This window comes from Drosophila elegans, unplaced genomic scaffold (genome assembly GCF_018152505.1).
Source record: "Drosophila elegans isolate 14027-0461.03 unplaced genomic scaffold, ASM1815250v1 contig_149, whole genome shotgun sequence".
Classification (NCBI taxonomy): domain Eukaryota; kingdom Metazoa; phylum Arthropoda; class Insecta; order Diptera; family Drosophilidae; genus Drosophila; species Drosophila elegans.
In genome coordinates, this window is record NW_024545513.1 from 10,720,052 (window position 1) to 10,792,140 (window position 72,089).

General features: G+C 37.0%; 3 protein-coding genes across 12 annotated transcripts; 2 read left to right on the forward strand and 1 right to left on the reverse strand.

Moving 5' to 3' along the window:
• The first annotated feature begins 1,178 nt into the window (after positions 1-1,178).
• LOC108137130 (1-phosphatidylinositol 4,5-bisphosphate phosphodiesterase) lies at positions 1,179-53,172 on the forward strand. Of its 8 annotated transcripts, none has more exons than XR_001774021.2 (15): positions 1,179-1,676; positions 12,915-12,957; positions 33,645-34,210; positions 34,799-34,858; positions 39,391-39,537; positions 40,189-40,268; positions 43,636-43,872; positions 43,937-44,103; positions 44,595-44,899; positions 45,789-45,953; positions 46,022-46,388; positions 46,730-47,993; positions 48,101-48,257; positions 48,350-48,873; positions 50,189-50,223. XR_001774021.2 is itself a non-coding variant. In XM_017258671.2 (15 exons), the coding sequence occupies exons 3-15, from the start codon at positions 34,031-34,033 to the stop codon at positions 50,255-50,257; spliced, it is 3,288 nt and encodes a 1,095-aa protein (XP_017114160.1). In that variant the 5' UTR covers positions 1,179-1,676; positions 12,915-12,957; positions 33,645-34,030; the 3' UTR covers positions 50,258-53,172. The 8 variants fall into 8 exon arrangements, 7 of the variants coding, with proteins under 7 accessions (XP_017114160.1, XP_017114165.1, XP_041563865.1 ...); XM_017258671.2 differs by having other exon boundaries at positions 48,350-48,439; positions 50,189-53,172; XM_017258676.2 differs by lacking the exon at positions 40,189-40,268 and adding an exon at positions 40,607-40,686 and having other exon boundaries at positions 48,350-48,439; positions 50,189-53,172.
• LOC108137131 lies at positions 5,829-8,471 on the reverse strand. Of its 3 annotated transcripts, XR_001774022.2 has the most exons (5): positions 8,177-8,471; positions 7,556-7,947; positions 6,919-7,409; positions 6,184-6,637; positions 5,829-6,115 (listed from the first exon to the last, which is right to left on the reverse strand). XR_001774022.2 is itself a non-coding variant. In XM_017258678.2 (4 exons), exons 1-4 carry the CDS (start codon positions 8,292-8,294, stop codon positions 6,373-6,375), a joined length of 1,260 nt encoding a protein of 419 aa, XP_017114167.1. In that variant the 5' UTR covers positions 8,295-8,471; the 3' UTR covers positions 6,148-6,372. The 3 variants fall into 3 exon arrangements, 2 of the variants coding, with proteins under 2 accessions (XP_017114167.1, XP_017114166.1); XM_017258678.2 differs by lacking the exon at positions 5,829-6,115 and having other exon boundaries at positions 6,148-6,637; positions 8,183-8,471; XM_017258677.2 differs by lacking the exon at positions 5,829-6,115 and having other exon boundaries at positions 6,149-6,637.
• Positions 53,173-54,523: 1,351 nt separating the features above from the next.
• Positions 54,524-60,624, forward strand: LOC108137160 (pyruvate dehydrogenase phosphatase regulatory subunit, mitochondrial). The gene is made up of 6 exons (XM_017258729.2): positions 54,524-56,281; positions 57,462-57,759; positions 57,831-58,044; positions 58,647-58,800; positions 58,866-58,981; positions 59,048-60,624. Exons 1-6 carry the CDS (start codon positions 54,718-54,720, stop codon positions 59,525-59,527), a joined length of 2,826 nt encoding a protein of 941 aa, XP_017114218.1. The 5' UTR covers positions 54,524-54,717; the 3' UTR covers positions 59,528-60,624.
• Positions 60,625-72,089: the final 11,465 nt, after the last annotated feature.

Consider the following 72,089-nt stretch of genomic DNA (forward strand, 5'->3'; position numbering starts at 1 on the left):
ACCATCTTCCTCCCACACCCGCCGACTGTTACTGCCTTGGTGGAGCCGACCATTCCTTCGCTATGGCCCTCTCTCCACTCTAGGGGGGGAGGAGTTACCGCACACATTGTTGCGGACACATCGCCGCCCCCCAAACCTCAGCGACTCAACCAAATGGTCATTAACCCAAACACTGGATACAAACGCTGAGTTTGGGGAACCAACGGAAGTAAGCAGAACCAACACTTAACAGCTACGCGAAACCACAACCAAACAACACACCAGATATGTCAACTAGGCAGATTCTCACCCCACTCGAATCTGCTGGATATGCGAATTCCCGATCACACCATTCCATTCTCATATATTCCACTGTATCCCATAAGTTACTTCTGAGTTTGTAGAACAATAAAGAATCATTATAATTTTGACCGAAGACGAAGCAAGTCCTCTTTTCTTTTGGTATCAGAAGTGGGATATTCCCCCCCCAGTATCAGCAGATACTGTAATTCGCGCGCACTTTGAATCTCAAAAGCTCAAAAAGTGATTTAGTTTTCAGTGTAAATTAAAAATGTTAAAATATTTCAAATTGCAGTAACTGAAAGCTTGCAGAGCGTATTTTCATAAATAACAGTCACAGCAATTTCATATTATATTTCAATTATAATCTATAGTACGGTATCAAAAAAATTTAATTCACAAAATGGTAAAAGTTTCTTTAACTTCAAATGGTTTAAAATATGATTGCCTTTTAGACTTTTTTATCCTGGACAAACAAGATTAACTTATTAATAAACAATTGTCAATCTTAAAAAATTACAATATAAAAAATTCAAAAGTCATTATATATAAAATGGTTGCTATTTAATATAAAGATATTTGAGTGTGAAGGAATGCACGTTGGAATTATGAAGTAAATATGTGAAAACTAAAATATCTGAAAAACAAATAACCCTATAAGAATTTTATTGCGTATTAATCAAGATAAGATTATTATTTTATTTAAGTTCTTATGATTTAAATCAAATTAAAAATACAAATAAATTAAAAATACAAGCAAGAAATCAAGACATTGGTTTGAGTGCCTGCTATAATTTATTCTAGTTTCAAACAGTGGATTGCGCCCAAGCTTAATGGTCTCGTTTTTCAGATTCTGTTGGGTGCCTTGTGGTCACACTATTCCGCACTGGCCACACCAATCTTCATACTCGTGCGAAACGGACGCGAATTTTCATTTGTGCTGCAGAAACCAACAACAATAGACAAAATAAAAACAAATAAAAAAGCGTCGAAAATTCCGGGTAAAAAACAAAAAACGGTGTAAATCAAAAAAACTATCACAGGCAAAAATCAAAACAAATAGCGCAAAGTCAATCCTTCGTTTCAGAAACCAACAAAAAATTAGCGCAACGCGCTTTTTGTCACTCCTTTTTGCATTGCGCCCTTGTTTTTCTTATATTTTGGTTTCCCGAGAATTTAAGATGGTAAACAACTCTTTTTTTGCGGTGTAAGTTTTTTAAGTGCAAAAAAAAAACAAAACCAGTAGATAAAAAAACAGAAACCAAAAAAGCAGCAACAAAAAATCAACAAAACGGAATCAAAGTCAAACAAATTCACCGACAGACAGACGCGGAAGAAGCTCCAAAAAAGACAGGAATAAAGGAAGGAAAAAGGGGAAAAGGAGGAGAGAATCAAAGGTAAGCAAAGGACTGCGAAAAATGGGTTTTTTTTTTTTTTTTTTGGATTTGCATATTTTAAAAGTTTTGTGTTTAGGGGTTGCAAATGCGAAATTAGTTTTTAAAGCCCACTTTTAGGAGCCTCATTTAAGCTTACATCCTGCAAGGATGGCAAAATCATGCCAATAAACTACAGTGGGTAGTCAATATAGTGAACTTTAGTCTCACTCAAGGCAATTGTAAATAATATAAATATTGTGGAACATTAGGAGTAGAATCCATGTGAACGTATACAAAATATAAAGTAATGCAAAACTAATTGTTGAAGTGACCAAAAAGTCTTTGTTATGTGAGTCATACCAATAGCATAAGTAAACTCTTTAATTTTCATTGATTAGTCATTAAAATTTAAACCAACTCAAAAATACATCATATATGTATGTTAAGTTTTATTCGATTTTTATTTTATACCATATTGATTAAAAACTTGTTCGTACAATGATGATATCTAAAATTTTTAAACTTTTTCATAATTTTAGAGAAGTTTTCTTATATATTTTTTTATTTATTAGGGTTTATAAGACAATTATTTTTTTGTGGGCCCTAACTCTGCTGTTTTTAAATTTTTGCACGAGTATGTTTATTAATATTGTTTTCTGTGTTCCTATAAAAATTCATAATTATTGATATTTAGAAAAGGGGGTTTGGGAAAAGCGATCGTGGTCTAAATTGTAAATAATTAACCAAAACGTAAACTTGGCCATGAAGATGGGAGAGAAAAGCAAGTGAATAGGGGGAGCAAGCAGAGAAAGAGGAGAAGGGTAGCAGGAGGACCAGGTGAAATACATAAACAAACAAACGCGCGAAGAGGAAGCTACGCAAATACATAAGTAAATGAATAAATAATGTAAACAAAATATTAAATTAGAAGAAATTTACTTGCGCGCACGCCGACGCAAAAACACGAACACACCGGGGATGAGAAGCGGCTGATGATAATGGGGAGACGGAAAAGGAGAATGATGAGGGGAAGTAAGGAGAAACACACATAAAATTGAAGCACTGAAATTTACACACGCAAAAGCAAACAAAAATTCGCACGCCCTCTCGTTCCCACTTATTGCCACCTGGTCGACCCGTCTCGCTCGCACCCACAGCGGACACTTGTTTTAACCTCTGCCGACGTCGGCAATACTAAAGTGCACTGAAAAAATTGCGATTTCATGTGAACAATTTTTTTTTTTCAAATTTTTGGTTCTAAAAAGTTTTTATTATTAAAATTATGATTATACATAAATTGTTTCTTGTGTGTATCAAAATATGACTGTGCACATGGGCTGTGTTTCAGTAAAGTTCTTAAGTCCCCCTTGGTGAAACATGTTAAGTTGAATTTATTTGTTTTACAATTAAAGTATAAACTGGATAACAGTTTAATTGTAAAAAAAAAATTAAATTAGCTTTCATGTTTTCTGAATGTAAAGAAATGCATTTCATAGGTTTTTTTTTTAAATTTACGCATAACTTTCAGTTGTTTCGAGGTGTTTACGTAAAGCAGTTTCGTATTTTTGTTGCTGTGATAAATAAAAATTTATATTAAAATGAATCACATACTAACGAGGCTTCACTTTACTGCAGTGTCGTACTTTTAGTAGCGAGTGTGCCGATCAGAAGCATTTGTTGCTCTCACTTCCCTTTGTTTGTTTGCCCTGCAACCGACCGAAAGGTGGCGGGCCCGATGGGCGGTGGGTGGTATCGGATTGTGCAATAAAGCTATAATAACAAAAAAAATAAAAAACAAATCGTTACAACAACCGCCATAGCACACTCATCGCACCCACACAAACGCACATTCTGTGGGTTAGAGAGAGAAAACGGAAGGGTGAAAGAGGGGGGCGAAAAAACAATAATCATATTTGCACTCGCTCCCACGATCAGCACCCACGCAAAGAGAAAGAGCGAGAAGGAGATATGGGGAGCGCGAGAGAGGATATGCATCAGAGAGCGCCGATATAGTAGTTAATGGTCAAGAAGAAAAGGACTTGACCAAAAATAAATAATAATGTATGGCATAAATATAATTACAATATTTAATTGTATTTATGTAGTGATTCTTTGATTAGTAGAAGTTAAACAATAGTCTACCAGATCAACATTTTTCTTCAGTGCTTTGAGTGTCTTTTTTAAAAGGTTAAGAGTTAAAAGGTTATAACTGAAACTAATTTAAACCTTAACTTTTTAATTTCCTAATTTGTCCTTTTTTGTTTGGAGGGCCCACTGTACTTAAGATAAAGTCGCTCTCTTCGTATGTCAAGTACTTATTTCTCCGTCGTTTGGCTCTCTGTTCTCAGTTGGTCAGTGTCCGTCCGCCGGAGCTTTTCCCGTTAGTCCGCTCCCATAATAAAATCCGCGATAAACAGGAAAAAACAGAGAGTGAAATTAGAGAGTGAGAGAAGGCAACGTGTTTTTCGGTTTCGGTTTTGGTTTTAATTTCAGTTTCGTTTGCCGCACAGGTTGCAATATTCTTTTCTGTTTTCGTAATTTTTTTTATGTGCGAATATTCACTGTAACTTTTAGTAAAACAAAAAACATTCGGGTGTCACCTGTTGTGAGAAACAGCGGCTGAAAGAATCGGCGAAAGAGAGGGAGAAAGGTAAAAACGAAAAAGAGAAAACTGCTGATCAAACTGTAAATCGCGCAATGATCTTCACAGAATTTGCCAGGCGGGAAAAAACAAACAAATATAAATAAACAGAACTAATAAACAAAAATAGGTAACAAAAACAAAACGTTTGGTTTTGCCAATTAATTAAATACGTAAGTTAAACATTCAAACAAACACCAGTAACTGTGATCGGTAGACGGTAAAAATAATCCACTTAAAGATGTATGTATGTAAATAGGATCAAAAATAATTTTAAAAGGTGCTCTATTTATCAAAAAACATTCTTTAGATTTAAATTTTAAATTCTCCATTTTATCACTGACATAATCCGAGGTATTTTTAATTCATAAGGCCAGAGTCATATTATTCCACCATACTTTTTTTCGGCAACTCATACCCGAGTGGGTGAATTATTAAATTTTTTTTTTATTAAATATCCCATAACTCCAAATAGTATCCCAAGAATTACAAGGAATTTAAAGAGGCGACACAAACACATGCCACATTTAGTAATAGATAATAAATGTATGCCCAGTTCCGGAAATATTGTTATCTCTCATGTGGAAATTGCTTGGTAACAATTGATGGTGTTGTATGCAGTAAATAAACTTAAATTATCATAAATAATCAAAAATCGCTGAGGATTACCCGTTCGAAGATAAAACGTTGGAGGGTAAAACACGATTTTCGTGGATATACAACATCGCTTCGCTTGGATTTCTATATATAGAACTAAGAATAGAAGAGTACAGGTGTTTGTTTGATACTCGTAGTTTTATTCGCCCTACGAATTAAAAAAACGATCGAATAACATATCCAAAATACAGATTTTTTTGCTTAATCAAAGTGGTTTAACCTCGATGAACTGACTCGAAGCTCCATTTACCATATCCATTGGATAGATTTACAAAACCATTCCAATTCGCATTTTCACACCCATTACGACAATTATGGTTCACATTGTATTATGCATTTATCGAGTTAAGGCCTTTTGTGCTGCCGACTCAGTTCACCTCACTTGATTTGAATCAGCGATTCAGTAATTCGGATGACATTGGGCCATCCAATGAGTTTCAATCGTTGAACTGTACACGCGGCGTATGCGTAATTTGTTTAAGGCTCTTCCGGACTTTTTCTTGTTACAAGTAAAAACGAAGAAACTGTCCATAATAAAATCGTTTCATCGCTAACTTACCAATTTTAGAGTAGTTACTTTAAAATGTATTAATTTATTACCTATCATCAAAAACCGTTTGCCGACAAGCCCATCTTTTATGAATGAAATTATAAATATCTATATAAAAATTCTATAAATTATGCGTCACACACAAAATCCAAAATCATTAACCGACAATCAGAACTAAATCGTTGGTATAAGAATTGGTACATAGTAAAACATAATACATAAGCACGTTTGAATCTTTGGTTTCTTTACAATTTTGAATTTCTAATTATCTATTAACCTATTTTATACCCAAACATTTAATTGGTGAACTTAGAGTGTTGCATTTTGAATTTATAAATAAATAGCCCGTTTTTGACTTTACATAAAAATTCAACGCTACAGTCAGATATTTCTACCAAATAAATCACTACCGAACTGTCAATCGTGATTGAACACCATTTCAAAATTAGAATGAATTGTTTCGCGGTCGACCGCAAACCGACAATAATGGATTTGGACAGTCACATTCAGATATTGCAATCAAGTGGGGTGGAAAATACAAATGGGATATGCTCATGCACACATGCCTGGATCATCAAATAACAAATAAAAAACTGCTTAAGCTTTAGAGATCTGTAAACGAAAATTAAAAATTAAAAATGCATTTTGATTTATGAGATTTTCAAGACAAGATTTATTACCATTACGTAATGCCCGGACCCAAAAAATATTGTGACAAAAGGGAAAACAAGAATATTTCTAATATATACGTTGCAACAAATTGATGGTTGGGTGTCCTGAAATGTTCACAAGATCCCAGCTCATAAATGCTCGACCATCGAACTCTCTCCACTTTCCATTGACTGTGCTTATTGTATTCTCAAGATAAACTAATACATTGCGAATAGAAGAAAAATGGTGGAAATCGCTATTCGGAGCAAATTGTCTGCCATCGGCGGTGAGGAAAATGCAGGTGCCAAACAGTCTAGTGACCCGGCAACCATGTGGTACACGCATCCTTGGAAAGTTCCCCAACCGCAGGCTTTCAGGTAGAAAATAAGATATCGTGCCATGCCCAAATTCTTTTTCAGATCCAACAACTCGTTCTGCAGTGCCATATCGATCTGACTTTGGCGCACTTGCTCGTTGTATTTCCTAGATGAAAAAAGGGAGCATGTCAATAAGAACCAGGTACTAAATATAAATTTCTCACAAACAAATTAATAACACCAAAAAAACTCTTCTTTAAATTAACGCTACTTTTAACGTTATTTTACTTTTGTTTTTTTTTTTTAAACAACATACCCTATATTTATCTTAAACCCAAAATGTACTTCATATTAGAGATAAGCGGAAAATATTGAACCGGGGACCTCAAATTAGCAATTTAAATATAGTACCGCCCCCAACTTTAGTAAACTAATGGGCAAACTTACATTTCAAGTTTGGCCAGTTCCTCTTCGCAAAGTTTCAGGCTTTCGTAGGCGGTGTCCAGTTGCTCCTGTTTTTTGCCAAGCGCTACCGACATCTTGTCATTCTGCAGCATGAAATAATCCTTGATAGTTAGAAGCTCATCCTCCAATTGGGCATTCTTGCGCTCCAGTTCGAGTGATCGCCTCTGTTGATTGGCCAATTCTTTGGCTCCTTCGCGATAATTTGTCATTTCCCGGAACATTTCGGTTCGATAGGTGTCCAGCATTTCGGAAAAATATTCGCATTCCAGCGATTTGGATGCCAGGTCACTGTGCAAAGTCGTTTCCCGCTTCCTCAACTCTTTCAGTTCCTTCTCCAATTCGGCGCAATTTTCCATAGTTACGCGAACCCGATTGATAGCCCGCGCAAGTCGAGTGCTAAGCTGTTGACCACGACTCTGCTCGAAGCGAATCATCTGGTTCCGGGTGAACAGCTCGGCTTGGGTGCGAGCGGCCTACGGGGATAAATGGGTGTCAGAAAAATGAAATTACAAATTACGTAAAATAACAAAAAGGAAAACAAAGAACTTTGGCAATATTGTTAAAAACTTAAAAAGTCTTAACTTAAATTTAAATGGTTTAAGGACTCTGTTTAACTCACATCTTCCTGGTAAGTGCGAACTAGAGTGTTAAGGTCGCAAACCTCAGCCTTTCGTCGGCGCCATAGCCTCGCAAGCATTATATTGAAGAACCTAGTGGCTAGTAGGCGGGTTTCCGCATCCATTTGCTGTTCCAGAACGGCCAGATCTGCCAGTTTATTTGCCATTTGGGTGTTCTCCTGGGTTTCCGAATCACTATCACTATTGGGATTCAAGATGGGACTACGACTATGGTTACTATTTATACAGTCACTTGTTCCCCTAGCCACTGGAAGTGGTCTCTCATCCGAGCCGGAGGACATAGGATTGGATATGTTGCTGGGAGGGACCACCTCTGAATCTCTTTTGAGGTAAGGTGGCGCTCCCAATCGGTCCAAGATGCGATGCAGCTCACCTGTTGATTAGAAAAGTTTAACATGTATGTCATGTCGATCGAAACATCGTTTCGATAAAGTCATAAAAAATAGTTATTTTCAACAAAATATCTAAATAACCGATGTAGTATATATTGTATATTAGAAGTGAGTAATAAATATATACAAAATTAAATATCAATATTAATATTGAAGAAAGTTTGAAATATCGGTATGATATCGATGTTATGTTCATCCCCTAAGACTCACCAATACCATCTTGCAACTGACGCTCCACAATTCCCCACGAAGAATTCATCCCCTGATTGGGTATATCACGACAATCAAACGGCCCAACCTGCGGCTCTTGATCCTTAGGTATCGACATGGTGTCCTACTCTAAATCCAATTTTAACAATATGCTCCTTAGCAATAATGCAGTGTTTAATTGCCTTTTAAAGACTAAAAATGACCAAAATATGGTGTGTTGTGTGGAGAGCTGATCTGGAACTGATTTAGACTTTACTTTGATGTCTGTGTGTGCATGTTATTGGCACTGATTGACAGCCCCCTCACAGCAGTCTACTATGTATTGTTGAAAACTCATTTAAAAGGTACAATAAAAACAGTATTCTTCAAAGACTTGAAATATTTAATACACTTTCTAAATTACATGTTGCAAATCCATCCAGAAATTAACATTTCTGTTTAATTGAGTTTAAGGTTGCGTTTAAGGTTGATTAAAGCAAGATTAGATGGTTATTATACCAGAATTTCACCAAATTGAAGTTTGTACTGTAATCGGGGTGGGTAAATGCATCTGTATGGCGACCTTTAACCTCGTTTGGCTTCATTTAATGGCCCGCCTTCAACTCATTTCCTCATTTATTTCCCCACCACGTTGTGTCTATATAGTCGAAATATCAAACGAGAAAATTAAATTATTGACTCACTGACGACGTTGTCGTTCCTGGTTTTCTCCGCTCGTTCAGTTTCTGTTTCTGTTTCTGTTGCTGTTTTGGGGTTTTGGTTTAGGTTTTCCTTTCTTTTTTATTGCCTACGCGCACCGCACGCCATTTTGACAGTTTGGACGCTTTGCAAATAAACTGTAAGGAGGCATGGCGTTGACAGCAGTGACGTCGCGATGCCTGACGCTCCACTGCAATAAAATATTACCCATAAATTGGCTTGGTTTTCTGAGAACTTTTCTTTAAAACTGACATTTAAGAATCTTGTCCATGGAAGCAATCTTAAAACGCGAAATCTTAAGCTTGATTTCGGTTTTAAAAACAGTATTTAACAGTTTAAAAGGAGAATCAAACCTAAGTAAATACTTTTGAAGCGAACATTATTAATCTTCATTTTGTTTTAATCAAATTTTGGGGTTCCAAAATAGATGTTTTATGTTCTGTAAATAAACATATTAATTTTAATCAAATATTTAAAAATTGAAATCTTTCCCTTTTTGTGTGCCACGATAATTTTAATATTAATTAAAATATTATAATATGACAAATATTTTTCTGGGTGTGTTGATAAATGTGTGAGATCAGCGAAATGGGGGGGGGGCACAAAAAGTATGTACAGACTGCAAATGCTCAGGGAATGTACATAGTTACATGTAGTGGGTAACATGTTTTTTTTTTTTTGGACGGGCAATTACCTGGCATCCAAACGGCGGCGGATCCATGGCAGAGGAGATTAGATACGACCCAGGGACACTCGCCACCTCAGAGTCAGACCAAATGTTCTGCACTTAGCATTTGTTGGTTTTGCAAGGATGGCTGGGGAATATCACAAGTATTTGTGCATAAATTGATGAATTTTGTATCTGACATCTGCAAACTGTGAACCAAATTCACTTACTTTTGATCAATAAATTTGTAAAATTTGTTATAATGAATTCAAAGATAATTAAAAGGATTTAATTCAAGAGAATAAACTAAATGAAAATCAGGATTGCTTTAAAATATTTTGCGCTTATACTTACTTCCTGAAAAATCTGTTCGAGTCTTTTTGGTTGACCTATTTGCTTTATGTTGTTTAAAAATCCATGAAGCTAAATAAATTTCTAGTAGCTCTAAACCAATTCGCATATCTTTCCCTAATTAAGGCTTTTAGTTCATGTTAAGCTTGTTGATATATCCAGGCTTCGATACACACTCAAGTGCATATCGTAATTACTTCTCACCGTGTTTATCCGAGAGATACAAGTAGTACTTGAACCGAGAGTGTTTCTAGGTAGTCGAAAGCCAACCAGATGTATCTTTCGCTTTCGATTTGATCAAAGATTGCCGCCACAACAAGGAGGCTAGCACATAAATTCAACAAACCCAAGCCCCAAGGCACCAGCTCGGCAAATCGTGGATGGTGGGGAAATGTGGAATTTTCTGGGAAATCAACGAAAATCGAATCAGGCCCAAAACACACACACACACACACAGGCTGGGAAAACGTGAACAATTTTATTAAAGCAACCGTGTTGCGTAAAAGCCAAAAGGTTTTCCCCACTCCGCTGCTTTTACTCGATTGACCAACTGACGAAATGACAGGAAGTCTGAATGACCTACTGAGAAATGGCCAGCGAAGTACCTTAGATATTATTTAAAGGGCCACTTCATTTTAGTAACTATTAACTTGCCTACGCACCATATTATATATTTGAATTTAAGAAATAAATTTAAACAATATGTGGTTTAAATCCGTTAAATCTATGGAACTTATTTGATATAATTTTATTTTCACAAAAATAAATCGCAGTAATACAAAATTTTAAAGCGCGATAGCTAACGTTCACTTTTATTTTTTTTTATCTTAAAAACTAAGTAAGCTAATGGTGTGACTTTTAAATCATTTTATTTACAATATAAATAAAGTAAATCAAGAGGTATTTTGGTAAATGTATTTCTTCGCATGTCTGAAAAGTTTGCATAGTTTTAATTAAAATATCATTAGGCCAGCGGAATGAATGTTTTTTGAGCCTTGGCAACGCAGTAAGCATAAAACCAAGGGAGTGGATAAAAATGTGTGAGTAATAAAGAAGGTGGGCAAAGAAAAAGGGAGTGAAAGAGGAAGTAGGTTGACTGCAAACATCACCAAACTAATTATGAACAAGTCGAGCAGCAGCAGCAGCGGCAGCAGCATAAAGTCAAGTATCTTTTGCATATGAAAGCAGTTGGGAAATTGGAACGCCAGTGGAAAACCCCATTTTCCTCCAACTCACAGCCCTCTATTCACCATTGATTAAAAGTTTTCATAAAAGTCAACACAGGAGCTCTGGTTTTTGACCAGACCAAAATGCAATTTGCAGTGAAAAGAGTCACAAAAGTTTCCCTGAATTATTCAGCGATTCAAGATGAATTTTTCAACTGTGGAAACATTTTTTGAATGTCCAGATAAACCGGCAATATGTACACACAACAAAACCTTATAAATTCATATTTTTACTAATTTTCAAATGTTTAAAATATTAAAAACATTCAAATTAATGTGAAACAAACTGAGACATTTTTAGTTTTTAATTTAATTAAGTTTAACTCTTGTGATAAATCTAGAATTAAGATAAAGTATCCTAATGTCTACAGAAATCTGTACAAATTAAATTCAAAGGTGCAAAGATTTTAAAGATTATAAGAAGTATTATTATTATTTTTAAAGTATTTGACAATTAAACATGTTAGAAATATTTTGTTTTTTACGAACATTGTTTGTAATTAATGTTAGTTTTAAATTTTCTTTGTGTATTTAACCAAAAATCCTGTGTGGGCGTGGCCCTCACCCTGTCCTGCCGTCCCCGTTTTTTTGTGTATGCCGTAAAGCTGGAGAGCTTATCCCAGGCCGTAGCCCCCCCGGAATTTGCCTCTATATAACGGCCTCCTGCCCTTTTTGCAATTTCGCTGCTCATTTGCCAGCTTTTTTATTTGCATAGCCGTCGTCGTCATCGGTGTTTGTTGCTACTGCTTTTTCGTTACCTTTACCTTCGCCTCACCTGGGCTGCTGTATTTTATTTTATTTGCATTTGTTTGTAAATGATTAACAAAGAGGTTAATGTGCACAGCGAGCGAGATAAACAGCGAACAGGGAATGCCAGCTGAGTTTCAGCCGCTTCTTTTTTTCGTCTTCTTTATTTCTTGTTTGGATTTGCCACGGCAAGGGCAAGGCAATGGGTGGTTTTTAGGGGGTGGCAAAGGGGGTGGTTGGTTCAGCCAGCTGGAGCAGAAAACATACAGCGTACACCAATAGCAAAAACATGGCCTCAAGATTAATACATTGCAATTGGCAACCGAAAAGGAAACAAATTTATAAACTTATATTTTTTTTATAAAATTGAAAATATTTAAAATTTAAAAACTATGTTTAATGCTAAATAAATAAATAAAATAAATTATATTATTATTATTTCACAAAGCTAAAGTTATTTTATTTTAATATATAAAAAAAAACGTTTTAGACTAAATACAGTAAAATAATATTATTAAAACTTATCATCTTTATGCAGTGTGAAGTTATCAAATTATACATTTTGTCAGGTTTATTTGTTTGCCTTAGAAGTGCATGATCTTAGGATTAATTTTTAATATATTAGATAAATTTTTAATATATTTTAATATTTAAATGAAAAGAGTATGCAACTGACAGAATATTATTTCAAACTTGTGCCGAGAAATGGAAATTTAGTTCATTAGGCACCGGCGCTGCATGTCTATGTGAGTGTACCTTTTTTTTCTAGGATCTTAGTGGGAAGTGGGTGGCAACATTTAGAGATGCAACATGGATGACCTTCAGTTACACACACAAATACCATTTCACTGGCGCTCGTGTGGGTGCTCTGGTCGCTCGTCTTTTCTTTTCTTTTATTTTATTTTGTTTGATTTGGAAAATTAAGGCCAAAGCTGCAGCAGCTGAGGGACTTGAAACACATGGTTAGTTTGTATTCGAATGTGTACACAAGCATCCTGTCAACTATTCACATTTTAATATATGTATTTTCTTTATTTTCTCTTTGCAGTTCTCGCATAAATTTCGACCTTAACTTTAAACTCAATGTAGCGGTAAGTTTTTTACTTTTATTATAATTAAAGTAAATTTTAAGTAGAGTAAACTATTATAAACACTTTTAACTTTAAAAAACCCATTCGGATATATAAAGATTGAGTTAAGTAGCAAGTTAGTAAATATAAAAATAATTAAAAGTAAAAAAAAAAATTATTTAAGGTAAAAAACTCAAAGAAGGCAATCAATCAAAGATAAAAAGGTGTTAAATCTTATATTTGCTGCATGTTCTTACAAACTTTTTTCCCCATAGTTTTCCTGCAGCCAAAAATTCTAAATGTTTTTCAAGAATTGATTATGGCGGGCAATCGGAATCGTACTTTTAAAGTGTTAGGTTATTCTTACTACTCTTTTAGTTTCTTGGTCGCTGCTTTTCTTTCGCAAAAAACCCGCCACAACTTTTGAGCTTGGTGAAAAGTTTGTTTTGGTTTTTATTATTTTATTATTATTTGAGTTGGTTCGTTGGCTCCGTTGGTTTATGTATATTTCATATGCCATGAATGGCACACACGCACATTGGCACACACAAAGATACACAAAAACACAGGAACACACACGCACACAAATATGGATACGGATACACACGAATACAATGGGGCAAAAGTTTTGTCATGGATTCAAGTCGGCACGCCTCAATGTATGCAACACACTTGTGGCTCATGTTGTATTAATATAATCACTTTGGGAATTTCCCCCGACTTACAGAGAACACGGTGCAAAATTCACAGTTTGTTAAATAGAAAAATATAAAAGGTAGTTTGTGCATTTTTTATTTGGGTTTTGAATATTATCAACTGTTTAACAAAGCAAATATATAAAAAAAATGTTTCCATTTCATTTTTTTCGTCAATCTATATTTTTAAATATATTTTAATTTATATATACAAATTTTTCAAAATTTGTTATGCATTTAATAATATCAAAGTTACATTTCAAGTATTGTTGTTAAATGACACTATTTTTTTTATATATAATTTTGTATATAGCATAATGTTTGATTGCTTACCTTTTTGGCAGTATAAAAAACCCAAATTTAGAAAATAACCAAAGCTAAACCGCAGGGATTTGAAAACTGGGGTATTTGTGAATATTTATGTTGCATTTAACAAACAAACGTGGTCCAATGCTTGTTGAAATAAACATAAACAAATATAAATATTTACCTATTGCAAAAGCATGATGTTAAACACTTTATTGACGGATTGATTTCCGGTTCAAAATAAATTCCTCTCAGTGAAAAGCAGAAGCAACAACACGAGCATGTTAAATGGATATTAAACTATGAACTACGTCGACTGCGGTGCCCCTGTACCTTTTTTTTTATTTTTATTTTTTGGGGTTCTGGATCTGTACAATTTATCCCCTTGGTTCTACCAAAACTTACCCATTATGTTTCAGTTGATGTTGGCTACCGAGTCCGCATCCCTGATTATGACAGTTATATGTCGTGCGACTGGTTTGGTGAGTCAGTTTCAGCTTCGGTTTACGGGGCGAATGAGTAATCTGCAGTTGAAGCTCCCTCAACCTCAGGAAAACCAGCAAAAACAGGTTAAACCAAATTAAATGACCCGCCAAAATGCAAATGGCGTAAATGATTCGGTTGCGGTTGTTAGTTCATTGGGTTGGTCTATGATTTTTGGTGATTTCTCGAAGTTTCTGGGCATAAGTACAATATTAGTTGTGGATTTCTCTAAAAGAGGGTTTAATCATTCAAAATTTTAAAAATGTAAAAAATATATATAATCAGTTAATTTTTTCTGTCAGTTGATTTTGTTATGAGTGCAGTATTAATGATTGAGGTTTAAATAACATATAGTTACTCAAATTGTTTGTATAATTTATCTAACATTTTCAATCGATGATTTGCCATCTCAATTAATAGAGAATGACTTGTGCAGAGTATTTCGAAAATGATATTAGCGCACAAGTTTTCTAATCTTACTTTGGCCTTTTTCGGTCTATGGCAAAAGTGCCCCCTCTTCCCCCACTTTTCCCATCACTTTTGCGGCCTTAGTTTTTGGGCCTTTGTTTTAGCCTCGTTTTCCTTTTGTCATAATTTGGGCATGTTAATTTGCCGGGCTTATGGCTTTTGAGTGGCGTGCCGTGCGTATCCTTGTCGACCCTCAACCGCTGTCCTTTCCCCTCCTCCGACCATATTCCTTTCCACCCCACCCATTTTTCTCAGTGTTTTCCATGGCCAGAAATAACACACTCACACACAAACACACACACACAGACAGATGGATGGGTGGCCATCAAAAAGTGTAGCATACAGTTTTGCGTCGCTTATGTAATGCAATGCTCGAGCATCTGACGTTGTCTGCCTTGACTTTCATGCGTGCGTAAGTGTGTGCGTAGTGAAAGAGATTGAGGGAAAGCAGGAGAAAGTGAAGGAAATACAGACTAAGAGAAAGAGAGACAGGGACAGAACGAGATAGTGTTTGGAATGGACCTGGCTACGTACGTGCACATACATAAAAACGTCCGCCTAATGTTGGCGTCATTAGCCGCGCCACCAACAAAAACGCCCCCTTTCCCTTGACCTACCCCTCTCTCACACTTTCACCTCCATCCCATTCCTTTTCACCATTATTATGCCTTGAGCATGACTTTCCTTGTGACTGAATTCTCGCCAGTCTATATTTTGCACTGAGCAATAGGTTTTACTTTGAAATATAAAATAAAAATTAGATGATATAGTTTTAACTTTTGATTATTATACACTAAACAATTTAAGGTATATCTTAACATTTAAAGATTTGTCGATAATAATTTTAAGGAATACTCTTAAATAGCTTCGTGTTCGAAATCAACAAAGTAATAATGATGGTGTACTTTTAGCCTTGTTTTAATTTTAATCTTACTAAGATAAAAACAGCTAAATAAAAACTATGTGTATAAACTATTCAAAATGTATTTCAAATTATTTGAAAATAATAATGTATTTCAAATTATTATTTTAAAATAATTTGAAATTTTAGAAACAACAATTTGTTATGTATGATGTGGATTTTGATGACGAACCGATTTACTTAAAGGTTCCAAGAAGTTTATTTTGCTTTGATTGCGGATGGATGGTTGTTAGCCAAATGGTTAGTTGGCTGGACCTGTGTGGCTTTCGGCACCTCCAGCACCGTCCAGAAATCACCCAAAAACCACCCACTCGTAATGCTGATGACATTGGTGGCAGACTGCACTCAAAATAGCGAAACTTAGGGCAATCTTGCGCAGGCGGCGCATCTCATCAGACCAGGAATGTGGAATATAAAACCCATGAGATCGGGCCTTTTTGGGAGGAGGTGAAATGAGGACAAGAAGAGAATAATGGCGTCACTTCCACAGACACACTAACACACACATACACCCTGGCCAGGAAAGTCACACACACACACACCCAAACACCACCATTTTGTTGACTAATGATTTACAAAATATCCTGCTGAGCTGCCGTCACATGCATGGCGCACAAGTCAGGAGGACACTTCTCCTTTTACACTTGAAAAAAACCCCTCAATATTAATAATAATAAAATTAATTAAACCTTACAAAATCCCATGATTTTCAATTAATCAAGATTAATCAAATGGATATATAATTATAATTCTCATTTTTATCTTAAAAAATTTTTTTATTTCTCTTTGAAAATGTAACAACCTATGTTTTTTTTTTTTTTTGTTTTGTAAGAACAATATTTTACTTCCATACAAAATGTGTAAAAAAATGTTTAAGAAATTTGTTTTTATTTATAATAATGAAAATTATTTCTAAAAAGGGCTATAATTTATATGTTAAAAGATTTACGTTTACGGGATTATAGTGTTTTTAGTGCAATTTCTTAATTTCAGCTTAATTTGAGTTTTTTCGAGAATGTCGTTTAATGGAATACTTTTTCGCAGTGTTTGAGCATTTGTAGCCTTTCACTTTTTCCTTTTTTTATCCCTCGATTGGATGACAATTACGAACAAGGCATTAGAATTCAACGTCTAATCGGAATGGATCAATGTCAACAGCCCCATCTCGTGGCTTCTTTACTCTTTTGCCTTGGTCTTCAATTAGAGAATCAAGAAGCAAGTGCAATCGAAAATCATATCGCTGGGCGGGGTTTTCTGCGGATTCGAGGGACCTAGCGGGGTGGTGAGTCTTTAAGATCCGGAGATGAGGATGAGGATGACGATGACGATGCCAACGATGTGTCTATGGCCGACACATGAATGTGTAACCATGTCTAGCACATTATTTACACAATACGCCCAAGTTAATTGGTGCCGGGGCCATCACCATCTCCACTAAGCCTCTCGCACATCAGACATATTTGTGTGCTGTTTATAAATGGATACAGGATTCCACGAGGACCCTGACAGACAGGCATACAGACAAACAGACAGACAGACAGACAGACGGACGGACAAACAGACAGACAGACAGACAGAGGGATATAGACTGGGCTTTCGAGGACCTCCCGTCCCGTCCCGTCCCGTCCCGTCCCGTCAAAGTGTGCGCAATTAATTATTTGTCATTGGTTTTGCCCACCAGTTTGTTTCGTTGTCTCTTCATATCCCCAACTGAATGTCGTTTCGAGGAGCAAATTATCGTATCGGTTAAGAGCTTTGCGCTATTTGGATTGGGTTTTAGCAGGTGGACTCCGATTTTTAACATATAATTTATAATTCTATTGGATTTATTTAAATCTTTTAATCGAATCTATCGATTCCGGCTGCTATTTCATCCACATATATATATATATATATATTGAGCAAAGGGTCATTGAACTGAGAATGTCGATGTATTAATTTGGCAGAAGTAAGTTCTTCGTCATTTGAGCATTTCAAATTGATGATTGCTTTGTTGTACGCTTTGTGCTAACTTTGTTGTTCCCCTCAGTGTTTTGTGTTTTTTGTATATACCTATATTTTTGTTTTGTTTTGCCAATGAACAAAGCTAACACCATTGTGCTAGCTATTAAGGGGGAGGCAGAGAGGCTTGGCATTCATTTTCAACTCAATATTGACCAAGCCAAAATATTTGGATGCTTTTTCAGCTTTTTTTTTATTGTTTGCCGTTGGTCTCCCCTTTCAATTTTCCCCACTCTTTGCGGATTTTCCGACTATTCCCACTGAAAGTTCGTTGTCCTGCTGAAAGGAAAAATCAGATGACGGAAAAAAAAGTCGTCTGGAAATCCCTTCCAATTTTCCCCTGAATTTATGTTACAGTTATGGTTTTGTTTTGGTTTTCAGTGTTGATGGAGCTGAAAATGGTTTCCGGGTCGCTCATTAACTCCGAAATTCATCATATTTATCTATTTTCTGGCGTCGCGCTTTTATTTTTCCTTCACCAGATTTTTCAGCTAGGAAAACTATGCAGCAAAGTAGAGAACATTTTTAAAGTCGGTTTGTTTACTCAAATATCTGAGTTGTTGTATGATATAAACTACATTCGACATCTGTCAAATTTAGTTAGCATCTTTAAAATGTATCTATATACACATAAAAGGCGGAGTAATAATAAGTTTTTATTTATATTATTTCTTTAAGTCTTAAACATAATTTTTCCTCCTGTAAATTTTTCAACTTTTTGTATATGCTATGACTTGCAATTAAATTCACGCAATTTGATCATCAATATTTTCACCCATGCGAGTGTAATTCGATGCGTTTAACCTTTTGGACAGTCGCCTTGGCAATCGTTTCATTGGCCACCCAATAAGCTGGCGAATAGGTAAAAATAAATTAACAATAACAGACTGCGAAACAATAGCACCACCATCACTTCATCAAATCAATAAACAAAATGAACAAATGAACTCAAACGCGATTTGTATGTACCATCGAACCATGTGCGTCTATCTCTATTTCGATTTATATACACCACATCGGCTATAAACGGGCGAATTAAATTAAAATTTTTATTAGCTCAATTGGCTTCTATTCGATGGCAGTGATTTTGGTTTTCAGTATTTGGCTTTAGCCTTTTGATTACATTATAGCAAATAATCTTTCAGCCAAATTTGATTGATATTCCCATCTGAAATTTTGGATTTCTGACCTTCCGTAGTTGTGTATTCTCATAAAAGAAAATCAAATGAATTTACGACCTTGAGAAGTGGATTTCAAAAGTATTAACTGACAAATGAATGACTGGGAGAACACAAAATATTTATAGAAATACAAAGTTGTACTCACATGTCACAAATCCCGCACTCAAATAGTTAAAACTTTACCCTACAGTTAAAGTTCAATCGTAAAAAACCAATGCCAATCCATAAGTTTTCCCACCAGATGTCTGGTATCCCATATACTACTGTCCATAGCATTCCGACAATATTGTTAAGTATTGATCGGTTTTCACCGTTTAATGTCATTGGTAAATGACAACCTTGAACTTGAACTATTGAAATTTAGGAAATACTAATCCTTTGATGCTATAAATGTCTTTGACTACTCAAATATGCAAGATTTTATTATACCCTTGCAGAGGGTATTATAATTTCAGTCAGAAGTTTGCAACGCAGTGAAGGAGACGTTTCCGACCCTATAAAGTATATATATTCTTGATCAGCATCACTAGTAGAGTCGATCTAGCCATGTCCGTCTGTCCGTCCGTCTGTCCGTCTGTCCGTCCGTCTGTCCGTCTGTCCGTCCGTTTATATGCAAACTAGTCTCTCAGTTTTAAAGCTATCTGCATGAAACTTTCCCAAAAGTTGTCTTTCTATTGCAGGTAGTATATAAGTCGGAACGAGCCGGATCGGACGACTATAGCATATAGCTCCCATAGGAACAATCGGAAAAATAATTGAAAAAAATTATAACTTTGCTGTTTTTTAATTTTTTGTTTAGTTCTTCGACATATAGCAATGGTTAAATATTTCAGAATTATGGTTTAAATTTCATCAAAATCGGACGACTATAGCATATAGCTCCCATAGGAACAATCGGAAAAATAATTGAAAAAAATTATAACTTTGCTGTTTTTTAATTTTTTGTTTAGTTCTTTGACATATAGCAATGGTTAAATATTTCAGAATTATGGTTAAAATTTCATCAAAATCGGACGACTATAGCATATAGCTCCCATACAAATAATAAAAATATATAAAAGAACAATCAAAAAATTAAGCTGCAAATCGTCATAGCTTCAATGTTTTTAAACATATACGCAAGTAAATCATAATTTTAATGTTTTCAAAAATATTTAATTCTTGCGATAGCTGCAAGGGTATATGAACTTCGGCTTGCCGAAGTTTGCTTTCTTTCTTGTTTTTTTGATAAGCTTGACATTTTTAATTTAAATGGCATTCCAATAACTGGGACTATCTTTAAATAATTATGGGATATTTATTCCTTGAAGGAATGGATAATTTTGTCCAAAGCCTTCAATGGAATTAAAAAATTTAATATTTCAATATGCTTTCAATACATAAAACAGAACCTTTAAGGATTTTAATCGTGCTAATACTTTAAATACACAAAATAAGCAACAGGGAAGGGGTGGATGAAATCATAAGAGCAAATGCAGATGCCCTCTGACCCCCCAAAACAAAACTTTTCCACCCACCCCCGCCCATTTTTTGCCGTCTGCGGGTAATTAACGCACATTAATATTTCAGCATTAACAACCTTCGATGCTTTTGTTTGCCTTTGACAGCCCCAACGAAAAACCAAAAAACCACCCATCGCCCCCAAAATGCTGTTAGATAAATATTTGCCATAAAAATAATTGTTGTTATTATTGCTTTTTGCGTTCGCTTGGCTTTGGGCGCTCCGAAAATGTTCATAAACCTCAAATGCGCATTCTTTTGGCTTTTATTGTTTATAAACAAATAACAGACAGCCAATAAATAAATCAAATTAATTTCGATTCCACTAAAACGTGCAAATACTGTGCAAATACTGGAGTGAAGATGGATCGAGAGGGCATCGATTTCCAGATGCGATTTTGCAGAATGCGGATGTTGGTGGAAAAAGTTATACGAAGATAAATAAAGTGTTTCAATACTAAATCAAAAATGAAGTTATTAACGTCAAAGTAGCCAAATAAATCGATATAATATTGTACAGATTTGGATATTTTGGATTTCCTATATTTCGAAATCAAAACTATCGATACGACATTGAAATATCGATAAATCCAATTTAAATCTCTGATCATTTAAGATCTGTTTTTTCCTGAATGCAGTGATGATGCTGTGATGCCTCGCAACCAATGTAAATAAATCCAGACACACACACACCATACCACAACCAGTCAGGAAAAAAACAAAATCAAGCGAATTGTAAGCGAAAATAAATTATTATGTAATTACGATGCGCACATATACATACACGCATCTAGAAATTGACTAACTAAACAAAATGACCGCACGTGTAACTGGAAATGTGTTTACGATACCAATATACATATAGAGTGTACCCCATCCCATTTTCCCCCCCATATCTTTTAAATGATGCGTGGGCCACCGCCCGCCTGGAATGTCATTCAAATGACAGACTATAAATAGGCATTCAAACAAACAAGTGACTGCAATCGAATTCCCAGAACAATATTTCTGGGGGAGAAGACCAGCAGCAAAAATCTCTAAAAGGGGAGAGAAAAGAAGAGTCAGAAGCTGAAATTTGACGCAAATGTCAAAGTTGCATTGTCCAAAGCACGGCATTCATTAAAAACAAGCTTACGCTCATGTTTGAACCATCAAATTAAAAATTAAAAGTGGCATAGCATTTTAAAATTGGTATTTAATTTATTTAAATCCCAACCTTATAAATCAGAATGTCAATGACGCCATCAATATCCACTTGCAAGTTGCATACAAAGTTATTTTATGTTTGTGTATTTATGTTTGTTTATATCTATAGGGCAATGTTTTTGTTTGATCTATGTATATATACATACATGTCATGACAACAAATTACATAAAAAGGACTACTAAATTTAAATCGTAAACTTAATTAATTTCCGGTTTTGTCAAAACACAAATATTAATTTATTTAATTTGAAGATTTGGTGCGTTTTCTTTTTGGGCTTGTAAATTGTCTATCCATTTGTGAGCCTCATTGGTCATGGACTTGATAAATGTTAAGTTATCCCTGATCTTTTCGGTCCGTTCCTTAAAGGCGTTCAATTGTTTCCGACACTCTTGGACTTCATCTTCCATCGCAGAATACTTTTGCTTCTCTGCCAAGATCGTTTCTTGCACCTTTTGAACAAGATGTTTGTGAAATTTCGGATCCATTTGGGCCTCTGCGGTATTTTCGTTATTTTCTTTATCAACATTGGCTTTACTGTCTTTTCTGAATCCCATTTTCTTAAGGAACTGCTTCACCAATCTTCCAACTCTAGTTGTAATAACGAACCAATCGTTTTCAAAAATCCTGTCTTCGTTGCTCATTTTGAAAGAAGTTTAAATATTATATATGCAATTGATGTAGAAATTTTGAATTTTTGTGAAAACTATTTGATCTCTGAGATTGAATTTTGTGAAACATTGATTATATTAGAAAAGCACTCTTGCTTTTTAAAAACTACCTCGAAAAATAAGAAGGCTATTAGGAGAAATCGTACTTTGAAACCAACAAAATGGAAAATTTCAAGGTAGTGTGCTTTGCAATTGAAACCAAATGACATTGCCACTAATATTAAATGACTTAATCCAATCCGAACAGTAACTGTACGTATTTAGCACACCTGCCTAATTGGTTCTAATTTCCCAGTTTTCCAGTTATCCAAGTATCCAGGTATCCAGCACACACTCCCACTAATCGCTCAATTGTCACCGGACTGCCGAGTGATCGATCCCTCGACTGTTTGTAATTACCGGGAAATGGAAAGTTTCATTTTGTTTCGTTGTGACTCGATTCGATTCGATTCGATTCGATTTCACTCGGTTCGGTTTCCCCTGGTCGATGGTCGAACTTGGGAGCAGGGAGCTACTCTGGCAATGATTATTTGATTATGCGACAGCAACTAAGCTGATTACGTATACGTAATGCAATACAACCACCTCTTACCAACGTGGATGCACTCAACAACACACGGCTAATCAAAGAGGGTGTGCTTAGGGAGTGCTTTGGTCGAAACACTAGAAGAAAAATCACTGTAAGTGGAAAACAATTTCAAAGTTTTTTTTTTTTTTTTTTTAATAAAAAATTCACCAAAATGTTAAGTTTTGAATGACAATCGATTTGGAATTTTATAACAAGTTCAACGTGGTATGGCATACCATTATTTGAATTGTTGTCAATTGAAAATCGGAATCGACCTTATTAATCGATTTTGAAAAGTTTAGTTTTTGGCCAGTTTTCACATTTTTCACAAAGGTATTTTTAGCGAAAATTAACTAGAGAATGCCAATCGACTGCAAATGTTATAACAAATTCAACAATGGAGGACATTTCAACTGTTGTCCATTATTTTCAGGTTTTTAATCAAATTGAAACTATGGCTTATTTTTTTTGAGCTCGGATAATTTGTTTATTTAATTACATGCAAACTAAAGTAAACTATTTTTTAGATGGTATAAATATAAAAATCTCTTAATGCCTTAGGGCAAACGATATAGTAGTGCATTTTTCTCTCAGTGCAGGGTACGTAGCAGACTCTCGATTGCAAAATGGTTCTGGTGTCGGATGTCGCAATGGCGTCACTGTTTGTCCATTCAGGTGAAGGTTGTCTGCCCGTCGCCTGCAAGGGATGCACCACCCACCGCCCACACAACGCCCATCCCACACACGCCCCACCCCGCCTCTGCCCCACTTTTGCACTCAGTTAATTAGTGCAATTGGAGTAGCTGGTCGTAAATACGCTGCACTTCATGGATTGGCCCAAATTTATGGCATTGACACGTTTCGATTTAGCCAACAACAGCTGCATTTTTTTCCAGGGATTTCCAACCCATTTTGATAACGTTAGTGTTAAAAGCGAATTAATTGGTTGGTGGTTGGATTAAAAGAAAATGTCATTGGTTTCTTGTTGTACCTAGAGAGTTGGACATTCGAAAATTGGTTACAATGTCACGCTAGCAAAAAAGTAATTTAAGCAGTGCACTTAAGACCGTGTAATAAAAAAGTAGAATGCAATAAAAGACAACTTAAAAGTGTTTGGTTTTATTAAAATAAATGCCTTAGTTTACTAAATGGAATTAGATATATTTCATTAAAAATTTTAAGCGCTCGATTAATTTTAAGCTTCGACTATTTTTAAGCCCCAAAGAAAAATGTATTTAAAACAATGGTTTTTGTTCCCTACCCAGTGTTTAGAAAATAGCCTTCTCATCACAAATTTCCACTAACGCAATGAGCTAGTTATATATGGGGCGAATACGTAATGTGCAGTAAAAGTAGTAAATAAAAGTCCCTTTTGCCTGGGCTTCGGAGGATGAATGAGCAACGAATACTAACGACGTTGACAATGAAGCTTACAAATTGAATAAACAGAAGTATATGCATAAATATTATTTGCATTCTCACAGAAAAGAGGAAAGCGTGATGGGTGGGAGAAAAAAAAGGGCAAATTCCCGAGAGCGTTCTCACAATTCATTTGATGTTATTACCGCGCATATTATCCACTTAAATTGAGAGACAGGGACGCAAGGGTTACGAGGGTTGTGCAATGTCAATGCAACTGTCTGTCTCTCTGTCTGTCTCTTTCTCCTTCACTCATCCCTTTACTCTCCCCCATACAATTTTTTTGTATATGTGTAATTAATGCGCTTAAAAAGAATTAAAATGAAATTATGCTCGCAGCTTACAACTAAAGCTTGCAGCCAGGACAAAGGGTGAAAAACTGAAGCGTGGGTGGGATAAATACAAAAGTATATATGACAGGAAATGGAACAATATGACGATGGGCAAAAGAGATAGACAAGAGGGGCTTCGAAAAGAGACGGAAGCACAAGCCAAAGGCCATCAAACATGAAGAACAAAACTGTAACGAAAACAAGAAGGGAAAAATGCGAAACGGGAAAAATGAAAACAAACTTGTTTTTCCAATGCAGTCATCAACGCAGGCAGCTAGAGAAAAGTTTTTTTTTTTTTTTTTTTTTTTTTTTTGGAGAAACCAAAGGCGGCGTGCACAGAATTACAACTTTTCGATGGAAACTTTTCTGATGGAAAACTTCTCGGCTGCTGTTGGCATTTTCCATCAGCCGTGAGTTTTTCGGTGGATGGAAAATTCATCCAGGAGTCGCCAGCCGGGAGCCCAAAATCAGATGAACTCTTCCTGCTAAAAACAGAGATACACGAAAACGACGAGTTTAGTATATGATAAGGCATCGCAAAAGTTTTAGTCTCTGTCGCTGACAATTGCCCTACCACTTGGCTGCTCCAAAAATTTGAAACTTGATATCACTTTTGTTCTATCCCGATACCGCCATATAAGTTTAACTCTCATTTTCCATTATTTTTGCTAAAACTAATAAAAATAAAATTATACAATTAAGTCATAAGCATAGAAATACATTTTTTTTAAAACAAACTTTTTGCAAAGTTGATAGCCAAAATCGAACTATAAAAATACGCTTGAATTAGAAAATGCAGGCCTCTGACCCATTTAAAATTTAAATGTTTCTTCGTGATTAACTGAGAGTGTAATTCACTTTTTAATGACAGCTCTTTTGTAGCCTTGGCTCCATTATTCCTGTCCCTCAAAAATTAGCCCGACTTTCGCTATCGAGGGCTTATCTATCCGGCTATCTAGGCCATACCGCATGTCCTGCGGTTCCTTTGACATCGCTGCCTGCCTATGTATGATGCGACTAAGTGAAAGTAAATCAATTCAATTAAAAGCTCATCAAATATAATTGTGCATGGCAATCGATAAAATGTCTATTAGACCTGCTCACTTAGTCACAGGCAGCTCAATTCCCATGTCCAATTGGCATTGCCATTCCTTCTTCTGGCCACTTTGTGTGTGTCTCCATAAACATAAGCGAACATTTTACGAGCTCAACGAAATTATCGGTGAAATTAGTATAAATGCTTTACGCCCCATTCCCCCATGAACCCATCCATCTAAACGAAGGAGTTTTTCTGCATCGAAGGGGACCTGAAAGAATCTTGGTTTGGGTCGGTTTTTCCAGTTTTTTGGGTCTACGATTCGGATTCGGGGAGGATTTTCCCATCCTGCAATCTTACGAAGGGGCCGAAGGATCCCGCAAACCTTTGTCAAATCAAAACACCCAAATTGTGTCCTCCTCTTTGCATATTTGCATACACTTTCAGAAGGTTAAAACGACTGAAAATACTTTTTATTAATTTGATTATAAAAACCAACACATACGTATATATCATATGTATTCATTTGTAATATTTTTTTATTGCTAATTTTTTTCATTCGAAGTTTAATTCTGTAACATTTTATTGGGAATTTAAAACAGATAGTAGAAAGTTTATAATTATATAGAGTAAGCGCCAAAAATGGTTTTAAAAATAGTATAATAATGTGTGGCAAGAACCCTTTCAAAGAGCATTCATGATTTTGCCTTATTGGTGCAAGGAAATAGTTTATTTTTCACCCGGCTGCCCTGTTTTGTTTTCCTTGTCACATATTTAATATGCACAATTTTGCCAAAGGGTCAGGGAAAGGGCATTTGGTTTATCGAGTTGCGTCCGCCCCATGATGATGTATTGTTTTGATTCCGGCGAATTCGAAGTTTTTCACGGCCTGTGGGGCTAAAAATAAAACCACCGCCAGAAGAGAGAGCTACGTGCCGCAAAAGTCCGCCAACAGCTGTAAGCCATATGACAAAGCCTACTTTTCCCTTGATTTTCTTTTTTCTTTTTTTTCCTCTTGGTTTTGGACCCGATCTGCTGTCAATGTTGTTGTCTTTCCCTTTTTTCTCTCTCTCTCTCTCTCTTTTGCTGGTGAACCACCCACTTTCCTTTGTTTTATTTCTTATTTTTTTGCGTTGGTTTCATTTAACTTCTTCTGACAGTTGCTGACAGTTTTGTTTGAAGGATGCCCGTGCTGTCGTTCCGCCCATCATTCGGTTTTGATTTGCCAGTGCCACGCCCATTGCCCTTTGAACCAACCTCCCTCGCACTGCCACGCCTCCTTTGACGCCTTCCACCTTTGGGTCTTTCATGGGTCTTCTTCGCTGTTTTTTTTTTTTGACGGATGGTGCGTGCCTAAGCGAGTTTCTTGTCCCAGGACTTTGCATATTCCCACACATCACGTATACGCCAGGGTCACCTGGGTGAATATATACATACATGTATGTGGGTATGTGTGTATTTTGGGAGTGTGCGTAAGCCATTGGGAGGTAAATAATATTTGATGCAGACAAGTGGCTTAGTGTCAATGGTGACTTTTATTTGTCTATAATCAATTAAAACTATTTTTCTTAAGGTGTAAAAGATTTATGTATCCACGGTTTATTTTCAATACTAGGAAACAATTATTTAATATATATTTAGAGTTAAATACTACATTTTTAAGATGGTTTGAAATATGAAAAATCTGCCACAAAAATCTTTAAAGATTCTTATTCAATCAAAATCATTTGCACTAAGTGCTTAAGTCGTAAAAAGTTTTGTATATATAAACATGAACAAACTGTGCAACCTAATAAAACGTCTAAAAGAATATAAAGGAAGTTGAAAACAAGTGCATTTAAGTGTGTGCACTTTCTCACAACCTACATTCCACCTACTAAATTCTAAAATGAATACAAAAAGGATGCTGCGTAGTTCAGCGTATATAAGAAGCTTTGCTTCAGAAAATATATTTCAGCTCCTGCCAAAAACAAAGCAAATTATTTCCACATATCCGGTAGCCAGAAAGCACACTTAATCCTGACTATTATTTTGTAAGTATTTTATAACGCAGGACATCGTAAAGCTTTCCTATCTAAATGATTTTCTTGCTTTAATTAAATGAAATATGTTCATGTGGGCATCAGGAAAATATGCATAAGTTTGAAATATTCCCAAAGAGAGAGAGACGGATCAAAAAAGGGGGCGAAAGGGATGGAAATTAAAACTCATATTTGTATACAGAGCTCTTATTTTGACAAATTTCCTGTCATATTATTGGCTCTATTTGGAAAATGCGTTTTAAGTAAATCTTTTTCCTTCTCACTCTCCGACGGTCTACCCCTCTCTTTCTCGTGCACTCTTGCCATCCCTTTCGCTTGACAAACATGCCATTTCAATTTGTGCATACAATAATAGAGGACTTGTTGTTTATCAGACGTAATTACTTTTGGCCCTCAAAGTCAAGCTGAGAAAAAACCCATTTGGTTTTCGGTTTTGGATTACCTTTCCCGCTTGATTGATGTAATTGAGCGGGGCGGCGCTTGATTGATTGACCAACTGACTGCATGAGAGGCGAGAGCGTGTGCATTGCCATCAATTTTGATGGATGCCCGGCGCCAGCAAGGTCAAATTGTGTGACCCTTGAACCCCTCACACCCCTTCGCACAGCACAACATTCCCCTCAATATTTCATTTGTGCAATCAGTGTTCACTGTTCGAATCGGTTGCCTTAGTTCTCCCTTTTGACTTGGCTCTCTGGCTGGTTGGCTAGCACCCAAAAAAGGCAGACACTCAAATATTTTACTACCTGCGATTCGCTGCGGATTTCCCTTTTGCTTGTCTCATCAAATATTTAAATGCCAATTTCACAAATATTGTATGGCCAGCAAATTCAATTTCGTAAGTGTAATGGCCACCAACATTGGTTGAAAAAATCAGCAGCCACAAGATCTTTCTTACATTAAAAAAAAAATGAAAATGAAACAAAACAAAAACTAAATAAGAAGTACATTATTTATGAAAATAGCCTATTGTGTCGCACACCCTAACTTAAATAAAAAAAAAAAAACAAGTTTAGACCTACACAACAAATAAAGAAGAAAACTGCATTCAAACAAGTAACAATAGGAAATACAGACTTTTAAGTGAAAAGCTTGCATTATTTACTGCTCAAATCAAAACTGCAGTCGCAACATGAAAAGTCTTTCAATAAAGTGCCGTAAAAGGCTCACTAAAAATTGCATCGAGCAACCTTGCCGTCGACAAAGCAAATTTAATAACTGCAGTTTCTACATTGTTTACAGATACCCAGATATTGCAATGAAAAAAACAGTAAGAATAAAATGCCACACAGCAATAAAAGCTGTATCAACATTTGTTTTTACATCCATAACAATAAGAGCAATAACAATGACCATGACAACGTTTAGTAAACTTCAATTAAAAAAAAAAAAAACAAGCCATAGCAATATATCTACAACTTTGTAAGGCATTAAAACGAGCAACATAATAATAATAATAAAATAGAGCAACAGACGAAATATTTAAATCATTGCAGATATGACAAACAGATAAGGAAAACAAACAACAAAATAAAACTTTGAGAACAACAAAAAGGCCATATGTTTATTTAATGTTTTAATTTTAACCATCAATAAGCTGAATAGCGAAATGCATAAATTAAATTGATACGCCAATCGCTAAATTAATTTATGTAGTACATTTTTTGTTTTATTGTCATCCAACAGTTATATAACTAGATTTTAATCTATTATTATTTGAAGCACAATAAGTAAATTAATTGGCAAATAATATTTAGTGCTTGATATCCTACAGAAATCTGCGAATAAGCCTTTTAGCGGTCTATATCAAATAGTCTGTGTAATTTCTGAAATTCATTTCATACAAATATTTCCAAAGTTCATGAAAGAAATAATTTTACCACTACTTTTCGAGAACATAGTTTATAAATTTCTAGTTTAAACACTTGACATTTTGCGTCCCAGAGAGCTATCAAATGCAGAAAAGCCCCTAAATTGAAGATATATGTATAGTACCTGTAACCCTGCATTGCATACACACATGTACACAATATATATATCTTTATATACGTATATTCCCCATAGATAGCCATAAGTACATGCAACAGAAGCCGCGAAAGGATGGCAAGGATGCCAGCCAAGTTTTATGGCCGCAAAGTATGCAATAATAAATTGAGCAATTGTCGCTGAAAAGGACGAGGGGGCGGAAAAATGGGGCGTTGGACGGTGGGCGGGATCGTCTGTCCTTTGGGGCTGAGGCTGCCACTTGGCGCGCACGTAATGAGCATATTTGTAGCACACTTCTCGCCGTACGTGTGTGTCCTTTGAGGGAAAGTTTATGCAAGTTATTTTTACTCTGTAACCCGGAAAAGTCGGCAACCTGTATTCACCCCGGGAACCTTTGAACTGCTAGCCGAATTTCCGCTCGATTCGGGGCGCAGGTGTTGAGGCGTGGCACTTGGAGCCACACAAAAAAAAGCATAAGGACCGTTGTCATACACTCCTTCACAACGTTCGATGGGAAACTACACTGGCAGAAAAAATTTTGCGAATACAAGTAGTCCAATGCACTCGCATTTAGCTATTTTATTTATTAAAATATTCCCTTTTTTTTAATTATATAATTTAACTATTTTCGGAATAGATTTTATTATCAGAAAATTTAATTTTAAGTAAAACCATTATTATTAAATATTAAATTATGCAATTAAGAATGCATTGTGTTCAATATTGTGTTTTTATATTCAACTTAAATATGAAAAATATAAATTTTGTTTTCAATAGTCCATTTTTATTAGTGTAGGCGGGGGTTTCCATATTGAAGGACGATTTGATTTCCCTTCGTGTTGTTCTTTCGATCCCCCAACGTGTTTTCCTTTCCTTTTTCCACTTTCCGTGCTCAAGTTTTTCCTTTGGTATATCTGCATTTAATGGTCGCCAGTGAAAGATGAATTCAAGTGCTTCGATTTCGCGAAAAGTGTTGTGTTCAAGTGGTTTGAGGAAGTGAAGTGAAGCTGCTGTTGTAGTATAGCACTTTAAAGGGCATGATTTAATTTGCGATTTATTGAAGCCATTTTATTAAAAACCAAATAACGAGATCAAATAGATTTTTTATATTAAAGTAACTTACTTGAAATTGACCTTTATTCAAGAGTGAAATGAAAAATTGCAATTCTATAAAGTCTATAATAAATCTATAAATAATTCAAGTCTTAAATATATAAATAAATCATTTATTATTTATGCTATGTAAGAAAGAGAATAAAATAAAAGAAAATTTAAATAAAGATTATATAAGCATAAGCATAAATGAAATGAAATTTAGTATGTGACATTCATTTTCGGGGATACAAGTCATATGCAGTCTCTGAAAGTAATATCTATGAATGTTTATGGATAAAAGTTTTTAAATTGTGAATCGATAAAAGTTTTTTTTTATTTTTTTCCTACTTTTCTTTTTTTCAGTTCTTTCTGGCCAAAATAAATATCTTCCCGAGTTGCCCTATATCCTGGCGCCCATTAGACGAATTATATTTTAACTGGAGTGCATTGAATGTCGCATCCTTGTTTGTCCTCGAGGATCTTCCCTTTCGTCCTTGGCACTTCCTTTGTTCGCTGATTCGCCAGCCCGAAAGTTCAAAAGCGCAAAGAGCGTAAATTCATTAAACATTCGTGGAGCGGGCGTGAAAGTATTTCTTTTTTTTCACGCTTTTTAAGAGTCCTGACTGTTTGGTTGTTTGTATTTGTGTTTGTGTTTGAGTGTGTGTGTCTGGCTAACGAGCTCTCCAAGTTTAACAATGAGCGAAATTTCGCAGCTCATTGAATTTGAAGTCATGTGTAACACGACAGCGCCATCAATAAAATGGAAAGCGGAAGAAATCACGGGACCCCAGTAATCAGTCAGCTAAATATATAAAAATAGTTATACATAGCAGAATCGCTTTAAAATACTTTTTTTTTTTCTAAGTTCAACAGATTGGTTTGAATTTCCTTTTTTCCTTTGATTTTATCATCATCACCTCGGTTAATGCGATTCCACTTTAAAGTCTTCTGTGTCTTGTGCTTCTTTTCTGCATTAATATTTGTAGATTTTGGAGGAATGGCAACCCTGGTTGTCATCAGTATGCTTATATTTTACAATATTTTCCTCTTACATTTTAAAGGCATTTTTTTAAATTATTATTAATTATTTATTTATTCACACTTATATTTATTTACTATGTGTTCCAGGTATACAGGTATGAGGTATACACATTTTGCTTTAAATGTATCTTAAACAAACAGACTGATAGCTAACAATAGTTACTAATTATCATAGTTAAGCACTAAAACGTGCTGTTGGTGAATTTAAAACTTAATTTGTAGTTATTCCGTGTAGCCAACAAAAAAAAACAAAATGTAGAGAATACTAGACACTTGAGTTTTGTCCCCGAATCGGAACAAAGTCAGGTGCACGAGGCCATGGCCATGGTGGTTGGGTGGTTTTCATAAGGTTCATGAGGTTTGGTGTGCTCTTTGGTGGGTGGTGGCTGGCCGAGAAGTCCCCAAAGTGCGCCCAAATCGAATCGCAGTGAAAAGAACCTGTGGCCATGGCCCTGGCAATGTCGTCACTCGCTAATTCCATTAGTCTTAGTTGTCAGATGTTTCTTGGCTTCCGGCTGCGTCGATTCGGTGTTAGTTCAGTTGTCTGTCAGCTATCAGCCGGACCCGTGACTGTGACTGTTCCCTGAGAAAAAAATCACAAGTGAGCACTGTGAAAGCTCCTGCGAGGAGTCCCGTTTCAATAATTTGCATAAATCTCCATCTGGGGTAATGTTTTGTCATGTCAGAGGCTCAACTTTAAAGTGGATTTTTGTTTTGCATTTTTTGTTTTTGTTTCTTTAAATTGTGTCAAGTTCATAAAGTGCGCTGAGCTTGCAAATTGGCAAGCGGATTCGGTTCTGTGCGAAATTATTTCAATTCGAATGCTAATTCAATCGGGAAGAGAAAAACTCGTTAAACTTTATGCCAAAATTGTTCGCAATTGGCAGGCGATATACAATAGATTCGTGTGTTGATTATGCACATGCTATTTGCATTTTAAATTATTTAAATAACGCCTTTAAGATAATTTATGTGTTTATTCTAAAACCATGTCAAAATTCAAACTACTTCCGTAGTTTTAGAAAATCATTTCATTTTCAAGGGCTACTTAATTGCTGTCTTTTGTTACGGATGTCCAAAAAAGCACTTCTTGTTTAATTGATGAAAGAACACATACTCTTGAAGACACTTTGACCACAAATCGAAATTGTAAATTACAGGATGCACACTCGAATACTAGAAACTAAGCCTTGATGGACATTGGGGAACAAAATAAATGCATTTTGTTGAATTTCTTATTGTAACTTGACTAATCGAGCCACACTCCGAACTCGCTTTTCAAGTACTTTGGGAAAAATCGTACTTAATTTGAGAAATTTCGACAAGAAAGCGTTTGAACAGGGCGTATAAAGAGAATATTTACAGTTTTCAATAACTTAAATTATAAAAATTTGTTTATTGGTTTGTAAACTTTATAACGAAGGTTATATTTTCAACAAGTTTGCTAATTGAGTATTTTTATAGACCATGCAAAATTGAATGTACAATTCTTCATACAGTTACTTAAAAATTTGTTTAAGATTTAAACAGTATATTAAAAACCCATGTGCTTTCTGTAGCATTTCCATTTTTTTTTTCTCTTCCGATTTCAATCGACTGATTTTCGCTCAGTACATCATGCCCATGTCTTCATTTTCTTTGTGGCAAGCCGCACAATTATTATTGCAGGAGTACCCGAACCCGAACCCCAACTCAAACCCAAACACAAGCCCAATCCAGTCATGTCTAATGGTTGTATCTTTTTTTTCCGTTTTGCAGCTGAGTTGTCGAATCGTTGCGAGTCGAGGTTTTTTGGATAAAAGGGAACCTACGGCCTGGAATTTGTGGCAGAAGTGCAGCAAGTGCAGCCGAGCCAAGTTCAATAAGCCGGAAACGGAAACGTAAACGGACCATGTGATCTACAATAAATGCAATTGTATATATCCGTTTGGAACGAGTGGTTACTATGTCTGGAAATTAACGAAAGAAAGTGCGAGAGAGTCGTGTGGGACAGATCTAGATCTGGATCAAGATATACTAACTATATATCGCATGTGCAAGCCAACGGAAACGGAAGCGTTAGCGGCAACGGAAACGGCAACGGAAACGGAAACAGCAACGGAAGCGGAAACGGAAGTGGCTAAGGTAGCGTCACCAGAGCAATAATGACTAAGAAGTACGAGTTCGATTGGATCATCCCGGTTCCGCCGGAATTAACCACGGGCTGTGTGTTCGATCGCTGGTTCGAGAACGAGAAGGAAACTAAGGAGAACGACTTTGAGCGCGATGCCCTCTTCAAGGTCGACGAGTACGGCTTCTTTTTGTACTGGAAGAGCGAGGGCCGGGTAAGCTACTATATATATATATATATATATATATATATATATATATATATATATATATATATATATATATATATATAAATATATAAATATATATATATATATATATATATATATATAAATATATATAAATATAGTATTTTATACATTCCAAACGTAGAGATTCGTTTAAACATTTTAGGAACAATTTCCTTTGCAAATTATTGTTCAACTTAACTTAACTTAACTTTGGAGAAGTACAAAACATTTAAATAAATACACAATTTTAATAAAATAAACTAATTGTAGTTTACGTTAGACGTTTTGACATTGCTAAATATAAAAAAATGCGTATTTATAAATTAACATATAAAAGATTAATTTTAAATAATACATGGAATTAAATTTATTAAAAATTATATACTGAAGATAATTAAATGAGCATTGACAATAAAGATAATAAATTACAGAAAATAGAAGAATAATAATAAGAATAATATAAAGGAAAAATTATGGTTTTGTTTCCTTAAAATCTAGAGCATAAAAAAGATGCAAAAATATAGAATTTACTGTGAGTGTTCCGAACTGATTGAATATGTATTTCCTCCACAGGATGGCGATGTCATTGAGCTGTGTCAAGTGAGCGACATCCGTGCGGGGGGAACGCCAAAGGTAAGCATTTAATACCAATTTAATATATTTTCGGTTTTTTTTTAACCCACTTTCTTTATTATCAGAAAATCGAATTTTTCTTTACACTAAGTTTTTTGTTACCAAATGCATTACAATTCAAAAAAAATCAATTCATTGTTACAGTGTAGATATATTTAAAAAGCTTTGTAGAAGCCAAATAAAGGATTTAACTAAAGGATGTAAAAAAGCTCGTCCAAAAACCAATTAGTTGCAAATATTTGCGTAATTTTTTGTTGAGATTGATTTAATTTTAAATAACTATAAATCGCTATTTTTTTGCGAACTGTTGGCGCTGATTAATTTTTCGATTTATTGTAAATAATAAGTGAGGGAGTTAAGTTATTGAATTGAATTATTAAAAATTACTTGATTATTGTAATGAAAACTAAATAGCTCAAGCATCGATAAAAAGGAACCTTTTCCTAACCAACATAAACAGACAAAAAAAGTCTAGCTTGTAATATATACAATTTAAGAATTTTATAGTTATATTGAGCATTGAGCAATTTGTCTTAGGGAAAATAATGTAGTTCCTTGCATTTTTTTTTTGTTGTGTGCTTTCTTCTGTGACACCTGTCTAGCACTTTTCATTGCCTACTTTTCCGCATTTTCCCCTCGCCACGTATTTTCCCGGCTTTTCATGCCGAGTTTTGACTGAGTGCAGTTGCTCTTTCCTTTCCTTTATTTTATTATTTTTTTTTTCTGCTGGCAGGATGAACTATCACAAAGCCATAAAACTGTCGCCTGTGGCTGCATGTGTGTGTGTGTGGTTATGGGTGTGTGGGTGTACGTCTGTGTGCGTCGGTTAATGTGTCAATATGTCACTTTTGCTCTCAATTGTTTTTAGCCAGCGCCATTTGTGGATCAAAGTCGCCGTCTTCGACTCGAAACGCATTTGTTCCATGTGCTAGATTTATTGTCACCGACCGGCCACGCCCCCTTTATTTACTCCAGTCCGACATATGGCACACACACATATATATAGAAACATATATGTATAGATATATATATATGTGTTTGTCTGTCGACGTCTCCTAAATGAAATTTATGACCTAACAGCAACAGCCCGAAATGAACCTCCATTTGGGCCAATCCGTTCTATATGTTGTCGCAGTCCTATATATATATATATATATATATATATATGTGTATATATACATATATGTTTATGGCAGATGCAGGTGCTGCCCAGAGAGTCGAACTAATTTAAATTTGCTGTCCAGTTTTCCCCTTGTCCTCCATTGACACACTTTGCCGAAGGGACGGATACTGAAAGTGAAACTTAAACTGAAACGGAGCGGAGGCTCGGATGAGTGCATCCAACTGGCAAGCTCATTGCCTATGTGCCCATGCCAATATATCCAAACCCATTCCTTCATCCATACTGCATTGGCAAAGGACTCGAACAGTGATGTTCACTAATCCTCATTTTTTTTTGGGGCCTTTCAGCCTATTTTCAGCTCTATAGCTCCCTTTATATATATCATTTAAATTTTGACAGTTTAAGTTGTTAATTTTGTCATACCATTTAAAATAGTTACTTGGTTGTTTTTGGTGAAATATAATTTGATTTGAGAGCCACTGGAAAAACAATCTATAGTTTAATTATATCATATTTGTATACCAAATTTAATAGCTCATTTTATAAAATGCTATTTTTGATAGTACTTAGCATTTAAAAAAAAAAAAAAGTTTGATGAAATTATTTACTTTAAGACTATTTGAACAATATATTATATATATAAATTATATACCCTAAAACTATTTAAAATTTTAATCATCAAAATAAAAAGGGAAATAGAATACACAATTTTTATTTTAAATCATAGATTTTTTTAAAAGCTTGAGCTAGCTACTATTGACGACAGCACAGGAAATACCCCACTTAAATCCGCCCCATTTTCATTTGCTTTTTAGCCCCGGGCAAACCCTTTGACTATGCTACATGTGGCTTACAGGTGCATCTAAGGGAAAATGTGAAAGAAAAAGGGAAAATGGGAAAAGGGAATTGGACATTGGGGAAGGGGAAGGGGAAAGGGAAAGCGGAAAGGTACCAGCCCAGAAATACTCCATTCAATTGTGAACATGTTGCCCTGGAAGCGGCCTAAGCTTAAAAAAGAATGCAGCTGAGAAATATTTGTACAAATTGGAAAAGAAATTGACCCAAAGGGGAAAAAAAAGAAATAAGTCCGTAAGTGGCAGGATATTATGAAAAGCAGAAACCGTAAAAATGCCATAACAAATGGATTCAAATGATGCCCTTAAAATTATATAAATGTAGTGAATATATATTTTTAAAATGGTTTTATATAACATTTACCTTTAAACTTTGCACTACTGTTTCTCTATGCTAAATTTATTTGCTTAGAACTTGAGCTGAGAACCTCTTGGCCAGTTTTGCGTCAGTTGAAGCCATCATCTCTGGCTCTCAACCCATCCTAACATGTTTTGTGTTTCTTTTATTCTTCACTACATTTGCCCTCGGGGAAATTCAATTAAAATGCAAAATAAACACCAGAAAGCAGAAGTTGCAAGAAATTCGCATATTGTGTGTGCCAAAATAGTTGACCATAAATGAGATGGCCGAAAAAAAAGCGCCAGCTGAAAGCAAGCAACAGACACAAAATGCAAAAAGTTTTTAGAAGGACACAAATTTTCGAACACTGAGAAAACTGTTCAACAAGTTTAGAACAAAAAAATACATATTTTTTTATCTCCGATCACGTAAACATTAAAAACTTTATTTCGATTTCGATATTTATTTATACAAGTTTACTTAAAGTGTGACCAGCCTAATAAAAAGTAATTCATAATCATACTGACATATGGTTTATTTAAATCAAGAATATTAAATGTTATATTATTATTTTATTAAAGGAAAAATATTTGATTACCGTGAATTGAAAAATTGTTTTTTATAATATTTTATTCTGCGTGTAAAGTTCATTTGTATGCGTGTGTTCGTGTGCGTTTAGTGCTCTGCCATCACTTGAAATGTTTGGTCATCAATGAGCGACACCCACAGTCAAATAAATGAAAGAGAGAAATGACTCAGGAACAGAAAAAGAAAGAGGAGAAAGTGTGTGAGCCTGAAAGAGACAAAATACACCGAAAAGCCTTGCACAATGAACCATTAAAAGTTGCTTCGTTTTGGCAGAGAAAAACCGCAGAAAAAAGTCTGAGCAGAAAAGAGGGAAGTGGGTGACACACACAACCGAAAAGAAATATTGAAAACGAAAAATTTGAGCTTGGTTGCAGTTTTTTTTCTCGTTATTGCCCCTGACTTTTCCTGGCTTTTAGTTTGCTGGCGCTTTTCAATAATGCACGAAGCTCTGCAAACGTAACAAAGCGAGTGGCACAAAAAAAACGAAGAAAAATATATAGAATGAAAGAAAGAATAAGGGAACGAAACTTTTATAACATTTGCTTTCACTTTATTTGGTTCAAAGCAGCGACAGGGGGATAAAATCGGGACGGGCTGACTTATTTAGCACTCGAAAGTCTGCTGCTTTCTTTCTTTTTCTTCCCCGACTTTCCTCACAAATTGCACTTGAACTGATTGAGCTATTGTGTGCCTGTGTGTGTGTGTGTGTGTGTGTGTGTGTGTGTGTGTGTGTGTGTGTGTGTGTGTGTGTGTGTGTATTTTGAAGGTGAGAAAAAAAACCTTCAATGGGGTCTCTGCATAATTCAATTTCCTTCAAGAAATTCACTGTTTAAGTGGATGACTTAGAAACAGCATTTAGGGCGGTAAGCAGCAAGATTCTTTTGTAAAACTGCACGTTTTAAGTGGTTTTTTGGTTATGACACTGAAGGAAAATTGGGAAGATCAGAATATGAGGAATTCATTTTTATATACAATAATGGATAGCAAACAGCAAGATAATTTAAAGTTTCTTAACTATGTATATATAGTTTTGTAGCATCATTTTAATGTGTAGTATATAGATTAAAAAAAAAAAAACAATTCTCGCTAACTAAATTGTTTACTACTAAAAGATTCCCAGTTTTTATTACTTCTGGCCTATGTTTCATTTTGCCCAGTTTATTTATCCATTTTTGTATTCAATTTGTGTCTTGCTTTTGGGCGAATGGAATTAACCGTAGCATACTTTTTCGAGCTCAGAAACTTGCGTAATTGCATTTTATTGGACGCGGCAGCAATTAAATTGAAATGCTGGCCAAAATTGAATGAGGGTAAGGTTGGTGGGAAAAGTACACAGCATTTAATTGTTGCTGACGGCAAAAACGGAAAATAGAATGAAAATATATTTGTTTGGCTCCGCGAATGCTGCACAAATGTTGATAAATGTTCTGCGCAAGCCTTGATTAATGATGCGACTGGAGATTAATGTTCTGCGATGCTGATTCAGATACTACTGAATGCGCCAAATTGCAGTCAAATGGCGGACAACGGGGCGTATGCGCAATGTGTGCGGATATAGCTAGTTGGATTTTCTAAAGCTTAGGCTAATAAATATTATTTCTTTTTCTTTTTTGGGTTTGCCCTGCAGGATCCGAAGATACTTGATAAGGTGACGAAGAAGAATGGAACCAATATACCGGAACTGGATAAGCGATCCCTGACGATCTGCTCGAATACGGACTATATCAATATAACATATCACCATGTTATTTGTCCAGATGCGGCCACCGCTAAGGTGAGTTACGGTTATGGAGTAAAAGTGATCCAAGGTGACAATGGCAGCGATCAATTAGGAGCAAAAATTCCTGCTCACATCTGTAATTTACACATCCCTTTCGCAACTGAGTCCTGCATTTCATTTTTCTGGCATACAATATTAATAACTGTAGAGTGGACCTCGAGGGCATATACCCGACCATTTGTTAGAATTAATAGATGATTCAATCCAAAAACTTTATTTATTGATAGTTTTTTGTGCTTTTAAAAGCATTTCGTTGTGAATAAGTTTAACACTATATAACTCATTCGCAATGTTCTCGATCTGCATGATTTACATTTTGAGGTTTTTTTTAAATCTATATAATTTAAAAAAGCATAAAACACATATCCAAATAAAAGTATACAAATTTTTTTTACCAATAATTATACAAATTAATTATAAATGTATTTCAATATTTATGGAAATATTACACAAACGCAAGGTTGTCATTGATAAGTTGGTTATGAATTTTTAATTATGTTGATTACATATTTTTTGATTAATCGAACTATAATTTTAAAAAATTAGCTAATAGCTTTAGGAGGTCCACCCAAATGCAGAAATGCACTGAAACTGAAATCACTCACCGAAACACACAATCCTTCTATCGACTCTCTCTTCTTTTAGATCTGGCTAGATGGCATACGAAAAATAACCCATAATGTCAAAGCGAACAATATCTGCCCCATGATGTGTCTGCGGAAACAGTAAGTGGGCGTGTTCACTACTTACCTCACCCCTTACCCTACGTTTTCCTTTCTTTGTCCTTAGTCCTCGGTCCACTATCCACTGTGTCCCATGTCCTATGTCCCTTGTCCTATGTCTCATGTCCCAAGTCCCATGTCCCAAGTCTTTTCGCCTTGCCACATTAATTCCACTTGCTGCACCTCACTCGATTACACTGTGTACATAATTGCATCGATTGTTCCGTTCTCTCTGTTCTGCATGCTGTTCTTTTTCTTCTTCTCGTTATTGTTGTTGTCGTTATCCTTTACGATTGTCTGGTCTCTCTTTATATATATACACAACTGTCTCACTCGCACAGAGCTGGCAGAAGAACTTGCGTCTCATCACGCATAACAATCGCGCCACGAATGTGTGTCCGCGCGTCAACCTGATGAAGCAGTAAGTAAGGTCACACTAAACAAAGAAATAAAACATTGTGCTTGAATGACACTAAGCGATAAAATGAATCATTTTCTAAAGTGATGCTTTAAGCAGCATTTTAAAAGTAAGAAAAACTATTCAAACGAGGAAAAAGAAAATGAAAAAACCTTTAAAATGTTTTAAAATACCTTGTATAAGACTAAACAATTAAATATTCTCTATTTTACGCTAAGAAAAAAAATATATCTATAATTTATTCATTGATATTTTTAACAATAATTAGTCAACCAATTTAGGCTCCTTAAATGTAACTTAGGAAATAGCTAATATAAAGATAGTATTCAAAATCAAGCTAAAACAATTCAAAGCTGGTGTCACACAGTCATAAGTAGAAATGCTTGTTTGGAGGTTTAAACTAAAGAGAGAGAATATTTCCTGAATCCGGTAAGTAAGTTTGTGTCCTTCGTAAATAGTTGATAGCAAATTATTAATAACGTATATATAAACACCAAAATTCTAGCACTTTAAAGTCGCTAGAGAATTTATACTGTGCCCCTCCGAAAAAAAAGGCAAAAACTGACTAATTGGAATCCCCGTTGCTACTATTCCACAAAAACTGAAATTCCATCCGTTAAACTTATTTCCCGGAAATTTCATCGACTTCTGGAATTTTCGGGTCAATTACTCGCGCTCTGTCGTTATTAATTTCCTGATTGCTGATTACGCAATTCCGAAAATTCCAACTCCGGCGGATCCCTTGGAATCTAGTTGCAATTCGATCCGTGGCCAAGGGACTCTAGTTTCCCATAGTTGTTGATTTTCCTGTTCCATGGCGTCCGTTCATGGCTTCCTTTCAATTTTAGCACAAAATAAATTCATTTTATTTGCATTTCCTGTCCCACACAAAATGGGCAAAGAAAAATATAAGAGTAAAGGGGGAAGGTCGTTCTGCAGGTCTGCTGTTCTTTTTCCCACCGAAGCCATCGTGAGAATTTCATAAGTGGGTGCGGTGGTGTAGTGTGTGTTGTGTGTCTGGTCAAAGGGCTTTCCATACTTTTGGCAAAGCTCATTTTGAAAAATAAAGAAATGTCATAACATAAATCTTTATTCATAAAGCCATTCATATCAAAAAATTGTGTGTAAATAAATATATAGCCAAGTTGAAGTTTAATTAACTATTAAAGTTGAATCATTTCCACCACTTAAAAGTTGAATTCGTTTTAGTTTCCTGTTCCTTTTCCATCTTCAAATTGTATTCCAAATAAAATTGAGTGCTTTAATGAAAATGGCAGCCTCGTCATCCGAAATTGGTTGAACAGCCCAAAGTTTAGTTTGATTCTCGCCTGAAAGGCAGGTGAAACGAATGCATTCAATGGCCAATGGTCGATGGTTGATGGTCGAATGGTCGATTTCCAGGGGGCAGTTGAAAGGCGGCCACTGAAGTCCGGTTCATTAGATATGCGTTGCCTTGCGGTGAACTCTCTGCGCAGTCGAGTGCTATGCATCCGGTATCACACACCTGCAAAGATACACTGAAATCTAACGATGCTAAATTTATGAGTTTTTTTAAAACTAAGGAGACGATTTTATTGAAAAATTAAACCCTTTTATTTTGAAGAAGATATTACAAAAATTTAAACTTTAGCTATCAGAAGTCTACAATCGCTTGTTTTGCTGGCCATTATTGAAAAGAGAACTTGCATATTAATATTTATTTGTATATATTTCTGAATTTGTAATTGTTGGTAAAAGTATTTAGGTTAGTTATAATGCTTATGAACTCGTTGCTTATGTTTTTTTTTCGAATTTATTATTCAGCCAACTATTTAACAATCTTTAAATCCAATTTCTTAGTAATATTTTCATTCAGTGTCGCAGTTTTGAGTGGTGCTATGGTTGGGTGGTAAAAAGTTGCAAAGTGCATTCAACGAGCAACCGTGTTACCCACCGATGATGCCAACACCTTTGGCCAAACGGAAGGCGGTAAAATCGGTGTTGGAACGGGGGTGGGTGGGCGTGACTGGGTAGCAGTTGCATGTTTGGGTTGTAAATTAGTTGTCCTAGTTTGCAATTAGTTTGTGATTGCATTATTTAAGCGTCATTCGGCGGCGGACCGGCAATTTACTTAAACCGAAACCGAAACCTAAACCTAAACCGAAATCGAAAACAAAACCGAAGGATGCGATAATTCCCACGGATGGATGCATGCAAATTGGACACACAAGTGCGAGCGGTCCTCGATTCAATTAGTTATGAGTTCCGTTTTCGGAACAGGTCAGGTCGTTAATCATCTGCGTAATGGATCGCCTGGACTTGATTGCTAATCAATATTTGATTCGATTACCAGTCAGCTTAGTGTTCACTAAACAGTCGCTAAAGGAGAGTGAAATGGTGTTCAATTTGCAAAATAGGTATTTGACATGGCTGAAATTTCATGGACACGTTGTTTTGCTTATGGGGGAATAGAAATTTCAATTTAAATTACAATTTCAATAAACTTTTAACTAATTCCAAGAAAGAGAAATTTTAATATTGCTAGCTTCAATTTTTTTTATTAACCTTTTATTTTATTTTATACATAACAACCCATTATGAATAACAATATTTCCTTCATATTTGTAACTTTCATAAATTAATGAAGTTAATTTATCTTTTGTTTAGCCTTCTTTCAATATATTAATATTATTTAACTAAATACTCATTATATAAACCTGTGTGAGTTTTTACAAGTTAACACTTAAATTCATAAACTGTAGTTAAACTAAGATTAAATTTTCCGTACCACTTCCAGGTATGTATAAGTACTTTTCGGCTTGTTGAATGTTAATAATTCTACGAAAACTTGGTTTTGCTTTTGTCTATTAAATTGCATTTACTGAACACACCCCAAAACGTCCTTGTTTCGTACCGGGAAAAATGTGCAATTAATTACTCTCTGCCTTCTTTCTCTTAACCCAAAAAAAATAGTTGGATGCGATTGAGTTACTGCGTGGAAAAGAGCGGAAAAATTCCGGTGAAAACTCTGGCAAAGACCTTCGCCTCCGGCAAAACGGAGAAGCTGGTGTACACGTGCATCAAGGATGCCGGTTTGCCGGATGACAAGAACGCCACGATGACCAAGGAGCAGTTCACCTTCGACAAGTTTTACGCCTTGTACCACAAGGTCTGTCCCCGTAACGATATCGAGGAGCTGTTCACCTCCATGTAAGTGAAATTTATTCATATATAACTACATTTAATGGTATTTTAATGGTATATCTGATTGCAGTACCAAGGGCAAGCAGGACTTTATCAGTCTGGAACAGTTTATTCAGTTCATGAACGACAAACAGCGTGATCCCCGAATGAACGAGATCCTGTATCCTCTCTACGAGGAAAAACGCTGCACGGAGATCATCAACGATTACGAACTGGAGGAGGAAAAAAAGAAGAATGGTGAGAAGATAATAAAATAATACAAAATATGTATAACGTAGAGAATTTTTCCATTGATTTCCTTATATTAGGCTAAATATTTTAGGTTAGATTCCTCACACTTTTAAGATACTTTAAAACACCTTTAAAACTTAAAAGTTGCGAGAAACATATATGAAAGTTGTTTACAGAGTTATTCTAAGGATATTAATATAAAACAATTATATTATAATATTTTTTTGATTACCTTTAATGAACTAGAAGAAATGTATTACTTTAACAATGTAATAACTAGTAAAGGCAGAAAGTCTGACTTTAATTATTAGTTATAAACTCTCTATTTGTTCATAAACTAATTGGAAAATCTACTAAAATGACTACAACTTTTTGCGTAATTAAAAATGTTTATAAAAAGCACACATGCTAAAGCATTTTGGGGGATTCAATGTACCAATGTGTTCTGGGAATTTATAATAATATATTTGTTTTATTCCTTTTCCCCCTACACTTAGTTCAACTATCGCTGGATGGATTTAAGCGCTATCTGATGTCTGACGAGAATGCTCCGGTGTTTTTGGATCGACTTGATTTCTACATGGAGATGGATCAGCCACTGGCCCATTACTATATAAACAGCTCGCATAATACCTATCTGTCGGGTCGCCAAATCGGCGGAAAAAGTTCCGTGGAGATGTACCGCCAGACTCTTTTGGCAGGATGCCGCTGTGTGGAGTTGGACTGCTGGAATGGAAAGGGGGAAGATGAGGAGCCGATCGTCACCCACGGCCACGCCTACTGCACGGAAATTCTCTTCAAGGTAAGTGCTTTGGGAAGTCCTTTAAGAAGGTTGGCCTATTGAAGGTTCAAGGTTAACTTATTGGCAATATAAGTAATGAAGTATACCTGCTGTAATATTTATCACATTTAAAATATGCAGTAATATCTAGCACATTTAAAATAACACAAATTCTTATTTACCTGATTTAGTAATTGGTTAAAAACAGTTGTAAAGGCAATGTAAATTAGCACCATATAACTTTCGTATTCATTATTTACATTATTACAGAACTTGCAGCTACATTTAAAATTTAATAAACATTTTCTAATTTAGGTAACATTTTTGTTTCTAAACCTACTTGTGGTCAAACATGCCAAAAGTTAAATATATTTTATACATAAAAGTTCGTAATTGATGAAAAAAAGCTGTTTATTAAAACATACAACTTTTTGTTTGTAAATTTAAAAGTCATAATTGTCAAAATAAGTCATTAAAAGTTGAAAATAATGTTGGCTATGTTAAATAAAATGTTTGAAAAATAAGTAAAGCGTAGTTAAATAGATGAAGCTAAAGTTTTTGACTGAGCTAATTTAATTTCAATTTTGATAATAGCAATGTTTTCGACTGCACTAATTTAGATTGTAACTAGATGTGAACTGGTTTCGTTTACCAATTAAAATTTTATTCTCCTCCCCGCTTAATGCTTAGGTTATATGTATAGGTTAATTGTGGTTTAATTGAGCAGAAATATCCCTTTCATAACATTGGTGTTTAGGGCAGTGTGTAATGAAAGTGAATACTTATTGAACTATATAATTGACTTGATTTATCCAACTTGTGTTAACTTTGTATATTCAATAGAGTGGTTACCAATCAAAAGAAAACTCCAGCCAAATAAAATGAATGTATTTCTTTATTGATTTCGCAGGACTGCATCCAGGCGATTGCGGACTGCGCCTTTGTATCCTCGGAGTACCCGGTCATCCTCTCCTTCGAGAACCACTGCAATCGTGCCCAGCAATACAAGTTGGCCAAATACTGTGATGACTTCTTCGGTGACCTGCTGCTGAAGGAGCCGCTCTCGGATCACCCGGTGAGTAGTGGGCATAGCTCCACCGATTTGTAGTCTATCGTTATTCCTGAACACACCCACTTTTTTAGCTGGATCCGGGACTACCGCTACCGCCGCCCTGCAAGCTGAAGCGCAAGATCCTCATCAAGAACAAGCGAATGAAGCCCGAGGTGGAGAAGGTCGAACTGGAGCTGTGGCTCAAGGGCGAGCTGAAGACGGACGACGATCCGGAGGAGGACGCCAGTGCGGGCAAGCCGCCGGAGGCCGCCGCCGCCCCAGCTCCCGCCCCGGAAGCAGCCGCCGCCGCAGAGGGTGCCGCCGAAGGAGGCGGGGGAGCGGAGGCCGAAGCAGCCGCCGCCAACTACAGCGGCTCCACCACCAACGTGCACCCGTGGCTCTCATCCATGGTCAATTACGCCCAGCCCATCAAGTTCCAGGGCTTCGACAAGGCAATCGGTAAGACAAAAAGCCTTTAATTTAAATTCATATTTTGATTCGCATTTTATATATTTTAAAGTTGGTTTAGTTTAAATCTCCAGTTAGTAAACTCATAATTTTGATGGGGCAATTACTTAAGAAAATATTTATCAGAAATTATATTCGTTTTAAGGTCAACATTTAATAGGCAACCAATGCAGTGGACTATGAGAAATGCAGAAACTTGTTGCACAGTAGATAAAAAATAATAGAAAATGTTAGACAACTGTGTGAAATGTAGGCATATATACTACATTTCCTTATTGATTATATATGTACACTTATTGATTGTGCATTTTTTTCTGTTACCCCTCATACAGAAAAGAACATTGCCCACAACATGTCCTCGTTCGCGGAATCGGCGGGCATGAACTACCTGAAGCAGAGCTCCATCGACTTTGTCAATTACAACAAGCGCCAGATGTCGCGAATTTATCCGAAGGGCACGCGGGCGGACTCCTCGAACTATATGCCGCAGGTGTTCTGGAATGCCGGCTGTCAGATGGTCTCGCTGAATTTCCAGAGCTCCGATCTGCCGATGCAATTGAATCAGGGCAAGTTCGAGTACAACGGCGGCTGTGGCTATCTATTGAAGCCCGATTTTATGCGACGTGCGGACAAGGATTTCGATCCGTTTGCCGATGCGCCAGTGGACGGTGTGATTGCGGCCCAGTGTTCCGTCAAGGTGATAGCCGGTCAGTTCTTGTCCGACAAGAAAGTGGGCACCTATGTGGAGGTGGACATGTTCGGACTGCCCTCCGATACGGTGAAGAAGGAGTTTCGCACCCGTTTGGTGGCCAACAATGGTCTGAATCCGGTGTACAACGAGGATCCCTTCGTGTTCCGCAAAGTGGTGTTGCCCGACTTGGCTGTGCTGCGTTTTGGCGTTTATGAGGAGAGCGGAAAGATCCTGGGACAGCGAATCCTGCCGCTGGACGGCCTGCAGGCTGGCTATCGCCATGTCTCGCTGCGCACAGAGGCCAACTTTCCCATGTCCCTGCCCATGTTGTTTGTGAATATCGAGCTAAAGATCTATGTACCTGACGGTTTTGAGGATTTCATGGCCATGCTGTCGGATCCGCGTGGATTCGCCGGGGCGGCCAAGCAGCAGAACGAGCAAATGAAGGCGCTGGGCATTGAGGAGCAGAGCGGCGGTGCCGCCCGAGATGCCGGCAAGGCCAAAGAGGAGGAGAAGAAGGAGCCACCGCTGGTGTTTGAGCCCGTCACCCTCGAATCGCTGCGCCAGGAGAAGGGCTTCCAGAAGGTGGGCAAGAAGCAGATCAAGGAGCTGGACACGCTGCGCAAGAAGCACGCCAAGGAGCGCACCTCCGTGCAGAAGACCCAGAACGCGGCCATCGACAAGCTGATCAAGGGCAAGAGCAAAGACGACATTCGCAACGATGCCAACATCAAGAACTCGATCAACGACCAGACCAAGCAGTGGACCGACATGATCGCCCGCCATCGCAAGGAGGAGTGGGACATGCTGCGCCAGCATGTCCAGGACTCGCAGGACGCCATGAAGGCGCTGATGCTCACCGTTCAGGCGGCGCAGATCAAGCAGCTGGAGGATCGCCATGCCAGGTGCGTTTGCTGCTTAATAATTTTTTTTTTTTTTTTTAATAATTCCATTTTTTGTATCCCTAATATTGATTTGCAACTCATCTGAATTGTATTTTTTTTTCTCACAGGGACATCAAGGATCTGAATGCCAAGCAGGCAAAGATGTCCGCGGATACCGCCAAGGAGGTGCAGAACGACAAGACGCTTAAGACCAAGAACGAAAAGGATCGTAGGCTGCGTGAAAAGCGCCAGAACAATGTCAAGCGCTTCATGGAGGAGAAGAAGGTTCGAGTCGCTTATCCCATCCCCATCCTATCCTATCCTATCCCAAAATAACCAAGCGAATCTAAACAAAATATACATCCGCTCTTTCACAGCAAATCGGCGTTAAGCAGGGTCGTGCCATGGAAAAACTGAAGCTGGCGCACTCCAAGCAGGTCGAGGAATTCAGTACCGACGTGCAAAAGGTACTGAACGAAACTCGGCCGCAGACCGACACTATAACCAGTATTGAGACTGTACTTTAGACAACCACACCTGTATAGCTAGAGAGCGATAAACCGTAAACGATAAACGACAAACGATATAACCGATAACTGAAACGTGAAATGAAACAAAAGCAAACAAGAAAAAATATAACCAATACTGAAACCACAGTGAAGATATGCATCCCAGATACGATCGCTGTTGCTGTATCCCATTCTTATCGCTAGAGAAATTGAGAGAGAGAGAGTGAGAGAGATAGATGTAGAGAGTATCGACTGGGGATGCATCTTCCGATAATCGATAAACAATAACCGATCACGAACAAAAAACCCAACCTAAACGAACCCATCCGTACTAACCTGAAAAGTAATCGATCAGTCAGTAGCTGCTAATCTTTCACACTAACTGCTAAGATGTAATTATCTACTTTTTCCTATATATGTATTATATATTTATTGGTACATGTTCATTTTATTAATTCATCGTGTGCTCAACTTTCTTTCTTGTAATCGACTTGTTTCGATGATTTCAAGCACTGTTTTTGCGATCTTATACAGGATAGGGTAGCTCCTTCATTTTGCTTGCATTTTTTGGTATGCACTTCAACGTGAAGAGTCTGATTGTAAAGCAGTCTTAATATAATTATATTGTTTGGTTAAGAGGTTTTTTTTTTAATATAAAGAAAATAGTTCCTATTAAAAAAAGTACCAAACAAAATAATACAAATAATAATACTGTTTACGAGGAGTATCGCCATAAAAAAAAAAACAAAAACAGAATTTTAAGTTTTTGAATGCTCTTTCTTAAGGTTTAATAAAAAGGCAAGAGTAACTAATGTGAAAACAATGTAAGGATATTAGGATTATGTTTTAAATATTTATTGTATTGTTCTCTGTTATAAAACCTGTTTCCTGTATTGTATAGGAGCTTTTGTTGAATTTGTTTTATGGCCAAATACATTCCACTTGGAATATCTTGCACTTTGGCATTCATATTATTTCTTGGTTGGCTTTATATGTTTTATTGTATATGCTTTTCTGTGCTTTTTAAATTATATTTTTTTGTGTGCTGTGTGTCCAACTCACTGTATCCCTAACCTATGTCTCTGACTGTCCCCTTTCCAATTTGTATATGTGTTGTGTAAATAAGTTCTTGGCTCGAATCCTATAACTCCCTAGATCCTAAGCTCGCAGCTCTACTATCGAACTACTTTATAGAATATATATATATATATATATGTTTATATTATTTTATATATATATTATTTTACATATATATATATATATCATATATTATATATATATAAATTATATCATATATTATATATATATAAATTATATCATATATATATATATCTCGCTCTCTCTCTGTCTCTCTCTCTCTTTCACTCTCTACAACTGTCTCTGTCTAGAACCCAACCTGCCACGCCCACCTAACGCCTTGTCATTTATCGTTTGCTGTGTCGCCCTATAGCATAAATGCCAAAATAACTGAGATAAAACTAAATAAAATTCTATATATTTTCTCGCTCTTTCTTTCTCTCTCTCTCTCTCTCCCTCTTTCCAACACACGTACACATGCCCATGCTCTGTCTCTTTCTGTGCCATTTAAACCACGAAAAAAAAACCACACAATTTGTTTACTTTTGCGAAATGTTTTGTATTTGCTGTCTCACACGCTGCCGCCTGTCATCCAAAAAACCCAACTGCCGCTTCAAAAAAAAAAAAAAGCTTATGGACATGTACAAAATCGAGGAGGAGGCCTATAAGACGCAAGGAAAAACGGAGTTTTATGCCTAAGATCATACCAGGTCAAAGGTGAAAAAAAAGGAGAGCACTGCGATACCAAAACTATAAACTAAAAAAATGTTGAAAAACACTAAAAAAGAACGCTGCTGATCAAGATGAAGATGCTAACATATATTCTTCTTTATATACTGTAGTTACACACTCATGCAAAACACAAACACACACTCGCCTACATCTAGAAAGGGATAACTTTACTTAAATATTTACATGTGTGTTGTATGCAAGAAGCATAGGCATATTATGCTTATCAACTAGAATTCAAAACTGGAAAGTCAACACTTTGTGCTTTATATTTATTTAAGATTCTTAATGAAGAAGATAAAAAGAGAAATGAAGAGGCCACACATAAAAATGTGTCGTTTACGGGGAATTCCCCCCCCACTCGAATCCATTGTAATTTATTTTGAAAAACCAGAAACAAAAAAAAAATTAAAGAAAAAAAATGAATACCAAAAATATTGAATGGTATTTTGTGCTAATAACACGATAACAAGGGTACACCGATAAGTTTAGACCACATACAGTGCGTTTCAGGGTTAAAGGAACTACTTTGTACTCCCCTAAGCGGTGGAACACACTGTACACATGCATATACACACAACACCAGACATACACACCCCTACTCCCAAAATAATCGTACGTTTCAAGTGAACTACTTACATGAGTTTCCGATTCTCCACCTAATAGCTTAGCCAACTAACTAACTTAACCAGTAAGCCGAAAACCATTAACCAGTAAAGCAATCCAAGGAGCCCACAATTAACACCCAAAAATCAGTCAGATCTATGTATTTCATGATATATAAACATAGAAGTTGTAGAACTTTTTTTTTCAAAAGCATTTATTTTGCAAAAAACTAACGGAAAATAAACCCTCAACTGCTCGAAAAAAGAATACTATTAATAAAAAAAAAACCTAAAACAACAGCACTCACAGTCATGAACGAAGAAACGATGCAGAATAGTTTGTAAAGTAAATGTTATAAAACCTAAGTATTAAATGTGTAATTCAAACAATGAAACACCCCTACCGGCAGTTATATATACAATACACACACCACACATCATTTTGGGCTGAGAACGCCGAATCGAAAATGGTTTAACTAACTTTACATGAAATGTGAATTTTTATCCGCTCCGTATTAGTTTGATCTAATTTGTAGTTTTAAACCAAAAACGAGATAAAGATTTTGCGAATTTTACAACCACAAAAAGTAGCCAAAAAAAATATATATATGCATATATACACACAAAACAAAAACATGAAAACATGCATAGATCTAGTGAATATAATATACCAAAGTAAATGAAACAAACAAGAACTTAAGATGGATTCTGTTTGCATTGTCAAGACCGTTTATGTTGCACTCAAAATTTGCTGTTTGCATGTATTGTAGTTGTTGCAAAAATACCAAAAAAAAACCATTAAAAAACTCTAGAAAATTATATAAAAAAAAAGGCAAAGAGAAAAATATCCACACATAAATTTAATTTCCCTTGAATTTTGAATTGAATTTAAACTTGAATATGTGCCCTAAAGATCGATGACGGAGAAAAGTTTACACTGTGCTATTAACGAAACGAAAACATTTAGTTAACTCATACAAGGTAACTTTACTAAATTATGAACTATATTTAACCTACGCCTACGACTATGTATTTAGAGAATTAATCAAGTTTTTGAATGTGATAAGCGGTTACATTTTATTACACGAAAGCAAAGAAAAGCCAATCCCAACTATTTTCACCCCCAATACTTTCGCCTTATTCAACACTAATTTTTTTTGTTCCCTGAGGGCACGAATGTTGAAGATTAAAGAAGAAAAATGAGTGCGAAGCTTTGTATGATATGTAATATAATGTGCCAATCCCAATGATAACCAAAAACAGAAGATGAAAGTGAAATTAACTACGTCTAACTAAAAATCGCAACTAATTTATTTATTCGCATGTATGTGTAATGTATACATTAGATAGAGGCCTAGCCTCTTAGTCGAAAAGCCCTGAATTCTGGCACACCCAAAAACCCTAAAAAAACTTAACAATTCCAGGCAATATTGGCGTGGGTAAAAACTTTTCCGGGGAAAGGTTCGAGAACCTTCCGAATTTAGAATATCTGAAACCAGGACTGGCTTTTGTATAAAATTTAACCACTAAATGGGTTTAAAAAGGGTTTTAAAGTGGATTTGTTTGGGGTCTTTATAATTTCTTTAAAATTCAATGTAAAAAGTGTTACATTAAAAAAGAGTTTTATTTTTTAATTGTTTTTTTTTTTTAGAAGTTTTGTTGTTATTTAAATAAAAACCTCTGCAAATTTTCGTTAAATAATCCAATCAGTAAAAAAAAGAAGTGGTTTTACCCAGCCAATTACCTGGATTTGTCTACACTTAGAAAAATGTGTCAATTTTTTTTTGTATTTGTTTGTTGTTTGTTTTTTTTTTTAATCTAAATAAGTTATAGTCTATTAAGAAGCGCTAGAGCGAAACGTTTACGATATGAACGATTATGTAACCCATTAATTCGGGGCAACATTGATCTAGTTTGTACTTCTGTGAGAGCAAACCAAAAAAAACCCCAGATTATGAATAGCGATAGCCAGTAGCGAGATGACTCGAAAATGTATCTACTACCTACGTATTTATTGATTATGTTTGTGAGCAGAGAAATTAGCGACGTCTGCATAGATATGATTACAAGAACATAATTATTATAACTATAGTTTAAAGAAGGTCGCGAGCTGAGGTCGATGAAATTAACTTATATTTAAAATGCTGCGTATGAACTTATGATTATATACTATAAACTATATATTAAACTATTATGATTACCATTATTATCCTTATTATGATTATAACTACGATTGGCGAGTGAGTAACTTCAATTGCAATAAATTCTATTCCAAAGCGATTCTAGAGATTTACCATTTGTTTGCTATTTGTTTTCATTTATGTATCACCACCACACTCTTAATTGTTTGTTGGCCATTATTTGTGGCCAGCACTAAGCTCCCTCTATAAGGGCAATTATTTTATGGATTAAGTTTTAGCCTCATATCACCGCGTCCCCGAGAAATGTGCTATATTTGAATTTCTGAACCCCCACGCACGATGACAATTCGGCCCCTGTAAAAATTAGTTTAGTTTGTAATGGATCCTACCAAGTGTTAAGAAACAGCGAACTTTCGCAAGGATGTTAAACAGAGATAAACGATACGAGAAGAAAACCATAAATGTTAGAGAAGCATCACACACTATGCATTATATACCCAATATATACATACAGATACGGTTAAACGGATTTGGACTCTCCATTGCTATAATTTCGATCTGAATGTGTTTGTTGACTTTATGGAACGAGCAGAGGAGCATAAACATACTAGTTGATAGACATTAAATAAAACTCAAAACGAAAATTATTTGGGTTCCGTCTGAAATTGTAAAAAAAAAAACAAAATATATAAAAACTAAGAAGTTACTGGATGTTTTGGTGGTTATTGGAAATAAATCTTCAAATGAAAAGCGCTGTTTGTGTTTTTGTTGGATGGATTTGGAAATATATTAATATATAATATTTAAAGTATTTATTAATTATTATTTATTTATTATTATCAATTAATTAATCAAAAAAAATATTAAAAGACAAGTTGTAAATTCACTTCAGCACACGATTGATTTTATATACATTCACTTAATTATACATATATTTCTTTTAAACTGTATGTATGTAGATGTATACATATTTGCAGAAGTAATGCAATCTTGTTTTGGAAAGCATTATCAAAAGAATGGTAAAAAAAACAATCTAATGAAAATGCTTCCCAAGACATGAATGATTTTCAACAACACTCTTTAAAATACACATCAAAATGTTAATGTAAAGCTATATATTTTTAAATGTATTGACATTTCAATTGAGAACAATAGTGTTGTATAAATATTCACAGCAACTATGATTCCAATCACAATAACCAAATAATTTTATTAAAACGAAACAATTTATGATAAGAAGACAGCAGTCTGAACTACTTACCAAAATCGAAAGATTGTTATATATACAAAAAACAAACTCTTGACCTCCAGTAACTAGTAATGAATGTTTTGTTTTATGTTAGCCTGGTGTTTTAATACGTACATACGTTTAAGTCTGGCGCCAAGGTTTGTGTCACCGCTAAGTTCCACTCGATGATTTGCTCTTTTTCAATCGATTATGTTTTCACCCACCTCTAACAGCGTAAAGCTAAACGCGTACCATCCCTAATTCGCTTGACGTTGTTTTTGTTATTGTGGCAGAATAGCAGCGATTTACTTAATTGCTATATATATATAATCTAATATATAGCTAAACACGATTCTGGTGATTTTGGCCGAGGATGAGGAGATGTGCTCCATGAGGTGCTTGTGATATATGTACAAGGATTGTGCGTGATTTAATTGGATTTCCCGAGTGGACAAGATGTGGAAACTGCTGCAATGCACGGGAAATGCAGTTGCGAGGCGCATTTCCCCCGCCACTCACAACCTGGATGCAGTGCATCTCAGGTGCGTTGGCTCGGGTCAGGTGTCCACCGCCGATCCCGCCGATGAGCAAGTGCTGCGCAAGCGAAAGTTCCAGCCGCAAAAGGCGGCCGATCTCAGCGAGGAGTTGGCCGGCCAGCTGCCCACCAAATCGCGGGTGGTGATCTGTGGCGGTGGCATAACCGGCGCCTCGGTGGCCTATCACCTGGGCCTGAGTGGCTGGGGCGGCGAAACCCTGCTCGTGGAACAGGATCGCGTCGGCGGCGAGCTGCCGTGGACCGCCTGCGGACTGGCCGGCCGCTTTGAGCCCAGCTACACGGAACTCAAGCTGGCCGAGTACTCCATCGATCTGATCAAGCGACTGACGGAGAGCGGTCTGCCCACCGGCTGGCGGCCAGTGGGCAGTCTCAACTTGGCCCGCAGCTGGGACCGCATGACCGCCTTCAATCGCATGAAATCGCAGGCTTTGGCCTGGGGCATGCGCTGCGAAATCCTCTCCCCTGAACAGTGTGGCCAGCACTGTGAGCTGCTGTCGCTGGACGGCATCCAGGGTGGCCTGTGGATACCCGAAGACGGTGTCTGTGATCCCCAGCTCGTGTGCCAGGCCTACATGACCGAGGCGGAGCGGCTGGGTGTGCGCATCGTGGAGCATTGTGCCATCAAGAAGATCCACAGCGAGCACGGCAAGGTGCGGGGTGTGGCGACCACCGCTGGCGATGTGGAATGCGAGTACTTTGTCAACTGCACCGGCTTCTGGGCACGCGAGGTGGGCACTCTGTCCAAGCCGGTGGTCAAGGTGCCCTTGAAGGCGGTGGAACATCACTATCTGCACACCAGACCCATCGAGGGCCTCAGTCCGGATACGCCCTTTGTGAGGGACTTCGACGGCAGGATCTTCTTTCGGGAGTGCGAGGGCCACATCCTGGCCGGTGGCTTCGAACGTGAGGCCAAGATGGTCTACGAGGATGGAGTGATACCGCTCTCGCAGACAGCCCGCCAGCATCCGCCGGACTGGGATCACTTCCATGAGCTGCTGGACGCCCTGCTGCTGAGGGTGCCCGCCTTCCGGGAGGCCACCTTGGACCGGCTGACCAACTCGCTGCAGGTCTTCTCACCCGACTGCAAATGGATACTCGGCGAGGCACCCGAAATCCAGAACTACTATGTGGCCGCTGGCAACAAGACCATGGGCGTTTCGGCATCCGGCGGCATTGGCCGCGTGCTCACCGATCTGATCACCAAGGGCTCCACCTACTTGGACCTGCACATCCTGGACATCAGTCGCTTCCTGGGGCTGCACAACAATCGCAAGTTCCTGCGCGACCGCTGCAAGGAGGCGCCGGGCAAGCACTTCGAGATCAACTACCCATTCGAGGAGTTCCAGACGGGCAGGAACCTGCGCATGTCGCCCATCTATCCGCAGCTCAAGGCGGCGGGCGCCGTCTTTGGCCAGTCGATGGGCTACGAGCGGCCCAACTACTTCGATCAGCAGGACAAACAGGGTGGGTACGATAAAGGGCTGTGTGCACAACCTTACGGCACCCACTGTTACGTAGAAAACATGTCACAAATCATTGGGCAAAGGAAGCTTTTCATTGAATATTTCAAAACTACAGTGAAAAAAACTCGCTTTGCCGAATCATAATCACACACATATCAAATTTCACCCTAGATAAAATATGTTAACCATTTCAGAGAGAATCTGTTGCCTTACTATTTATAACCAACATATAATGGTATGTTACTATAAACTGACTATAAAACGGCTTCTCAAAACATTTAGGAAGATAATATTACCATTGATCGCGTCTTTTGATACACATTACTGAAATATTGAAAGATACAGTTCATATGCTTCAAAAGACGAAATCATTGGAACACACATAGTCGATTTAAGGCAGATTTATATACAGACGACGCGAATAAACCTATAAACTAAATGTTTAAAAGTGATATTAAACAATTAAATACCATATGTAACGTAATATGTTTTTATATTGGTGCCTAAATTTTTATGGTATTTCAAATTAAATCTTTGCAAATTAGTTAACTAGAGAACATTGAGCATAACACCTAAGAAGATGATGTTACCATTGTTTTAGTGAGTTGAAAAACATTACTGAAATATTCAAGAATTCAGTTAACTAGTTTCAATTCTCAAAATTATTGTAAAACTCATCTAAATTATGCAAGTACAGACAATGCGAACAAGTTGATTTTAAAAAGGAGTGCATAGTCAACAAAATGTTAAAAGAGAACTTGAAAATTCACTTGTTTTTATATCTATTCACTTTATTATATATTTTTTGTAATATGTATGTATGTATGTCGATGTATACATATTTGCAGAAGTAATGCAATCTTGTTTTGGAAAGCATTATCAAAAGAATGATAAAAAAAAAAAAAACAATCTAATGACAATGCTTCCCAAGACATGAATGATTTTCAACAACACTCTTTAAAATAGACATCAAAATGTTAATGTAAAGCTATATGTTTTTAAATGTATTGACATTGAGAACAATAGTGATTCCAATCACAACCAATTCTATTAAAACAAAACAATTTCTGAAAATAGCCTTTAAGCCACTTGCTTTAAATTTAAATAATAAATAATCTAAAATAGATAAACATACCCTCGCTGAATTACTAATCCTGCTCCATTGCGTTCCTTTATGCCAGATGAGTTTGGACTGCCGCGCTTCCGGATTGCCCAAACGCGGACCTTTGGCAAGCCGCCGTGGTTCGATCACGTGGCATCCGAGTATCGGGCGTGCAGGGAGCGCATTGGGATCGCCGACTACAGCTCCTTCACGAAGTACGACTTCTGGTCGAAGGGCAACGAGGTGGTGGACCTACTGCAGTACCTCTGCTCAAATGACGTCGATGTGGCCGTGGGCTCCATCATCCACACGGGCATGCAGAATCCCAATGGTGGCTACGAGAACGACTGCTCCTTGGCACGCCTCTCCGAGCGACAGTAAGTATATACATATATTATTTTCTGTTTCCTGTTTTAAAATTTAGTAATCAATGAGTAAAAACTTTCAGTTACATGATGATTGCACCAACCATCCAGCAAACGCGCTCCATGTGCTGGATACGAAAACATATGCCGGATCATTTGAGGGCCAAGGTGAACGTGGCGGATGTGACCTCCATGTACACGGCCATCTGCATCCTGGGACCCTATTCGCGCATCCTGCTCTCCGAGCTCACCGACACCGATCTCACGCCAAAGAGCTTCCCCTTCTTTACGTATAAGGTGAGGGATTCTGGATTTAGTTCCTTGGAAATGAATCAGAAAACATTATCAATAAGCATTACTCATTTGAAACCCTATTCATTTTATATTTGATTTGTATTTGTATGAGGATTAAGTTAGGAATTATCCTTCTTTGGTTCAAGAATGCTTTTTCATCTAACGCTTTGCACCTTTGCTTAAATACTACGTTTCAGTTTAGTTCCCAAGGAATGAGGAACATATCTTTATTAAGCACTTGTTTGAGAAATAAGTTTGGCTCAAGATTTTACGTTGCAAAACGTTTCCGTTTCGAATGGTATTAGTTTATAGATTAAGTTTTAGCCTAGTTCCTAAAGAGTGAATCCATTATCAATATTAAGCATCTATCCATCATTTCGTTTTTAATTGATTTGAATGATGATTCAAGTTTAAGCCTACCCTCATTCTTAAACATTTATTCTAAAACATTCTCTCCTTTTTTAAAATCGATTTGTTTAATTATTCATTTTTAATATAGTATACATATGATTCAGCACTAAACCGGCTGCCCATTGACAGTGGTTTTAAAAAGCTTAAGCTTGAATCTGTTAATTGATGGTTTATTGTTTATGAATCCTTTCTAGGAACTGGACGTGGGCTTGGCCGACGGCATCCGAGTGCTGAACATCACCCATACGGGTGAGCTGGGCTATGTCCTCTATATTCCCAACGAATATGCTCTGCATGTGTACTCGCGACTCTATCAGGCTGGCCACAAGTTCAACATACAGCATGCGGGTGAGATAATAACAATAACTCTTCCAAACCGAATTGGGAATCAAGACAATCGTTGCCCATTTAAGGCTACTACGCTACCCGAGCCCTGCGCATTGAGAAGTTCTATGCGTTTTGGGGCCAGGATTTGGACACCTTTACCACGCCGCTGGAGTGCGGACGCAGTTGGCGCGTCAAGTTCAATGTAAGCAGGCCCTAAATAATAATAATAGCAATATCAAATAATCGAGAAATGCAATTCCATCTGCAGAAACCCATCGACTTTATTGGCCGCAATGCGTTGCTGAAACAGCGCGAGGAGGGCGTTAAGCGGATGTATGTACAGCTGCTGCTGAACGACCATGACCACGAGGTGGACATGTGGTGCTGGGGCGGGGAGCCCATCTATCGCGACGGCGTCTATGTGGGCATGACCACCACCACCGGCTATGGCTATACGTTCGAGAAGCAGGTCTGTCTCGGCTTCGTGCGCAACTTCGATGATGAGGGACGCGAACTGGCGGTGACCAATGAGTACGTGCTGTCCGGCCACTATGAGGTGGAGGTGGCTGGCGTGCGGTTCGAGGCCAAGGTCAATCTGCATTCGCCCAACCTGCCCACCAAGTTCCCGGATCGCGAACGCGAAGCCTATCATGCCACTCGCGACAAGCCGGATCAGGCCGATCTCCTCTCATTTGGCGCTCACTTGACCAAAGTCACCGGCACCGGAACGCCAACGGAGGACCTTTAAGGGTTACTCTTCCCCTTCCCCTTTCCCTTACCGTTCCCCTTACCGTTCCTGCGCTCCTGACCAACGTCATCTGCCACAAGGCTGTGCCAAGCAAAGATTTCTAGTTAACACTCGAGAGTCTCAAAAGCAAAGCGATATTATTCGGTTTAGTACGTTAGCGAGTCGAGCGAATATTAGAGGGGCAAATATGGTTGATAGCACAACCGAAGGCAATCATTATCAAATCTAATTTCCTTTATCCATTATGAGGCATTAAAATCAGTTTATCAGTCAACAACATTACTTTTAGAGAAGATCCAGAATTTAAGCTACCAAAAATCCATACCAAATTTTATATGAAACAATTTTCTTTTGGAAGAGTTTTGTTAGCTTAAATACTGACCCTTAAAATTTAACAAAATAACACTTGATTTCGTGTTCCACATTCATAAGAAAAATGATGTTTTGTACTGGTTATTAAAAAAAAGTTAAAATTTGGTGAGATATTGTTATGAGTAAGAAAACTTTTAGCTTGCTCAATCACTAGATTAGATAAACAGGATTTTCTTGGTTTTTCTTTGTCGATTTCAGTTTTTACAAAATTTAATTAAAAGCTTAAAAAAAACATCGAATTGGTATTTATAAAAATCCAAGAAAATCGCCATTTATATATTGTTCTCTTGAGAGTTTCGGTTTTGTTGTGTCAATTAAACAAATACAATAAGCTACAAAATGCGGTTCTATGTCCGTTCTATATATCTAAGAAACATCCGTGATATTGGAATAATTGAAGAATGTTTTGCACATTGTTACAAGAAAGAAAAAACGGCACAAGAATTGTTAAAATTTTTGCTCAAAGCTGGCTTTGCAACTAATTGGAGTACCAATTAAAAAGGGATTAATAAAAATTTATATAAGCAAAATATTAGGAAAAGTTTTTGAGACAGTTTTGAGTAATTTTTTTTTTGTTTTTTTTTACTAACCCAGACAATTGACTTTGTAAATTATATGGTGTGTAAAATGTATAAGCCACATACAACACACACACACACATACAGCATATTATAAATCCTATTGTACTATATACATTTATAGAAATATATTTACTGTTTACAAAAGCTTCCATAAGATGTTGATCCCCCCCGAGAGCTGGAAAAAAGTTGGAGCAGCTGTTCGGCGCTCGGGGTTTGTTGCGTTTGGGTTTTCGCTGGCTTTTTGGCTAAGACATTCAGTTGGGCGTGTGCTAATGCCCGAAAACTCAGTGCCCAAGATTGCAGCACATGTTTTGGCCAAGTTTCGACTGGCTGACTGGCTTATGCTTTGCTTTGCTTTTGTTTTGCTTTGCTTTGCTAGCAAAGTTTGCTTCCCCAAAAATACAGAATACAGAATACAGGCTACCGGTGGTCTGTTGTGCCATTCCCCTTTACCCACCCTCCATTAACTTTCTGTCCTGGAGGCACTTTCGGCCACGCTTGGCTAACTCTTCTGGCCAAGTTCTCCATTCTCCAGTCTCCATGGCTGTGTAGGATTACAAACTATCTTTTTGTTAGTAATTAGCTGCACACGATAAACGTGACATTATTATTGTTGCCAGGCAGTTGGGCAAAAGTTTGGCTCTCCCATCTGAGACTGCTCTTTGGATTTGGTTTGGGTTTTGGTTTTGGCCCTGGCTTTGGCTTTGCCTTTTGCTTTTGGCCCATTTGAATTTTTGCAGAGCAGGAGGAGCAGGAGTAGCTCTGGTCGGGTCGTTTTACAAATGAGCATTTGTTAAATCAAAAATTCAAGTGGCAACGCCGCACTCCAATGGCGCCAGCTAGCCAGCTCTTCGTCATCCGCATCTGCCTACCATCTACCCATCCACATCCACATCCCCATCCCCAATCCCAGCCAGAAATGATCAATTTTGAGACGACGACGACGCCCCTCCTCGTGGCACCAAAAAAAAAAAAAAAAAAAAAAAAAAAAAAAAAAACCAAATACCCAATGTCTGGTGATGGCTCCTCCTTCGGGTCGTGTAATTTATGCCCATTTATTGTGTGGTCGGTCGGTCGCTCCTACCGTCTTTTGCCTGCTGTGGTTTCTGCGGAGAGCAATCACTGAATTTGCATACAAATGTCCCATCCCAAGCCATTCTGATTCAGAATCTGATTTCGATTTTCAGTCGCCGCCGCCGTCGTCGTCGTCGCAATTCTAGGGTCAATTTGTGGTCTGCAAACAGCAAACTGGACGACTCTGAAGACTGGAGCCTTCATCGAGATGACTATACATTTATGTATGCACATACATACATAGCGGAAAAACTGATTTTTTTTGGCAAATCAATCAAATTCTGATAAATCGTTTGCCAAAACTAGCGTGCGTTTGCGTAATGCAGTGAAAAAAAGGGGACAAATGCGCAGGCGCAGCTCGCCAAAATTTAAAGCTTTTTGCAGGACCTCTCAACTGTTCAGCATTTTGATTGATTTGTATATGTTTTCTTTAATTATTTTGTATAGTACTGTATTAAAAAACAAATACTCACTTTTTTTTAATTTTAACTTTGGCAGTCCGGGAAGACACGTCTTTTTCCGACGAAAGCCAATCCAAAAAGAATTAGAGAGGAGACTTCTGGAATTCAAGATGGCTGGATGCAGGCAATAGATCAAGGGCATCATTATTTTACTGCGTAGAGTTGTCATTTAAATATCGATTACCACAGATGTAAATAAAAATCACAGAATTAAAAAAAAATAAAAAAACCTACAACTTTAAGTGAAATTGACACGCGAAATTAAATGAAATACAAACATTATAAATTTTTCCTAAACTTTAAACGCGTTTTTCCCAAAACTAATTTTTTTGAGGTGGTTGACATGATATTTATTTTAAAATTTGGTATATATCCGGTTTATACAACTTTCTATCGCATCTGCCTCGGATTTTAAAAAATGTGATTATAAATATATTTTAAATATTTAAAAAGGTACAAAAAATTGGGTAAACAACATTTTTGTTTTCAAGTCGATGTTATTTTGTTATTATTTAAATGAATAATTTGATTGATTTTTTTTTCAATCTTACCAAAGGCTGAAATCATGTCAGCCAGGACGCACCGATTCGCCGAACTTTAGTCTCAAAATGTTAATAAAAAACATATAAAAAAATGTGTATTAAAAATTTTATTCGATTTTTTTGTACCTTACTTTAAAAAATGTCCAAAATTTATGCTCCTAGACCAAAAAACCCCCTTAATTAGATAAGTTCATAATTAAAAAAGACCCACAAATGAAAATTAATCGTTATAAAACAGAGGAATATATCAAAAAGTTCATCAAGGGTGTTCCCTTTTTGGTGTCACAGCTTATGAAAGTTGGCAACTCCTAAAAGAATCGCTTGGCTTGCCTATCGGTGAACCTAGAGCTCCTGGAATTGCCACGTGGACTGATCTGATTTGAGGTTAAGTGTTCGCTGGCAGTACAGTCGCACAAATATCGATAAATTGTTAGCTGATAGCAACAGGCCAACCTCCAACACTGGCAAGCGTTGAAATTCCAAAATCAAAATTAAGTTTGTGCACAAAAGCATTTAACTTTAATATGAATTTGCGGACATTTCAACTAGAAAACAACAGAAGAGAGATGCTTTTCGTGGAGTAACTAGAGAGCAAAGGGATGGCTCCCAAATCTTCAAGTGCAGTAATAATTCCAGGAACTCAACAATTCCAGGAACTCAACAACTAAATTTATAAAATCGCACTTCTACTTTTTTAGACCCGAGAATGTGACTTGGATCAGTGGAAAACTTTAAAGTTATCTAATGAAGGAGCCAAAATTACTTCGCATTGTTGGAGTCTGGAAATAGTTATTAAAATGTTGGTATGTTGTGAACTATTTTCCATATATTTACTAAAAGAATTGTTGAAATGAAATGTATTATTGGTTACATTTTAAGTGAAATTTCAAATATGAACTCCCAATTGTATCCCTGCTCCTTTTTTCCAAATGAATTGCTTAATAATTACTAGTTTATATGTGAGCAACATATTAGTTATTAGCCCAATTTAATAATTATATTCTTTCCAAATTTAGTTAAATTTTTGCTTACAAATTATTTTCTAAATAATAACTAAAAGAATTGTTTAATTAAAATCTATGATTGGAGACATTTTAACTTAAAAACTTAACAAATGAACTCCCAATTTCCTTTCTTAGAAATCTCTACCCAAATCCCAACTCATTTCGGAGCACGTGCTACTGTCCACTGGTCCAATATTTGCCCATGTGAAGGATGCAGTGGGGGTCAGGAGCTGGAGGATTGGTTAGCCGATGTTTGCAGAAAATTAACAAATGCCGAAATGCCGAAATGCCGGAGCCCAGAAGCCCAAAAAGCCGCCGGATTATGTTCGATGGGATAATGATTTCAAATCCTCTCTGGCCGAAAGTAATGCGCCTCATTAGAGGTTAAGCTCCCGGCTCTCCGTGGTTTTCCGCCGCCTTCGGCCATCCGGATTTTGTCCGGATTTCGTACGGATTTCGTCGGGCAAGAGGGCCTTTGTTTGCCTAATTTTCCACGTTGATTTTCTAGCCGCAAAACAAATGAAACGTTCGCTGCATATTAAGCGTCTAATTTAATTTACCAGAGCCAAAAACCAAAAACCGAAACAGAAGTCGGGGGTGTGGCAAAGTGGAGGAGTGGAAAAGTGAAAAAGTGAAAAAGAAGTGGAAAAGTCAACCCTCGGGACGACCAGTGGGTGGTTTTTGGACGAGCTTAAATGCTTCATAATGAAAATCTGTGATATCTTGCGGTTCGGCTTTGATTTTTCCCTTCTGTTTGCCGTCGCTCAAGTGGTTGATGTTGATTGTCTGTCAATAGAAGTGGTCCGGGATTGGGAGTTTTGGGATTCTGTATTCTGTATTCCATATTCTCGGGATTCGGGACTGGGATTACAACTTTCGAGTGCCGGGCACGTCCCAAAGAAGTTATTAGTGACCGTGCCTAAGCCTTTGATTGCCCAGCCACCCATCTCCATAAGTCCTAATTTGTTTATGGCCCAAATTGCATTTGAATGCGCGGGTGGCAACTCGGTCTCGGATTGGTTCATACCATCTCGGGTGGCAAAGTCAAGCCACTTTCCATGGAAAACATCTCACTACGCGGTGTCCCCGGCTACTGTGCTTCAAATGCTGGGAAACTTGTTGGGGGAAAATGTAAAAACTTTGTACATTTATTAATTCCTTTGAGGTTTTCAGCTGTTAGTTTATGTACTGAAGTTCGAAAAAAAATGTTTACTTATGCAGACGCTATATAAATTAAATAAATAAATGAATTAATTTAATAATTCAATTAAACTAAATATATTAAAACTTGATTAATAAAAATAATATAATAATATTTAATAATTATTCACTTGATTGTGATTATTAAAATAAGTAGCTGGTGTAATTGTTACTTATAATTTTGTTGTTGATTTGTTTTAAATTTCGAAAAACTAAAAAAGAAACACATCATACTGAACGCATAGTCATATTGAAAAACCTTTAGAAAGCTTTTAAAAATGTTTTAATAATTCTAAGCAAAATTTTCTTTATCTTGTAGGACACTGTAGCCACCAAAGTGGTCCACCTCCGTTTCCGCGACACCATCCGCACCACCCGCACCACCCACATCAGCCACACCACCCACACCACCGTGACAAGGCACGCTTCGCTTTCCGCGCCTTTGCATGCGACGAGATTGTCACTGTGATTTATGCCTGAGAGGGTTGCACCGCCAAAGGCGAGTGGGTGGAAAGTGGGTGCAAAGTGGGGTCGATGGATAGTCAAAAACGCGAGCTCACATGGCCGTGCAAGTGGAATAGAAGCGGCAGTCAAAAAGGCAGCCGAGCAGAGGAAGCTGAGTCTGAGCCAGTCAGCCGGTCGCAGGCGTCAACAGGATGCCAAGGACGAAGCGATGGAGAGGGGGGTGGGTGGTTCAGTGGGTGGTTCGCTGCCAGAGGAGGACAAGGATGAGCCGACGACGGAGGGTTGCGATTACAGTGTCATTGGCAGCGTCGACGGCGTCACTTTGCGCACTGCCAAGTGCAGCCACCAGAACCGAATCCAAATTTCAATAACCAAATCAGAGTCACCCCAAAACACCCGCTCCCCACAAAAAGTATCTAAAAAGATAAAAACAGGAAAAACAGAAAAAAAAAAAGCAAGGGCAAATCCACGCCCAACAGCTACAATTGAACATTTTATTTCATTTTTATGGCTTTTGGAAATTAAATTGTTGTCAGCGCATACAAAATTAACCAGAGCAGCCGGATTTGCATAGCCAGCCAAGAGGTGTGACCTCTAACCCCTCCAACCCCTCCAACCCGTCTAACCCCACCAACCACACAGGCAGCCACCCACTAGCCCAGCCACCGATGTTATTGTTATAGCCGCCATATCACCCGCTGGGTCTGTGGTCTTTAGCATTTAGCAAAACATTTGATTGCCGTCAGAATAATCCCGAAGGGGGAATCCCAGGACGCGAGAATGGGTGGGCCAGGAGACCTTTTTGATTGCCCGGGAGGAGTGCCACATATCCATAAAGTTCAGAGCCGAGGGCCGTAAATAAATGTTTATTTTAAACAAAAGCCAAGCGTCCCAAAAAAAATGTAGGTGATCCAGCAAAACTTTAAGACTTGCGGCAAAGTCTTAAAAAAGTTTGAGCCAAATTGTAGTTACATTTAGTGGATTCAGAAAATGAAATCAAATAACATAACAAGCCATTATAAAATAAAACACCATTTGGTTATATACATTTATTTTAAATAACATTTTGTTATAATAGCCATAGGCATTTCCTAAATTATGTTTGACCTAAAGCATTAGTTATAAAGCATTAGGGTTTAAGAGATTGTTGCCATATAAGAAATTTGTATAGACAAAAAACAGTTCTTTACCTTTTAAAGATTTATAAAATTTATTTTAAATCTTTTCTTTCAGACAAAAAATTAATTCGCAAAATGAATTTTCTTTTGATGGGACAACTTAAATTTAATGGTCAGCTGCCAAAGTAAAAGCCCGGGATTTTAAACTTACAATTTTCCATTTTGCCCAAGTCAATTTGCAATTAGATCTTATCCGGAGGCAGGCGGACACCCAGGATACGGGGATTTAAGCCAGGTCCCGCATAAAAAACTAAACACGCAGCAATCAATCGATTAAAAAAGGGCAAAGGGCAAAAACTTTTGAGTCTGGAAAGGCGTTGAGAAAAATAAAAAGGGGGAGGAGCAGTAACAGGAGCAGGATGAAAAGGATGATGGCCCACCTATGGTGTCCAGGTCGAGGTCCTGCTGGAAGGACGCCCCAGGGACCCGCAGCCAACTGAAGGAAGTCGCCTGGCTGGCTTTTGTCTAATGCGCCGCTTATCTCGATATTATTTGGCCATAAAAAAAGGACACTGACACATGTCATTTGTTATGTGGCCAGTTTAACTGAGGGAGTGGACAACACTCGGCGGAAAATCGTTGAACTTCTAAGTGGTAAGAGAAAATGTACCAACAAATTATTTGCTTGTTTTATTAACAGATAAATAATTAAACTTTAAGTATGTTCAAACAAAATATGATGATTTAAATTTAAGATTTTAGTTTATCCGTTAAAGATTTATCACAATATTGTTTTACAAATTTTTAAGAAAATTGTTTTAAACCTAAAGCATTAGTTATGAAGAATTAAGGTTTAAAAGATTGTTGGCATATAAGAAATGTTTATAGACAAAAAACAGTTCCTTGTTAATCGCAGACTTTAAGCCCATTTATTAATTTAATTATTTCTTTTTTTTCCCAGAGTGTAGAAAGAGCATGCAAAATATAGCAACACCGCAAGAAAGCCGACCCCGTGATGCCCTGCTCCCAAAATCTTAAGGATTCAGCACCCGTCCTTCGGCTGAAACCGAATCCTCCGGCCAAATCAAAACCAATCCCACTCCGAAGGGCAAGGAAAACTGCAACATTTCACATGTCACAACGAGGGCAATTTCCCAACCCACAAGAAATTGGACCATGTCGAATCCTGCGGGTTCCGTTGATTTCCACCTCACCCCCAAAAATAATCCAGTGTGCCAGCCACGCGCGTTTCAAATCCCTTTAGTTACACTGTTTCGAAATTAAATATTTACATTTTGGATGCGGATGCGGATGCGGCGGGCATGAGGCCTAAATTTCGATTCACATGTGGGTGTTATTTTTTTTTTTCGCTGGGATGGTGGCATCTGGATACTAGATAGTGGCCATCTAATCGGTGGTGGACACTTGTCGAGGGCAGGAGCGGTGTATTCAAAAGGTTAAGGGGGTTTTATATTCTTTAGATATGTCCGTTCACTGGCTGATAGAATTTATGAATATCAAATAGTCACATTTTTTTTTGTAATTTCTCTGAAGTTATCAGGAATAGACTAGATACTCCTAGATAGTTATACAATATAATTTTTAACTACTTATTCCATGTAGTTACTTACACTGCCAGTTAAGTGGAACATGCATTTTTTGACTAATTGTATTCATATTGTACCTTGTACCATTTAATTTGTATTCTACTTATAAATCATTGATTTAACGAGACAAATCAGAAATTCCCTTAAAATATGTATATGGCTTTAGTCTATACATTTTTCATATCACTAAAGCAACTCATAAGCGTTGTATTTCATATATATATTTTATATTATTTGTATTGCTTTTTAATTCTGTGAAACTCTTATAAAAATATTTGTATTCTTGTCTTTAAATTCCCTACATCAAATATTGTTTATCCTTTTAAAAATGTACTTATTTTTAAACCCCTCTAAGGGACGCCCCTGTCCGCCGCATATGAGTTTAGATCATCAAGGCCACTCCCCCATCGGTTTTGTGATGTGCGTTTATTTAGTAATTTGTTTGTCTCCCGACTTAGTCACGGTTTATGGTTGACATTTATTTTATGAGCGTGAAAAATATATCACTCGCCAATGGCAACCACCCCATGGGCTCGGGATCGGGATTGGGAATGCAGGGTTCCACGCAGGTGGCTGCACCATACACATCCCACCACCCACCGCACCACCCACATCCACATGCACCACTTAAGCCAATTTTGATAGCGGTTTATTGATGGTTGAGCGATGGACGACTTGTGCTTTAGTCTCGCTCGAGTTTGCTGATTAAATCAGTGCAGATGTTGATGTGGATGAGGATGAGGATGAGATCGATGGCCAAGACTATATCTGCATGAGTCATAAGATCTGCAGTAAAAAACTTAAATGTACTGCTAAAATGAACCATGAACCAAATAGAGAACTAGTGTTTGAAATAAATAATTATTTAGGTATGAACAAATTACTTATGAAATATATGTGAACCCAATAAGCTAAATTTACACAAAACAGAATAGCTAGCGTCTAAAATATTATAATATTGTGCATTGATCAAATAACTTATAATTCATTGATACAAATCCTTTTTAAATATGTAGCTTAATTCAAAGATAAATGTTTAGACATGTTGCGCTGCTTTAGGGACAATTTGCAAAAAAAAAAAAATGGAAAAATATAAACAGTAGAAAAACTTAATGTGTAGTCCAACAACAGTTAAACAGTTCTTAGATTTCCTCGATAAATAAGGTTGAAAATGTCAAAGGTAATGTCTAGAAATGTTTTTTTTTTCCGTGTGGCACTTCCGTTTTGCCAGTATTGTTAACCGCTTCTAAGCGCATCAATTATGCCGGGCAGGCAGGATTCTTACAAACTTATTGGCCTATAAACTAATCGCATAATTGCACAAAAGTAATTATCCTTGGGCTGAGCCTCGGCTAGCTCATTGTGCAGCAACTATGCGGCACAGATTGCCTTAGTCCCGTCCGCATATCCTATATCCTGCATCCTAAGTCTTTAGTCCTAAGTCCTTAGTCCTCAGTCGTCAGTCCTCAGTCCTTGTGTCCTGGCGCTCTGATTTTTCCACCTTGCTGGCCAACTATGCGGCTCATCCGCTCCGCTGAACGCCGCCAGAAGGAAGTGCCTTGCAGGACGCCGAATGCAGAATGCAGAATGCGAAATACAGAACACAGAACACAGAGCACATAGCACAGGACACAGATCACAGAATACAGGACGCAGGACTCAAATCGCTGGCAAAACAGTTGGAAAAACACAGCAAGCCGAACAACAAAAACAAACACAAGGACAGGCCTTTGTTTACCGAAAGCGAAAGAGAGGTGAAATTAAAATCAAGCTGTTGATAGCAATCACGCACTCGAGGCAGCCCGAAATGGATGAGAATGCACAGAAAAATATTTTACGGCATAGCCTTTTCCTTAAAAAAAATAAGTAAAAACTCCTTAAAAGTGTATAAATTTAATTTAGAATTTAAAAAACTTAACGTTGTTTTTTGATTAAGTGTAAATTCGGTGTAAGAATATTTGTTTCGGTTCAGAACAAATAGATTTCATTAAAAAGGATAGGAGCCCTGAATAAGATAATTATTATATTGAGCATATGTTACAGCAAAGAAATTTTTCGTAAATAAATATTTTTTTATTTATTTATTTTAACATATTCTTGATTACAATCATTTTTATAAAACAAATAGATTTTGATAAAATTGAGAAGAGCCCTAAGAAATCATTTTTTCAAAACCAATTTATTTTTGATTGAAAATATATGTCGTTGGAAATGATAAATAATTATTTTTAGTATGTAACTGTCTTTTAAAGGAGACCATCCAAATATTTTGTGCCCCAATTTTGCCCAGTGTACATGTCCTGGCTGTCCTTTCTGCAATTTCGATGGCGATGCCTTCGGAGTGGGATGCATGCATCACTAGCCGTCACACGGCCAACTGCCTTGGCTTCCGGCTTTCGGGGTAACCAGAATCAGCGAATCAACGAATCAGCGAATCTGCGACTGTCATTCATCATTCCTCTTATTGAAATGGCAAGCCATTTCTTTAGCTCCCGAATCTCCAGCTCCAGCTCCATCTCCATCTTCATCTCCAACTCCAGCTTAATAGCGAAAAAGAAAAGTAAAGTGAGGCGGGGCAAGGCAAAGTAGTTAGGGTTGACATCCTGGAGTGGCCCAGTGGCTTGGCGGGCACTAATTAAGTTGAATCTGCACAGCAGATCCCCGATAAGCCAGGATAAGGGATCAGGATACGGCCACGGTGGTTAGGGATAATCCTCAAGGACTGAAAGGATGTGGCCGGGTCGAACCCCTCGATCTTTTGTGCCTTTTTTAACATCTATCGGGGCAATTGGATTGACATTTTCAGATCGCAGCATCAAAGTTTGGTAATTACTGTTACACGGATCGACATCTCAATAATTGTGATCTCATGGTAATTGCTTGGTTACAATATTTTAATTTAAAAATTTCTAGGTGTAGAAAAAAAATTGATAAGCAGTAATGTTTGTTTCTGTGAAATTAACTAATTTTTAAAATCAAACATTATTAAATGAAAAAAATATACGTGTTTGTTGGCCCTTAAATTATTATTATTATTTAATTATTAAGTCTATTATTAAGTTCATATCTATTCCAAATAGAGGCAATAATGATCAAAGCGGCTCGGTAAAACATTTTTGAAGAATGACATGTTACTGAAAAAAAATGTTTTTGAATAGTTAAGACGCTTATTATAAATGTTACTAAAATGTTTTTAATATAATGCCAATTTGTTTTGTTTGCCCAAAATCGAGGCTTAGAAATATTTCAGAATTATAGTTTAAGCACGGATAGTTTTATAGTTGTTACCCTCATCGACTTTTGCCTCTTATCTGAGCTACTCATTAAAATCATCTCATGAAGCTCAACCATTAGTGATCGATATTTGCTACAGGAACGGTTAAGATCTGCAATGAAGATCACTCTATTCTCCCCATTTTTTTTGTTTTTTTCATCTCCAACTCTCGACTTCAGACTCGCGACTCGAGACTCGCGACTTTTGTGACCAATTAGCGGCTGCCGCAAAATGAAATCATTTCTCACAGCTATTGCTGTGTGCTGGGCAAAAGTAATTAATTGCCAATGGATTCGGTGGAGAGTAATTTGCCCCCCCTTTTGTGCACCAAACCCCCCTCAACTCAATACCCCGGTTGAGTGATTCTCCAAACGGACAGCCAATCGAAGCGAGTGCGAGACTGAAAGACAGAAGAATCAAGCGAAAGACTGGGCCAGAGGACTGTGCCAGAAGAATGCGCCAGAAGACTGTGCCAGAAGACAGCGACTGCAATCGAGAGAGGCGCATACTTTCCAAGGCAATTATCGAATGCCAGCGTGTCAGCCTCGACTCCCCATTCTCCATTCCCGATTCCCAATTCCCGGTCACCCCGATTCCTCCGATTTTCCGATTCTTCAGTTCCCCACATCTCCTTCGTGCCACTCTAGATGAGCCGTCTTCGGAGATTCTACCGCTTTCGAGTCGCCAGGGCGTCGCCGGTTGGCAGAAGCGGGACTTTCGGCCCGTCTGCAGTTTCAGTATTCAGTATTTTCAGTTTCCCTGACGCCAACAACGCCTCATCGTGTTTGTTTGGCCGCCAGAGCCGTCAGAGCCGCCACCGCAGGGACGCCGGCATAGGCACCACCACCAATAGCACCACCACCA

Coding starts and splice junctions, on each gene's coding strand:
- LOC108137131 (XM_017258677.2), bottom strand. CDS start 8,294: ATGTCGATACCTAAGGATCAAGAGCCGCAGGTTGGGCCGTTTGATTGT. Junction 7,948..8,176: donor TCAGTTGCAAGATGGTATTG/GTGAGTCTTAGG, acceptor TCTAATCAACAG/GTGAGCTGCATCGCATCTTG. Junction 7,410..7,555: donor TTCGCACTTACCAGGAAGAT/GTGAGTTAAACA, acceptor TTATCCCCGTAG/GCCGCTCGCACCCAAGCCGA.
- LOC108137130 (XM_017258671.2), top strand. CDS start 34,031: ATGACTAAGAAGTACGAGTTCGATTGGATCATCCCGGTTCCGCCGGAA. Junction 34,211..34,798: donor ACTGGAAGAGCGAGGGCCGG/GTAAGCTACTAT, acceptor TTTCCTCCACAG/GATGGCGATGTCATTGAGCT. Junction 44,104..44,594: donor GGAGGAAAAAAAGAAGAATG/GTGAGAAGATAA, acceptor CCCTACACTTAG/TTCAACTATCGCTGGATGGA.
- LOC108137160 (XM_017258729.2), top strand. CDS start 54,718: ATGTGGAAACTGCTGCAATGCACGGGAAATGCAGTTGCGAGGCGCATT. Junction 58,045..58,646: donor TCCCCTTCTTTACGTATAAG/GTGAGGGATTCT, acceptor AATCCTTTCTAG/GAACTGGACGTGGGCTTGGC. Junction 58,801..58,865: donor GTTCAACATACAGCATGCGG/GTGAGATAATAA, acceptor TGCCCATTTAAG/GCTACTACGCTACCCGAGCC.